At 30.0% G+C, this 66817-nt stretch overlaps 4 protein-coding genes and 2 pseudogenes across 5 annotated transcripts; 5 read left to right on the top strand and 1 right to left on the bottom strand.

Annotated features, from left to right (window-relative positions):
* The first annotated feature begins 8079 nt into the window (after positions 1-8079).
* Positions 8080-12425, top strand: LOC114380269 (annotated as a pseudogene).
* A 6380-nt stretch (positions 12426-18805) lies between these two features.
* LOC114380268 lies at positions 18806-20621 on the top strand. Its single transcript, XM_028339273.1, has 4 exons — positions 18806-19434; positions 19622-19759; positions 19882-20023; positions 20469-20621. Exons 1-4 carry the CDS (start codon positions 18806-18808, stop codon positions 20619-20621), a joined length of 1062 nt encoding a protein of 353 aa, XP_028195074.1.
* Positions 20622-32315: 11694 nt separating this feature from the next.
* Positions 32316-38452, top strand: LOC114380149 (squalene synthase-like). 2 transcript variants are annotated; one of them, XM_028339095.1, is made up of 14 exons: positions 32316-32763; positions 32867-32909; positions 33431-33520; positions 33751-33826; positions 34258-34327; positions 34643-34786; positions 34873-34977; positions 35340-35486; positions 36212-36287; positions 37030-37118; positions 37473-37564; positions 37648-37693; positions 37977-38046; positions 38175-38420. In XM_028339095.1, exons 1-13 carry the CDS (start codon positions 32569-32571, stop codon positions 38043-38045), a joined length of 1242 nt encoding a protein of 413 aa, XP_028194896.1. In that variant the 5' UTR covers positions 32316-32568; the 3' UTR covers position 38046; positions 38175-38420. The 2 variants fall into 2 exon arrangements, with proteins under 2 accessions (XP_028194896.1, XP_028194895.1); XM_028339094.1 differs by having other exon boundaries at positions 32321-32763; positions 38178-38452.
* Positions 38453-39454: 1002 nt separating this feature from the next.
* On the bottom strand, positions 39455-42882 carry LOC114380577 (SH3 domain-containing protein 2-like). The gene is made up of 10 exons (XM_028339698.1): positions 42631-42882; positions 41746-41868; positions 41569-41638; positions 41326-41477; positions 40929-41030; positions 40563-40763; positions 40385-40447; positions 40102-40254; positions 39916-39990; positions 39455-39732 (listed from the first exon to the last, which is right to left on the bottom strand). The coding sequence occupies exons 1-10, from the start codon at positions 42688-42690 to the stop codon at positions 39616-39618; spliced, it is 1116 nt and encodes a 371-aa protein (XP_028195499.1). The 5' UTR covers positions 42691-42882; the 3' UTR covers positions 39455-39615.
* A 3300-nt stretch (positions 42883-46182) lies between these two features.
* LOC114380263 lies at positions 46183-54228 on the top strand (annotated as a pseudogene).
* Positions 54229-60005: 5777 nt separating this feature from the next.
* LOC114378104 (GATA transcription factor 7-like) lies at positions 60006-61945 on the top strand. The gene is made up of 3 exons (XM_028336645.1): positions 60006-60165; positions 60287-60625; positions 60711-61945. Exons 1-3 carry the CDS (start codon positions 60019-60021, stop codon positions 61251-61253), a joined length of 1029 nt encoding a protein of 342 aa, XP_028192446.1. The 5' UTR covers positions 60006-60018; the 3' UTR covers positions 61254-61945.
* The last annotated feature ends 4872 nt before the right edge of the window (positions 61946-66817 follow it).

The following is a 66817-nucleotide window of genomic DNA, read 5'->3' as shown; positions in this document are numbered from 1 at the left end:
ATTGATTACTAGTATTATTTTAGAATAAATGTTTATTTTTACATAATTACAATTATAAAAATAAATTTTTTAATATATAAACCAGATGTGAAAAACTAATACATGTATTAAGGATATTAAAAAAATTATATTATCATCTAATTATAAATTATCATAAGTTAAATAACTTTTTAAATTGTTGTAATTTAATTTAGAGATATAAGTAAAAGCAGATACATTAAAATTTTAAAATAATATAATAATTAAAAAGATAAAGAATATAGATAAATAAAAAATGATCAAGTATAATTATTATAGGTTATAGATAAGAGAAATTTAAAAACACATTGGTTTTAGTAGAACCCAACTCATGTTTTTTAAGTAATATCTAGGGTTTCATTCTTATGAGTGAAAAAAAAAACATGATTGATTGGAAGGACCCCATTATAAGTGGTTTCACAAATTTTCTAATAAAGATGACTCATAAAAATATTTTTAAAGTTCTTTTTCAAAGTATTGAAATAAATTCTGTGTAGATGTTGAAATGTAATACAATCAATAAAAAAAAAAGTTAGTAGCCCAAAAAAAATTAAGTAAGTTTTTTATTTTGCTGATTGTATCTCATTTTTTTTTCAATTTTTAGACCTTTCTTTTTTGGAAATTTGACATCACCGCAAAAATTTTAACACATTAAAATTGCTATAAAATATATCAAATCGACTATATTTTATTACATGATTGCTACATCAAATTACTAGTTCACATAAAAAAATTCAAATGACGGTCTCATATCACTTAACGGTAATATTTGATGGAATAAATTAAAAACAATGAGGAACATAATTCAAACATTAAGATGAGTGAAAAAATATTAAGAAACTAAAATAAATTCCATAAAAAATGAGAAAATAATAATATAATATATTAAAAAATTACATGTAAATATATGTAATACTAATTGATTGATGATGTGATAATTCACATGATTAATAACATAACAATCATGTCATTACTTAATGATGATAGTTTAGGTAAGATCTAAAAATATTAACGAAACAAAAATTTATAGAATAAGATCAAACAACTTTTAATTTTTGAACTTGAAAGGAAATTTTTGTAAAAAAAAAATATAATTTAAAAATTAGAAACAAAAAATACGTTATATTATTTATTTTAGTTTAGTTTATTATTTTTAAAATACTTTTTACATTATACTGTTTACATTATACTGTTTACATTATACTGTTTACATTATTTGTTCTCTTATTTTAACATTTCACTTCAAGATATTTTATGTATTACTTTAATTAATATATTGAAAGTATCATGTCTACTTAAGGACATATTTTTTTTTTTGGCTATGCTTTAAACTTAATTGAGAATACTTTAAGGTGTAGCATATAAAAAATACTAATTAAAACTAAAGAAAAATAAATTAAAATATTTGATCGTTAAATAACAAATTAAAAATAAATTGTAAAATACCTAAAATATATCTTTGTCAATAAAAAAAATAAAAATATCTAAGCATTGATATTTATATTATTTTATATTTATCAAATTTTTTAATGAATAAATTTATCAAATATTTATTACTTTCAGACCTTAAGATAAAGTCTAATCAACTAATTCATCGGATTAAAAAATTTGACAATTTAGTTGAGAATATTACATTTGTCCTAAATATTTTTTTTTCAAAACTATCAATGTGAATAAAACTAAAAAATATTAAAAATATTAAAAAAATTTAAAGCTTTAGTTTTCTTTAAAACTAGTTTTCTTGTACAATGAAAATGCATATTTATAAAAAAATTGTAGAAAATTAATTTCAATTATGTAAAATTACTTCAAGGATAATATTTTTTAAACACATATATTTGAAACTTCTATTTTTTTAAATGTAAAAAATTAGTTTAATTAAAAAATAGTTTATTATATTATTAATCAAATATATTTAAATATTAATTACAAAATAAACAAAATGTTTAAAAATTCTACGTATTTTCAATAATATTTTTATAAAAATAAAAACAATTTATATAGACATAATAGAATAACGTGAAATTAAAAAGTAATGTCGAGGGGACAAAACTAACAACGTTATTATGTTACGAGCACGTGTTAAGTGTTAACTAATTGTTTCAAGAACAACACGATGACCATTAAGTTTTGGACAACATCATTATTAGTAAAGAATTACCAAACAATTTAGAATGTAATAATGAGAAATACTAGAAATTTAGCCGTTGAAATACTGGACACCATCTTTCACGCTGTTTTAAGTATATTTTTTTATTGTGGAGTCTCGTTGACACTATTTTTTATATTATAATTTATTAAAAAAATCAGAAGAGAAAAATATTAATTGAGATAAAAAAATCTATCAAAATTTTTAATTTTCAATAAATTCTAATTAATCATAAAGAATATTCAAAAGAAAGTATTACTAGCACTCTTCTTTTTTTTAGTTAAATTTTATTAAAAATATAAAATTTTATCGATCTCATGGTATATTTAATTATTATTTTTTTATTTTATAATTCTTAATCAATTAAAAATATCATATTTAAATGAGAAAGTGTATTTCTAACCCTTATCACTTATTATTGTATTTGGCAGTATTTCAAAAGGCAAGAGTCCAATATGGCCTATAATAACTTCATTTCACTTGTTTATACATTAACTTGTTCGCTTGTTAAATTATTTTATCTCTCTTTCTCCCACGTTCTAATCAAAAGCTCTATATATAGTGGGCTTTTCTAGTTGATTGAGATTTGAGACACTACACACTATTCTCTTTCGATTCCCTCTACCTTTTTTTGTTTTTGGATTACGATTGAGACAAAAATTGACCACATGCGAATATACACATAAAACCCTACTACACAAACGAGTGTCCGTCGCAAGTCACAACCATTACACGAGTTGGCATTACTTGTTTTAAGTTAACCATATAGTAAAGTCATTTTAGTGTAAAAATGAACGTCTCTTTTAGTAAAAGAGTTTGTGTATGTCCAAACGTCAAAGACATTTAACATTTTAGAAAAACCAAAATGTGAACATTTTTCGGAATGCCATAGTTGCATATAAAGTTGTGTCTATAGCATAACTATTTGAAAGTAAAAAATAAATAAAAATCAAAATGCATATACAACATAAATATTTGAAAGTTATATCAAACTAACATTTGAAAATCTAAGATTTTCTATTAAAACGTAAAATAAGTTTTACTTTTTTTATATCTATTGTCCAAACCCAAATCAACTCACTATTGATTGGTCCATTCATTTCAGATTTGATAAAAAAAAATACAAATCCAATGTAATTCAATCAAAATTATTTTGATCGGATCCGATAACAAGTTTGATTAAATTCAACCCAACTCTATTCATGAATTTCTTTACTTGAGATAATTTTTATAAGAATTATTTTATTATTTTTTCTTCCCACTAAATAGGCTACCTATTATTTTAAAAAATAATTGACCAATTTAATCACTTAAAACTCATATTTTATGTTATGGTTGGTTGAGGAGAGGAAAAGGAAATAAAGAAAAAATTGTGTGAATTTCTTGTAAATCTCACCCATTCTACACTATATTTTAATTCAAAAGTTTCTGGTCTATTTTTATCATCTCACTGAAACCACATTTTTGAATTTTGGACCATGTGATCACGTCACCAGGTAATACATTATTTTTCAAGCAATTCTATTTTGTTTACTACCTTTTTAATTTTACATTTATCTTATTTTTTATTTTATTATTCGTACGCATTATTTTTTGTTCTCTCGATTTAACATTTTCAGGACGGAAGCTTCCTAAAAAATAGGGGGTATTTTTTTCTCTGACTCGCGGTCGAGGTTGCATGCGTTAATGCGCAGAGCTTGTGGTTGAACAATTTTGGCAACATGCATCCCTGATACCGATGAACGAATTAATGTGGATGAGTAAAATCAAATTCAACTACCTTAGCTATCACGCTCGTGTATTTAAAACTTGGCCATGCATGTGATTTGCAGAGGTTCACCTTTCTTTATGTATTCACAGCCAAGAGGTACCATTGGATTTGGATATTTCAAATCTCAAGTGTAGGGATTTATATCTTCACCTTTGTAATTTAGTACTTATTATTTTTATTCATGGACAGTCAAACAATGAGTTCATATGTGCCTCTAGTTCATTAAATTATCTGAAAGTGACTTCTGAGTGAAGTTAAATTGTTTTTTTTTAAGAGAGATAAAATGACGAGAAAGTTTAAAAGAGGAAATAATAATGCAAATTAAATTAAAATGGGAAGTGACTTAAATAATACTTCACCCATTTCGAAACAAGTAATGCTTTAACGCTTAAAAATATTTTTACGTTAGGTGACACTAGAGATTTTTAATGAAACATTAAATCTTTTATTCAAATGTATCTCAGAAAGCAGCTTAACATAATAGTTTCTGAGTATATTGCATGTATTAAATTTTCATAAATCAAAAAGAAAAACTAGTATGATTATTCCGGTCATAAAGTTATTTATTATTTTTCTTAATTATTATTAGAAAAACCTTGAATCTCTCTTATTTTGAAATGAAGAGAGTAAGTAGATACTGAATTGAGAGGAGTATTAATAGACTAATTACGATATTTATAATAAATAAAGAAGTATAATAAGGTATCATTCGAATCTTTTGAGAACTAGTAATTTAATATGCACATTTACTCGGGGAAAAAGTGTTGATTCTCCGAGGCTATGCCTTACTTTTAATTGAGACCTTATGAGGACCGTTAGATGCGAGGCATCATACAATTTTGATTTTTGATTACCAAGTATTAACAAAGACCGTTTGTACTAAAACAATTTCAATGACGATTATAAAATTATTCAGAAAAATAGACGCGGAAAGGTGTTGATTAAGCATTAAAACAAATTAAGTAATTGATTTTTGCTTTCAATTTAAATAACCATCAATCATCATCCAGACGGCGATTCGTAAACTAAAAAACTGGGAAGAGCAAAGAATGAAAAACGTAAGCTGTAACTGTGGGGTCATCTCAAAGGAAAAAAGTAAAAAAGATGGATTTGTTTCAACTAACCAACAACCGTGCATGTACCGGTAACAAAAATGTTCCACCGGAGAAGGTAAACAAAACGTAAATAAAAAAAAAAAAACAAGTTTAGAGGTTTACGTAATTTGAGAAGACATATTATATATGAAAAATTAGAAGAGTATACTTATTAATATTTCTTCTCGTGTTTTATTTTTAGCAAATATTTGAAGTAAGGTAATAAATTATAAAATAATATTTCCATAATTATTAATAAAAGAAAAGTTTAGTGATCACAGTATAAAATATTTTTATATGATTATTTAATAATAATTTATCGGTAATTAATATGATTTAAAAATAATAATCATAAAAATCAATAAATTTATGGTATGTATATGATGATTTGTAATTGAATAATATCGGGTATAACTTTTTTCTCCTAAAAAAAATATTAACTTATTTTCCATCGTTGGTATATATTCTGCCTATGAAAGAGTACAACGCGAAGAAATTGATTCTCACTTGGCAGACTCCACTCCAACTTGAGTGGATGTTGTTGGCTTTATGGCACATGCACGAGGTAACCTTTTTAGTTCATTGTGGTCCTCTTTTTCGCGATGCTTGTGACATGATGAGAAGCTAGCTAGCTACTTATTGTCACCTTCACGATTTTTTTTAAGAGGTCACCTTCACGTTGCCAGAAAACAAATATAATGTTAGTGGGTTAAAAAATAAGTAATATATATGAATAAATAAATTGAATTTAAAATTGTTATCTATTTGTAGACAAGTAGATTCTTATTTAAACTGAAAATCAGCACGCTATAAATAGAGAGAGACACAGACATTTTTTACAAGTAAAAAAAAAAGGTAAATATAACTATTTTAAGTAGTCATGCAATTACTAACTACTTTATAATATTTAGCATGCATATGTAATGTATGATTTAGATTTATTGTTTTTATCTTTTTACAACAGTCAAATATTCTCACATGAATCTTTATATAAACAGGAGAACCATAAATTCAAAGTGTGTGAAACTATTTTTAGATTTGGCCAAGTTATAAGTTATTCAAGTTGTAGGTCACACCTATGACCTAACTCGCTAGCCTACGGATAAATAATAATAGAACCCTACTAATGTCTGATTACTCACGTGCAAGTGGGGACATCTTGACGAGCTTGGGTACCTATGTTTCCTGATCCAAAATTCCAATTCCACTTTTCCTCTTTCACGTTTCATGTCAATATTGGTTTCATCACACTCAACACAGGACATTTTGATTTCTTTTTGGAATCCCCTACCCTACCCTAGAAATTTCATGTGCAATTCGAAGCCCATGGGAGTCTAACATATAAACTCCCTGATTCCTTTTTTAATGTGTACTGTGCTACTTCACATGAAAAATCCATCCCGAAGTAAAGAGTGTGTTTATTTCAGATATTACAGATTAATAACATATTTTTTATATATTTTCTAATAGTAATATTTCTGGTCATATTATTTTTACAAAGTCATTTTTGCTATTAATGGGCCAAGAACATATAGGATTCACGTAAAACCTATGATGGGCCTTCAACTGTGGACAGTTTCATGACCCCTAGAGAAAATGGGCCTTAACTATGTGGATAGTTTCCCAAGGAATTTACTTTCTACACCTTTCAATCTGCTTCATGCACTTTCCATTTTAATTACATGGACAAAATTATCCTTAATGAATATCGACACTCCTTTCCCCAAAATGTCTCAATCCTAAATCCCTAACACCCCCTTTGACCTTCAGAAGCCCATGCACCCCCACGGTCAACGATCCCCATGGTCAGAAAATTCCACGTGACAGTCGATGCAACACCATGACCCACCCTTGGCCATGCGACACCGACTAAGAAAAGTGATGGTCGTTTTTTTAATTAAAAATGCTCTGATCTGCTGTGGTGTTGGATTCTGAACACATTTTATGATTTTTAAGTCTATTATGAAATGTTCATTTCGTAATATATTTAAATCCAAAAGTATGATACAGAACACCTATTTCATAAAATAGATTTTGATTTATTTGCTTGTGAAATAGGTATTCCATAACATATTTCTGATTTACCAGTGTATTATATAATGAGTATTCCAATAATAGACTTGAAAATCATGAAAAGTGTTATGAAATATGTATTTCGGAATAATATTTTTGAATTTTTCTTCTTCCTTAATAGGTGTTTTGGAATATATTTCCACATTACAAGTGTGTTACAAAATACCCATCCTGAAACAACAGTTTTGATTTTTTTGTTTCTTTAGGCTTTAGCGTCTTAGTCAACCCAACTTCAACGGAGCATTGCAAAGATGAACATAAACACCTTGAACTCTTAGTCTGAGGAGATGAGTTCTACTTCGACGACTTCAAACGCACAAAAAGGATAAGGAGGAGATGATGCTAGTTGTGGAACATTACATAGAGTAGGAAAGCAAGTGTGAGGAGGTCCTTTAGGAGAGAAAGCTTGAAGAGGAAAGTTATTATATGAAAATAATAGTTTAAGAATATTCAAAAAATTGGGAAGTACAGGAAGCATATAAGGAAATGCATACGAATAAATGTCGTGTCACAAATACCCGCTAGGCTGCGTAATTTACTTTGAGCAACTTACATTGACTTTTCTCGTGTTTAAGACTTATAACAAGTGCTAAACACATCAAAGGTCACAATAATTTGTTTTTTTTTTTTTGAATTATTATTTCCTTATGTGTAGTGGCTTTGCAACCAATACCATTGTTTGTTCCTCAGTCCTCAGTTCCCTTATCCGGCCGGGGAACGGGCAAAAAAAAGCTAAGAACTAAGAGGAGTGCAAAATGGTAGGCGCTATTTCAGCAAACACCGTTTTAGTATCTTGGACATCAATCCAAAAACACTATATGATTATGACCTTTCTATGAGCAGAAGAAATACTACTACCATCTTATTGCGTAGCGTAAGAGTCTTGTGAATATGATACTTTGAACCTATTATCATTATCAGGGAATGGGTTATGTAATAATTATAAGGCAAGAAAAGCAAGGGTAGTAGTATCAATGTCCCTCGGAAACGGGAATAACAAGAAAGTAGAAATGAATGTTAGAGGAGCAGGTGAAAGGTTTGCCGGGTTTGCCATCATTGACAAAGATGGGACAATTCAAGCTGATGCTAAGAGAGAGTACCCGCTGTACTTGCTAAGTAGTATCATTTTATTTCCCCTTTTTAATTTCCTAGCATATGAAGATTTTCAGTTACAATTTACAAATATGGAATTGTCAGTGAAATAAAGATGTTTGCAATTAGTAATTGTATGATTAATTTAATGCTACTACTGCTATGGTAGGCTGAGGTTTCTGTTTCTCTTTGTTTAGAAAGAGTGGAGAGTCACATGATTGGGTACGCTCATGGAAGGAGACACTGTTTTCTCTGCTTCAAGATGTCCCACTTCACCTTCGCAAACACGTTGTCTTCATTTCTACTGATGGGACTTCTGCAACTGCTCTCATAGTCGATAGGTGGATCGATTTTGTTTTAATCTGTGTTAATTAAGATTAAGTTAAAGATTGTGTATTTGAATTCTGAAGTAGGAATAGGAATCTGGTGTTGGAGTGACTCAGGAGAACCGTTGTGGAGACCTTTACTTCACAATGAGAGTTGCCCTGATGCATTACCAATGGTGAAATCTATTGCTCCTCCAAACCATATACGGTTTGCGCCGGATCGTCCACGCTGTGTAAACTCGTCTCGTGGTGGAATCGTGTTGGTTCGGACGAAAAACCCGCTCTGTTGTTGCACCAAGCGGATTGGCTTTTGTGGTTTCTTCATGGAAGGCTTGGGGTTACAGATTTTAACAATGCTTTGATGGCATCATTTAATAGGCTTTATCACTATTGAGTTTTGCACAGCTAGGAGGTTTATGTTTGTGTCGCAGTTTTGACCATTGTTTTCTGTTTTGCAGGTTGGCTATGATCCTGAGGTGGACTCATATCCTTCATGGCTAGTCTCTCAACCATATTATCATCTTTTACCTTCGGTTGTTGCTCCTGGAACTCCAATTAGCTCGTTTAAAGGAGGAAATTGGAAATAAGTACGGTATGTTTTCTTTATACATTGATTGTAAATTGTAATGAGAATCTGTACCTAGAAACCTTTTGTGGCAATATATAACATTTAAGAGAGCCTTCTAAAAAATCAAATTAAGAGGTGTATTGGATTGAGCTTTTAAAAAATTATTTTAGTATAAAAAATCTTTTGTAGATTTTAAAGATGATGTAAGAATATTATGATTTATTATATTTATTTATAAGATTTTTATAATAATTTGGATTTATATTATAAGAATTTAAAGGATTTGAAAATATTTTATAAATTTATAAAATTTGAAAGGATTCGGTTAAATTTTACAAAATTTAAACTTACAAAAATTAGTGAAAAAAATAATGAGTAATGATAAGGTTTAGATAAAAAAAAATGAAACCAATATAATTTTTTTAATTTAGTTATATTGATTCTAGTTTTATGTTTTTCTATATTAACTTTTCTTGTAATAACTTCTTTTCATTCTTATTTTTAGATTTGAACAATAGATTTAAGGTTATACGTTGATTTTTATATTTTTTTAATTATTACAATTATTTTATGATAAATTTAACGACATATTTTAAAAAAGTATAATAATAAACATATACTAGAGGGAGTAGTGAGAATAAAAAATGGGTAAGAAAGTTAGTGAGTTAAGTGGATGGCGAAATTAAGAATAATAGTTACAAAAATATTACGTCAAATAGGTGATGAGCATACTCAATATAAGAAAAATATAATTAGTCTTAGCACATAAGATCAACATTAATTTAATTTAGAAAATAAAGAGAAAAATACATAGGAAAAAAGTATATTTGATATTTTTTTATTTCAAAAGAATAGGAGAAATATATATGACACACGCAACTTGAAAAATATTAAAGAGAAAAGAGGATGTGTGATAAGAGAAAAAAAAACATGGTAACCAATAGAAAAAAAAATTAGTAAAATTTCAAGGATTTAAGTAAGATTATTTGATAGATATTTTTTATTAAAAATTATGATAAAATTCATTGAAATCATTTTTTTAAAAAAATCCATCAAAATTTTTAAATTTTTAAATACCAAAATACTTTTATAAGTTATAAAAAAATATTACTTGAATACCACCTAATTTTATTACATTTCTTAAAAAAATTTAAAACTCTTAATTGAACCAGTTGCACTTCATATACTTGTTAGTAGGATCCTTTTAATATGGTTTTACTTCTTCCAATTTGATAATGAAACATAAAATCATGCTTTCCTTTTTAAGTAATTAGAGCATTTAAAAGTGTATTAAATACTTCCTTACCAGTGCACTTAAGATACTTGGTATTAGGACCCTGTTAACAAGATTTTACTTCTTCAAAATTGATATGTACAACCTTAACTGGTTGTTCTCTTCTCTTCAGACTAGCGCCTTCTTGAGAGTTGAGACAAATGCTTTCCCAAATTGACTGCCAATAAATTTGGTGCCCAAGTAACACATTATATTTGTGTCTTATTTATTGTTGATTTGTTGTGATATAATTTCATCAGTTTCTTTAACATCCTGTGTAAGCTTTACTGCTATGTAGTTGGAAATCATTAATGTTTCATGCATATCCTTTCAGGTTTTCAAAAGGATTGTGTTGTATGAAGTGGAACCACTGACAGTATAGCTGCATTTCTTGCAGCTCGTGCTACACAACCTGGGAAAGCTGTAATTTTTTTATATTAAATTTATCTTTTTTATTTATTTATTCATGATCTATCATATCTCACAATAGACAATTTCAGTTTTATAAAAAGCTGGCTTAAATTTATGGATTGCTAAATTGGAAATTTCATATTTTTCCATATTTTGCATTCAGTTTAGCACCCAAAAAGAATGTAAAATTAGTGTTGCCAATATTTACTCTATTATGATTTTGCACAGTAGTCTTTGGGTTAAACCATCTCTTTCAACTTTCAAAGATGATGTTCCTTATCTATGCAATTAGTAGTTTAACAGCCTTTTTATGACTTGTGTGTTCCTCATACTGTCCTTGATTAGGTCACTTCATTGGGTTCAACACTAGCTATTAAACTACTCGGCAACACAAGAATTGAGGATTCTCGGTTTGGGGTGTACAGCCATCGCCTTGATGATAAATGGCTTGTTGGTGGTGCTTCAAACACTGGTGGAGCCATTCTTAGATAAGTTGTTCACTGATGAACAATTAGAGAAACTGAGTGAACAAATTAATCCCTCACAACCTTCACTTCTGGATTACTATCCTCTGGCAATAGCAGGTGAAGGATTCCCAGTAGCAGATCCAGATTTGGCTCCAAGGTACTAAATATCATCTTCTTTTCCATTTGAACACTCCTTGTTTAGAATTCAATTTTCATAACCAAGTTTGAATTTTTGGGCAGGCTACTTCCACGTCCAGAAAATGATGTTGAGTGCTTGCATGGGATTTTAGAATCCATTGCACGTATAGAGGTAAAAATCTTCTTGACTCATTTTAGACGCTGTCTTTGTTCCATATTTTTGCGAAAACAAGTGGATGTTCACGAATCCACTAGAGCCTAATGTGAAGAACTCTTCAATGGTTATTTAGGCAAAGGCATATGGGTTGTTAAAGGAGCTAGGAGCAACCCAGGTAGACGAAATTTTTCACAGCCGGTGGAGGAGCTAAAAATTAAAAGTGGATAAAGATACGAGAGAGGGTGCTTGGTTTGCCTGTGAGTCGTGCAAATCAAACACTGCCTATGGAGCTGCATTATTGGCAATAAAGGGTGATCAACAAAATATTTTGTGAAAATATTATTACACCTCCACATGTTTGATCATGGTGCGTTTGAAGAGTAATTTGTCATTCGAAATGTTACGAGAACAAAAATAAAAAAAGAAGAAATTTCTCATGAGCGTGGAGGAGGACCGAAGAATGTTTCAACATGGTGTTACTTTCTCGAAATGGATTCCACTGTACCAATTCATACGAACATGTCATGTAATGTATGTATTACTGTTTAGTAGCCCCCAACCAAGGTACATTTCCATTTTCCATATAGATCCCTTTTGTCATTTGTGTGCGTTGAAGGTCCATGGTCAATACAAACATGCCTGTAGTTGGCATAGTGTTGTTCTGTTCTGTTTGAAAAGCGAAATACTCATGAATAACTGACAACCAATTTTCTTTTCATTTGCCAGGGTCTAACCAGATTGCACACAACAGTAAACACTTTCTGGCTTTCTGGATATGGTAACGGAGTGAAATGGTTTAGATAATTACTGAGGAATATATTCATACATGTCACTCTCTTATAACTTTCGTATATTTTCTCTCTCTATCTCTTATCTTTTTTTGTATTGCATCACATATAATATTTATAACTTTTTGTTTTTCTCTCTGTCTCATCCTTTCATTTCAATCCATCCCAAAATGAGATTGATAAGTAACTAAGTTGATTTTTTTTCTTTTTCTTCTTGGGGATTAGTTTTTGAGCGAAGTTATATGATATCATAAAATTAGATTTTTTTTATTCAATAATTGTACTCAACTATCTAAAAATTTACAACAACCAATGGAGTATGCTGGAAACCAATTAATCAATTAAATTAGACCCTCATAATTTATATCAATTTAAACATAATACCAATTTTGATTTCATTCAATATGATTAAATGTGGTTTGGATTGGTTACCTGATTAAGCATTACTATAATAGTAAGGGTTTGGTATGCCTGATATATGAGGGATTTAATTCGTGTGGAGTGAGTCCCACACGAAAAAAAAAACTTTTCATGGCAAGTGGATCCCAAAAAAAGTGAGAAAAGGGGATGATTTTGCCTGAATAACCTTGTTGAGTTTGTTTTAAAAGAAGTTTAATCCACGATAATAAGGGTATAAGAGTGTTTTTTAATATTTATTATTTTATTTTTATTCTATTTCACGTATAATTCTTATCATTTAAGTCGCTCAACATTCAATTTTATTTTTTAAGTTATGTTTTTTATTTGTATTTACACTCTATTTCTCTCTTCACAATCTAGCATAAAAAAGTAATATTTTGCATTAGTTACATGTTTACTTCATTTTTTTTACAATTTCTTATTTAAAGAATGCTAAAATTTGTTAAAAAAACAATTTATTTTTAAATAAATAGTAATTAATTTAAGTGTTCGGCAACTTATCAAAAGAAAGAGATCCATTATCTGAACAATAGAGATGATATATTTTTTAAATGTAGAGTTAGTTTTATTCTGAATTAAAATTAAAACAGTCTAATAATTTATCTAAACAAGTAACTAGTGAAGAAGAGAGTGCAAAAGGTGCAAGTAGAGTCAGCTTTTTATGAGTGGCAGTGGTGTTTGGTTTGATATGGAAAGTACTGCGAGTTATGCTAAATTGCTAATAAGACAAACTATGGTGCATCCCAAAGGGCCGTTGCCAAGAAACAACTTCACTGTTTAATCTCTCAAATCTCAATTAATTCATGTGGGTCCCATAAATCATGACGCCTTTCTAATCCATGTTCGACACCACTTATCGCCAGATCTTCACCAAAAGCAAGATTTAGCTTTGCGTACACTAAAATGGCTATAGGCACATTTATTACCTCAAATAAGTTTTTTTTTAATTTAATTTTATAAGAATAGTTGTACTAAACAACTTGCTTAATATTTGAAAAAAAAATAATTGTTGTATTAATTAATGTTGCCGTAAGTAACATTTTATAATTCCTGTAAAAAAAAAGTAAGATTTATATTTTTATTGTTATGACAAATGATCGAATTACATAAGTCTTTCAAAAAAAATTATTATTTTAAATTTTTAACGTATTATTTTATAACTTGATCTTTCTATTAATATGAATAATTATGATGATCTCACATCATCTTTAATTAACAATGATTAAAACAAAAAATTTAATATATCAAGTAATAACTTAAAATAATAAGAATTTATTAAAAATAAAAAGTTATTAAGAATTACATAAGTTTATTTTTTATTTTATTCTAATGATAATATAATTTTAGTATATTAGCTTGAAAAAAGTTATCTTTTAATTTTATTATGAGAATTGATTCAATTGGGGAGCATATCTTTTCACCGGAAAGGATCCACTTTCGATTAAATTCAACTTATAGTTAATTTAATTATAAATACAACTACTTCAACTTATAATTAATCTAAATTATCTCCTATTAGAATTAAACATCAAGTAATATAAGTTTTTAACCAAAATATTTTTTTATTTTCGTAAATATTTAAAATTTATTTATGTAAAATTTTTAATATATATTTTATCATCATAAAATTAAAATATATTATTTTTTAATCTTAGTATAGATGCAAGTAAATTCAAACGTGTAATGTTAACTTTTTATATCAGTTATATATATATATATATAATTAATATAAATATGATAATTTTATATATTTTTGAAAATAAAAAATATACTTTAGCCTAAATTTTATTTCATTTTATTAAATGAATGATACTAAATAATATTTTGTTAGTTTAAATTTTTTATTTATATGTAAGATAGAAAAAAATAATAAAAAAAGCTCAGAAAAAGGATATTATTGCATTAGCCGGCACTTGCAGAGGAGAAGAGGGAAACATTCGGCATGGGCGTCAGATGAGAGTGAGTCCTCAGTCCTGATCATATCCATGCATTAAATGTTGGCATCTGTTACGTAATCATTACCTCTTTTCTCGGCCACTCCTTCTCCCTGCTTTCATTTTCTCACCACGCACGTTTTCTATTTTTCTTATTTCCAGTTTCCATTCCTTAAATAATTTATTTTAAAAATACTAGTTTCTTAGCAGTACTTCTTTAAGATTAGTATAAAAGAGAGAAAATATTTTATTTCAAGTGTCATGCTTTTGTACATCTAATTACTATAAAGTATAAACAATCAATTAATACTTTTTATTTTTTCCTACTTATCGCATCACGTGATCAATTATAATAATTTTTTTCTCCTTTTTTTATTTTTTATTTTGGGATATCTACACAGTTCTAGTGTTCATGAATGTTTATCCTTATTTCAATGGTTTTATTTTGAACAAGTTCGTGAATGCGTTATAAGAAATATTAATTAGATTTTAAAAACAAAATTAACATTGAAAAAATAGGAATCAACTTATATCAAAAATAATTCTTTTAATTTTTATTTTTATTATTATTATTTATTTTTTTAATCGAACAAATAAGATTAGTGACTTATTAAAAATATTATATTTTAAAAAAGTAAACAGTAAGAAAGAAGAAGAAATCTAAAAAAAATCATTGTTAGAGTAAGTTGATTTCTTATTTGATTATAATTGATTAAATATTTTTGTTTACTTAAAAGTAAGTATTTAATGGTTTTAATAAAATAAATATGTTATATTTTTATTCATTAACTTCATAAACATATATTAAGAAATTAAATTGGTTAACATTGATTTATGAAATTAATTTTAAATGAATAAAATTAGAAAGAAAAAAAACTTCATATTATAACATATAGACCTAATGGGTGTAACTTACATGATGAGCTTTTTAAGGGTACTTAGAGTCTCTCAAGGGGTGAAAATAAATCAAACTTGGAAAGGTATGAGCTTAACAATCTTCACTAGAAAAAAAAGAAAAATATAAAGTCTAAGTTTGATCAATTTATGGCCCCTGTTAAAACCTAACATGATAACCTATTTAAAAAGGTTAGTAGGCCTGTTAAGTCATGATCTTCAAATGTTTTGAGTTATACAGAGGAATGTTAAATTATGAAATATGCATCTTATCATGAAATAGACAAGAGTCTAATAGCATGTTGTTCTATCTATTTTTATCCCACAACTTTAGTTAAAATAAAATAAAAAATATTTTTTCCTGAATGAAATTAAAATATAAAGTTCCCATGAAACACAATGAATTACAACACAATATAAAATAATATTAGCGTTGTTATGATCAAGAATAAAAATTATAAATAGAGGGAATTTTTTTCCCTTCATTTTGGGACATTATTTTAAAATATTATTATACTAATTTAAGATAATTTAAGATGTGAAAGATGTATAATTAAATTCATCTACATTTAAAATATGCGAGACTAAATTATTGTTTGAACCAAATAAATATCATATACATCAACAAAAGAACTCAAAAAATCACCTCCATGAAAAACATAAAGGAATTCATGAATTCCAAGATTAATAACATTTAAATGAACAAATTTGGAAATGAAAAACCAGTGTAGAAAATAAACAGGAAATGTAATAAATTTTTAAAAAACAAAATTAAAAATTATTAAATAAAAAATACAAGGAAAACAGACGTTGATTTCTAAAATAAAAAAAGTGCAGATGACAATTGGTTGGTGGACAACCGAATTCTCACAATATATTTATCATTTCAGTGACTAACTGAATTTTATTTTTTTTCCTCAAGTAGGAACGAACTAACGATGTCTTCCGTTTGGTTTCAAAAGGAAGAAGAAAATAAGGTTTAACGGTGGGGCACACAAAAATCCCCTTCCGCCTCAAGAATAAATATTCAGTTTGGCATCCGTGAAGCTGCATATACAATTTTGCATTTGTTTCTAAAAACTTTTTACTCACGTCAACATTTATGTGAATTTTGGTTAAGTAGGAATCATTTTGAAAAATAATTTAGCGTTTAGAAACATCTATTTAAAATAATTTAAACATAAAAAACATTTGAATAATGTTGATAAAAATACTTTAGAACATAGAGAAACTCTTGGGTAGACACAATTTTTTTTTACTATAGATAAACACAAACTTAACACATCATTTTTAGACACAATCATAATAAAATAAAATAAATAAAAAATAAGACTGTCAAGTAAAAATAAATTTGATATTCTTTCTGTTTTTTTAAAATTACATTGAAAATTGAAATATATATATATATATATATATATATATATATATATAATATGAATTTAGAAAATATATTTTAAATTTCAAAATAATATATTTTGGTGGTATAAGATTAAAAGAGTAGTTTATTTTATTTTAAATTGTAACTTCATTAATACTATTAAAACACAATGTTTTGAAGCTTATGGACTAAAAATAAAAATAAAACCTAAGGCTAATTTGTTGTAGTTAGATTTATAATATTTGCTAAACAATTTTAATTAGGATCGATAATTATTACTGCGATGTTAGAATTCAGTGTATTTACTCAACAACGACAAAAATTCAAGGTATTTAAAAAAGAAAGACATATTCAGTTTGATACAGTATATCAAAAGTTTGAAGTTAAAATCAAATTATAATTATAATTACAATTAATTATTCATTTTTAAAAAAATAAAATTATAAAAAAATTAAAACTAAAACACTCGCATTGAACAATATATGACTTTACATTGAAACAATATGTGACTTTACATTGAAGGATTATGTTTTTGTTAAGGTGGTGTGGTGACTCACTTGGGATAGAACCTATACGATTGACTTTCTAGATAGAAGTTGGACTGAATGATATATGGTTAATTTTCTATCTACCAATTGAAATGACTTATTTTATCTTATAAAATAACTGACTTTAGAAAGAGCTCCAATTCATATTATTAATTTAAGCCTTTACTCTTAAATAAGGACATTTATATAAGGTTTTTTTTTCATTTTTTTTTTACAAAAGATAATGATTTTTTTCATGCTTATTAAGTCTGGCAAATTTTTAATTTTTATTTATAATTAATAATTATTTTATTTCCAAAATTATTATTTGCATTAATAAAATAAATTTCTCTACAGTCTTATACAACCAAACTATATTATTTTGAAATTTGAATTATATTTACCAAATTCAAATACCATATCGTATATATTTCAATCTTCAATGTGATTTAGAAAAAAAATAAGAAGAAGATTAGAATAAAAACAGAAAGAATATAGAAAAAATATTTTAGTGGATAGTCTTATTTTTTTTATTAATTATAAAAAATTAATTGATTATATGTAAGAATGATGTGTTAGATTTGTGTCTTAAAAGAAATATTTTTAAATTTAGTTAATATAATTAACATAATAATATAATAAGTTTAAATATTTTTTTAATATTTTATATTTTGATTCTTTGTATTATATCTCATTTTTATTTGAGAATATTTGTATCATTTTTATAAATATATTTTTTTCTTCTTTGTTACTTTCTTTCTAATTAAATAAGAGAAAAAATATATTTATCTTTCTTTCTTCCTAAATAACTAAAAAGCTATCTTATTTTTTTTTCTTGTATTTTTTTCTTTTTATCAACTAAACATAGTGTTAGAGTATTTAAAAGAAAATTTGATATTTTAACAATAACATAATTACTAATTAACTAATAGCCACAAAAACATAATTAATTAGTATAAAGAGTTAAAATATAGGAAGTGCTGAACTCCGAAGTAGGAATTAGCACCACAATATAAAAAGAGGGACACTAATGTGATTGTAATGGTGTGTTTGTGGTGGGAGGAAAAAATGGATACTAAACAAAAAATTTATATTTTTTTAGTTCATATTTTTTATATTCTATTTTAATTAAAAAAAATCTTTTATTTTTATTCGTAAGTGCAAATCATTCGTTCAACAGTCATTTAGCTACTATTTTCTGTCTAATCAGAGAAGCCATTTATATAATCATCAATCTTATTATTTCTGCTGCTGCATTTCCCTTCTCTGGTTAACAAGAACAAGAAAAACACTTCTTCTGATTTCTATTCCTTCTTCTTCTCCAACCATGGTTTCTCTATTAAATCCAGAAGCACCGGAATATCTACCAAGCCACAACCACAAGCTTCAGCAACAGCAACAACAACTGCAACCCCTTGCTTGTCCCACTTCCTTATTTCCTCATCACGGCCACTTCTCAGTGTTCTCTTTATTTCCCTCACGACATCCTAACCCTTTCTTTTATTATCCCACTTTAACACTTCCACCACCACCTTCCATTCCATTAGCGCTAGAAGCTCATCAACAAACTCGTTTTCATAACATAAAAAATGATTCTGATTCTAACCCCGTTGAAGCACATGCAGTGCACCAGAAGAAGGATCAAGTGGTACTAGCCGAACCCAAAACTGGTGGTGGTTCGATAGGACTTGTAAAGAAGCAAGCTTTGAATGCTTACATTAATGGCCGCCGTTCTGCTGAGAGTTGGAGACAGAAGAGTTACCCACCGAGAAAGAAGGTGGAAGAAAATGGTCAACGCAAAAATGTTGACTTTTTGAGGAACCGAAAGGTTTTTAGGCAACCAGATGATGAACAACCCTTCAGGGGTTTTCCCAAGAGGAATCGTTTTAATCTCTCGTTGCCAGTTAGGGATGGCGAAACCACTGTAATGATCAGAAATATTCCCAGCAAATACACGTATGTTTTCTGTCAATACCCTCTTCGTATTCCCAGTTTCTCATTCAATGAACCTTTTGTTTATGGGAAACCGTGTAATCATTCATTAAAACTTGTGATTGCTTGAAATTTTTTTGATTCTTGCGCTTAGTTTTTTTTTTTTTTTTTGAAAAAGGAAATTTTGTTTGTTTCATTTTCTTTTGCGCAGCCGAGAATTGCTGGTGGATTTTCTAGAAGATCATTGTCTGAAGGTGAATCGTGGAGATAAAGAGGCAGCTTTCAAGGGGAAAGACGAAGAACCCATTGGTTTAGCTTTTGATTTCGTTTATTTGCCCATTGATTTCAAGTACGCTTCGTATTCCTTTTGTTTAGCTAGCCTTTCTCTCTCTCTCTCTCTCTCTCTCTCTCTCTTTTTCTTGTGTATGTGTGTGGAAACTGCTGATTGATGATTATTTTCATACTTTGCAGAACTAGGATGAACAAGGGTTACGCTTTTGTGAACTTCACTCAGCCCCAGGCAGCTCGGAAGTTTCTTAAGACAGCCTCCAATTTGAAATGGGAGTTGTTCCAGTCTAACAAGATACGTGATGTGGTTTCTGCACGTTTGCAAGTATGGTCACATAGACAATGATTTGACTCAATCATCATTGTTTCTATTAAACCATTATTTCATGTTATTGTTAGGTTAAATTGTTATATTTTTTCCAACACCTGATTATGACATTGCTTTTTGGTTGCAAAAAAACCCTTACATTTTCGAAGAAAAATCATGAATTAATTGCGGAGTTAGAGTATCTTTTACGTAAAGACCTAAATAACAAATTTCATTTTAAACGAAAATGAGTGTCAAGTTAATTTAACACAATGATACTTCTTATAATGGACGGGACTGTTCAAAAGAAAAATGATTTCAAGTACAAGGACTAAATTTATAATCAGTTAGTGTTATTGTTGCTTTGTTAATTAATTTCGGCTTTGATTAGGATTTCTTATATTATACTAGTTGTCTCTGTTAACCGAAATATAAAGAGCTAAATTATTGCGTGATAATATAGGGGAAGGAACAATTGGAGGAACACTTCGCAACTATGAACTTTCCATATGAGTCCGAGGACGTTCTGCCGGTGTCCTTTAGCCCACCTTGTGATGGTGTAAACAAGGGAGAGCAAAGGACTATAGGGAATCTTACGAAGCGTCAACATGTTTGAAAATGCAAGCTTCAAGAGGGTGTTTGACGACAAAGCTTGATGTTGGTTTCGTTTCCTTGTTGTTTTTGTTACCATCTTTTATTTCTGTTTAGCCATTTAGGTCTTCTGTTAATGGTAGTAGTATTTTGGTAGTACCATGTAATTTGATTTCTGTTGTGTGATTTGGAAGAGTTTCCACGAATGGGTTGGGTGGAGCCTGGCCACTTGATCTAATGACCTAGGTTATGTGGTGGGGTCCACCCTTCCTTTTGGGGAAGAAAGAATGAAGATGGTTTCAGTTCAGTGAGTCTAGAATACATATTACTCTGTTGGTGAATTCTGATTCGTATGTGTTGTATGCACAGGCTTGTAGCCTTGTACCAATTAATGCTTAACTTGTTTTTTAACTTTTAAGCTCAGGGAATATATATTTAATGTGTCATGTCGTTTTTTATTTCCATTTCTAGTTATGTCGCTGTTTGTCGCTGCGAAAGTTCAAATTACTTAACATCAGTTTGTGTTACTTATCTATCTGGCATCATCGTTTGATTTTAGTCAGCGCCTGGAGTTGTGGTATATACCCTATACTATACTAAGTCAAAGGCTCACCGTTGTCTGGGGCCACAGCTGCTAATTTAATACTACTGCATCCCTTTTAAAATTGTGCTTGTTGAGTCCAAAGATTTTTTTTCCCATTTGAAGTATTCACAATTAATGTTGAGTCAAAGGGGTGTTTTGCTCTTTGGAAGCTGGTACTAAAATGGTGCAAAATTCACAGGATTCAACTCCTGAAACATGGCCGTTTGAAAAGTTGTGTTTGTTTGTCCTCAACTCTTGGACCTAGAAGAAAAGGACCCTTCACCAGTTCATGTTTTTATGTGAATTTCTCTATCTCTCTCTCTCCCTCGTTGTATGCTTATTGTGGCCTTCGAATTACTAGTGGACGCAACTGTCTAGTTACTAAAGAATTGGTAGTGGCATGAGAATACTTGGGGTACTATTTTCAACGCTAACAACACGACAACCTTGTAAATTGCAGAATGTAAAGCTCATTTTCATTAACACTCAATATAAGTCCTAAAAAATGACTTTATGGTACTAGACCACAATCGAAAAAGAGAAATACCCAAGTAAAGCTTGTGCCATTTTATTTACGTTAGTGACCCAAAAAACTGTTTGGGTTGAGAAATGGGTTGGCCAGAAATCCATTGCGGTTGTAAACATTTTTTTAATAGTTTAATTATTTATTTTTATTTAAATCTTAATTAGAATAATTTGTATTTAGATAATGTTCCAATAATACATTCGAGCAACACCTTCCCAATTTGTGTTTTTTTAAAACTTCATGCGAAATCTTTTTTTCTTGTTAAACAATAAAATTGTTCATTGCTAGAATTATTGTTTGAAACCAGGCCAAGTGATAAAAGTTGTATCATTTTATTCATCAACATGAAGAATTATTGTTTGTACAAAACCGCTCGTTTTCATAAATAAAAGAATCCACAATCTGATCAATGTGAAGAATTGTTGTTTGTACAGAAACCCTCGTATTGGTAAGTAAAAGAATGCAAAAAAAAAAAAGATCGTTGAGAAATTGTTTTAAGGGCAAATAGTGTTTTGTTTTTAAGTTTTTGGTCCCAATAAAATCTCATGTATAATAAAAAAAACTGCAAAAATGAATTGTAAATACCTTCAAAGTTATATTTCATCCCAATTTAACAATTGAATTTTTTTAATAGAAAAAGGAAAAAATATAATTATTATTCATCAGGATAATTTTTAAAAAAATATAAACTGAAAAATAAAATAAAATAATTAAAAATAAACCTGTTGATAAATCAGTTTTAGAAAAACTGATTACTTAAGAATTTTGAAAAAAAAAAATACAAAATCGGCCTGTGGCCAATCAATTTCTCAACCCAAACAGTATTTTGGTTTACCAACGTAAATAAAATGGCACAAGATTCACTTGGGTATATTTTTTCCGTTTTTGTTCTACTGCCGTAAAAAAGTCCCTAAAAAATTTATACTTTTCAGATTACTTATCCTGTTTTTCTACTGTCTGAACTCTGATTCCAGGCCGTAGGCGCGGTCAGATCGGGGTGGCTGAGTGACGTAAAAATAAAATATATTTAGAATAAAGAAACACAAGTAAATTTGGTTTTTTTTTTTTCATGTTTTAATTTCACTAATTTACCCACATTACTTAACTCATTGAGATCGTAAATACCAGCAATCGAAACCTGCTATTACTTTATCGATATCAGAAATACGAATAATACCATCGACTACTTGAGATACGGTATCTGCATTTATAATTTATATCTTATACTGTTTTAAATGAAATTTTTATTTTTTAAAATTATAATTAGTGACGGATTGGTGATATTACACACACATTAATATACTGCAGACTGCACTACACATTTAATGTAAGATTGATTTTGATACATATTTTAATTATGTTGATTCATTGAAGGGTTTTAATGTCTTACTGCCTTGATATCTTTTTTCCAAATCCACTCTATGTTTTGTCCTAAGCAAAAGACACGATTCATCCCAACTGAAATGGCGGCAATAGCAGCAGCAGCATCTTCTCATCTAATGTTTGTTCTTCGTTCACAACCATTATCTTCTTCTTTCATTTCTTTTCTCAAACCTCTTCTTCTTTCTATCCCCCAACGCTGTTTCTACGCCCCTTCGACATATCCATGTTCCACCGCTTCGAAAACCTGTCTTCGCTACTTCCTCTTGCGGTTTCTCAAGATGGCGAAGAAACAGAGATTGCGGATGATGAATTGGAAACTCAAAGAAGTGATTTTGAAAACCTGTCTTCGCTACTTTCATTTTAATTGGTTTACTGTTTCTCAATGTAGCTTTCTTGTGTTAAACATGTGTAACTGCCATTTTACATGCTTTTATGTTGTGATTTGGGACTGTTGGACTTTTGGACCAGTTGATCGCAGTAGTAGTTGTGTTGTTCTTGCTTGTATGTTAGTATTGCTGATTAATGATTATACCTTTGTAATTTTGCAGTGCTTTCCTTTAGGCTGTGCTTGGCTGATTTTCACAAACTTCAGTGTTGTACTTAAAGTTGGTTGAAGTATCTAGTGGCTGGAGGGTTTTTAATCTTAACTAGTTACTAAATGAGGTTGTTGTAGCTACAGAGTGATTTTTTGAGCCCACATAATATGCCAGTCTACTATTGTGTATCTTGTGTTTCCTCTTCTGCTTTGTAACTTGTTGTAAAATGCAGAAGTGTGAAGTTTTTCAAAATCTTGGATCCTAACTTGCAACCTGGATGGTGTTTACAGATTAAAATACGTAGGAGCTGTCCAGGTGAGTTAGATGATGTGGTGAAGCAGTTGGAAGCAGCAACTGGTTCAGTGGCTGTTGGTCAGATTGGTCGAACTCTCATTATATACAGGCCCAGTCTCTCCAAAATGAAAGCAGAAGAAAAGAAGAAACAAAATCGTAACCTTATTCTTAAAAAACAAGTAAAGCCAAGACTGGTAAACAAGAAGGTAACAGTTGTTGTGCCTTTATGTTGTGCATAAACTGTTGTGTTTTGTTGCCACATTTCCCTTATGCTCTTGTGAAACTGCAGGGTAAGGAACAAGTACCCAAATTATCTTGGCCCGGTTCATCATGGAAAGGAAGAAAAAAAAAAGTAGGTCATAAAACACATTCTGATTATGTCGACCTTTGTCCGGGTGCTTGGCCTGAACAAGCTTGATTTTGCATGCATAAATACCAAAGGTCATGGTAATGGATATTTTATTGGCAGACGAAAATTCAGTTAAAGCTCGCTCATTTTGGATCAAAGAACGCTCACATACGATGATAGAATGAGCTTGTGACCACAGCTGGAGCACATAACAATGAATTGAGTTTGGCTAGAATTGTTTAAAGACCAAATCAGTAGATTCTATTGGGGTGAACATATTGTATTTGCAATTATTACTTGATATGAAATCTTATCGAAATATTGTATTGGTAAAAAGTTACAAAAACTTGATAAATAAACTACATTCCCTTCCAAGAATAATCTTTTGTTGGAAACAGACTACTACACACGCTCTCCCTCTGGTACAAAGAGACATCTACAATTCTTGATTGGCATGCAGCAGTTATTGTAATTGCATTATTGTTCAGTATACAAGCATTCTGAACAATATTAAAATACACGAGAAAGATTGAGGCAGCAACTTGCTTGCGGTGCATTTACAATGCAAATGCAATGTAATCTGTGTTATAAGTAAAAATGATTTTATAATGCTAATTTGCGCAACAAACAACATTCTTCTATACTTCTAACGCCTCATGAACTATAAAATATAAAACCAAGGTCACAACACAAACTAGGCAGTCCTTGGAAGAAAGAAGGCGCCGGAGGGCAATTGAAAACCGAGCCTAACAACCATCAAAGAAATAAGAATCAGAATACTTCAAGAACTAATACTTCAACTCATTACAAGCTCTAGATCTTATTCTTACCCATTGAAATAATGCAAGGGAAAACCAGCAGCCTAGCAAACCTAATCTACTACTCAAAGCCTGGGCATCACAAAAAATAGGGTGTTTCTGGCCAATATTGGTCAAGCAATATAACTATGTACGCCAGGAGTTCAAGGAAAAGTCGTTACCCATAATACTAATGTACCCACACAAAAGCATCCACTCATTGATAAACTTATAAATCTCAGATCCCGTCCAGCATGCAAGAGTAAAGATACATGGATTATTTGGAACAACTTAAAGGAGTTTAGGCCATATCTTATTTGGCTTATTTTAATAAGCTTCTTGGTAAAGTTTATTATAACAGGTTCTTTTTAGTTTGTTCCTATAAATTTTAGTCAAATTTATGACATAAGTTATTATATTACTGAACTTAAAGAATACACACTTCACTAAGTTGTTTAACCCTAATACACCGGAAGTCCTTAAACATCTTTGAAGAGTATTTACGTGAAAGAAAGAAAAAATAGTAGTTTTATGTGCTAACTTTCCCATTTATATAGAAGATGAAATGAACATACCATGCAGCAATGTTCCCTCGAGGCTGTGAGTAGGGGGTGTTACAGCCAGCGCTATTAAGTATGGAATCTGCACCTTATGCATATGCATGGTTACAAATACAGTACTTAACAGTTATCTATTGTCTAAATTTTAAAATACTATAATTCAAAGTAATCGCTACATTTCCATTTGTTTTCCTTGTTGCGTATCAGGTGGTCCAACAAGTTCAATCAGGAACTGGTTCAGTACACCCTCTTCAACCGATTATTTGAAAACCAGTCAAGAATCAAGTGAACTGGCCTGTTTAGTTCTTGACTGATTGAGCTTGCAAAAAAAAATGTAAAACTTCCAACCCTAGGATTCAAACTTGATACCTCCAGTTTCATCATGCTGCTGGTCACTAAGTGTGTCGCCGTGTGCTCCGCCTACGCCATCCTCGGCCCCACCATCTACGTCCTCGGCGGCTGCATCAACGACGTCCCCTCCCCTCTCCCTCCTCCCTCGACGTCTAGCTCCTGGATTACCGCTTCCACCGCTGGCTCCCTGGCCCCACCATTCGCGTCGCCCGCAAGTTCGCCGCCGCCGGTGTCCTCCACGACAAGATCTACGTCTCCAATGGCTGCGCCGCCGACACCTGGTCCCGCTCCGCCAATTGGGTGGAGGTCCTGCACCCCACTGCGGGACAGTGAGAGAGGGTGGCGAGTCCGACGGAAGTCCGGGAGAAGTGGATGCACGCCAGCGTAGTTGTCGGGGACCAGGTTTACGCGATGGAGGGGATTTTGTACTGCCACGACTATTTGGGGAAGATCAAAGGATCTGTGTGCTGCCACTTGATCTTTGGTGGCATTTCCTGCTCCGATGCTTGTATGTGAAATTGTGAATAATCAAGTGATGTGTTTGTGGAATGAAAGTCTGTGTACAAACCCCATGTTCGTGCAATTATCTCCACTTCGATTTGGTCGGTTGTTTGATAATCGTATGCAATTATGCATAGTGCATAGACATGAAGATGAATGTTGTTGGGTTTTTTCAATAATGCTAATAAATTATTTTTACAATGAAATAAAGACACTGATGATTTTTAGTCGTGTTTGTATTAAAACAATTCTTTTAAAATTTAAATATTAACAAAGACTATTATTTTAAATAAAAATTAAAAAAATCAAAGTAATATTGTGAAAGATGAAACAATTCCTTTTCTTTTTAATACTAGTACTTGTATTTTATTACATTTTTAACGAGCAGTCAGTTTCTGATTGAAGATTTTCATAAGTTTTGTTTGTTGATGGTGTAGAGTTTGGAATTGATTTTTATTCATAATTAAAATAATTTTAACTAATTTTTGTGTTACATAAAAAAAATGTATACATAAATTTTATATTAAAATTAATTATAATTAAAATCAATTTTATTTAGATTAAATTTTGTTGACTTCATCCGAACACACATTTGGATTCTCTCCCATCCCTATAACAATCTATTTAGCAAATATATAAATATTTTATTTCAAAATCGATTCAAACGATGAAAGTTTGTGAGAATAATTTTAAATCCTACCAAAAAATCTAATTATCATGATTAATAAGATCCAATGACTAAGTGGGCGTTTAATTTACCATCTAAAGATCTCCAAACAAATGGTTGTTAAATAAAAGTTATAAATTTCTGTTTTTCACAAAAATTGTATAAAAATATGTGCTCATTCAATCTATGGTTAACCCAAACACATGCTAAGACCACTACTAACCAGCATGCTTGCAGAGCATGAGTACAAGTTCACAAAAGGCTTTTTTTCTTTGCTAAATACATAGTCTCTCTCCTGCTATTTGGGTTATGATCATGAATTTCACATTTTATTTGGGTTATGATGATGAATTTTACATTTTTTCTACTTTTGAATTCATTTTCTTTCTTATAGTTCTTTGTTCTCTTTTTTTTTCCTTGGATCAGACTTCATTTATCTAATTCATATTCTTGTCACATTGACACAGGTGGCAACAAAAATTAATTGTTAATTAAATATTTTTAAAGATATTTTCAATATATTTTTATTATAAAAAATAACTCATATTTAACATTTATCAGATCTTTTGAATATTTTAATATTTTCTTTTCATATCTCATAAATAATAAAAATATCAATGTCTTATCACTTAAGCAAAAAATAACTGCTAAATAAATGTTTTTAAAAACATTTTCAATATAACAGTTACTATTCCGTGAAATTTTATGTATATTGTATAAGGTAGATATATCAATTATTTTTTTACTGTATTTTTTAGTCTATTTTAATACTACTCATTAATTTTCTTATTTTTTTAATAATAAATATACCAAAAAAATATCAACATCATATAAATTTAACTACAAAAATACATACAAAAGAACTAAAATATTATATTATAATTTTATCCATTTTTTTATTTTTCTTTATCTGTATATTTGTTCTTTTTAAAAATAAAAAAATTATAAAATTTAATTTAATAAATAAGTAATTTTAAAATCAATTAAAAAAATTATATAATATAATATTTATATGTTAAATTAAGAAAAAATAAAAAAGAGAGAGAAAGTTCTAAATAATATATATTAAAAATTAAATTTTAAAATAATATAGATTGAAAAAAAGTTGAAAAGAAAGTGTATTTACAAGAAAAAAAAAAAACTTCACGAAAGTCTTTCTCTAATAATTATATTTTAGAGTTACGCACGCTGGTAGCGTGCCTCTCGCGTCTCGCGTGGCCTGTAAAATAGCAACGTTGATTATATTGCGTGTGTTCGATAACAAAATACTGGTGTCGGCCATGCAATATTGCCGTTGAATTTACAAAGGGACAAACTTTTTTTATATAAAAAAATTCTATAGTCAAAATATGCTTCTAAATTAAAATTATTTTTAATTGCCAAGGATTGAAGATGATACTAAAATTTTTATAGCACTCACCTACACTGTTCAACTAAATGGACTATATCTCTTTGGTAATTTTTTTTAATATATTGTTCATGTATATCAAATTTATTGTAGTATATAATTTTCAAATATAAGAAGATAGATATAAAAAAATAAATATAAGAAAAATAAAATTATTTAATATCTTTTTATTTTATTTAGTTATTAAAATATTGAGTCTTGTTAATCAGTACACTTGAGACATTGATTAAGAAACTATAAAAAAGTATTTATTATGAAAATTGTAGGAGAGCATAAAAAATCAAAGATATTACAATTTTATGCATTCCAATAAATAATTTTTTTTTTAAATTTCTTAACCAATGTTGTAAGAACACTAGTTAGCATTTACTTAAAATATTTAACACATATAATTGTAAAATATAAGTATAATTCAATAGTTAAATTATTAAATAATTTAATAAAAAATATGTATCTTAAACTTGACCCAATCTTGTCTTAAATAATAATTAAATTATAATAACTTTTAAATTATAAAAAAAGCATATATATTTATATTATAAATATAATAAGTTCTTAAAATATTTATATTATAATAATCATTAATGTTTTTTAGAGAAAAAAATTATATATTAATAATATAAAATAATTTTATATTTTTATTCAGTTATAAATTATTATATATAATGAGTTTGTCAAATTTTATGATAATTATCTTAAAAATAAAATTAACGATAATTTATAATTAAATAATGATATAAAATTAAGTATATCATCATTAAATTCTTATTTTTATATTAAAAAAATAAAAGGAGGACCAAGAGGGAGAGGGTGGGTAAGCGCATTAAAAATTTGATTATATTGATGGGAAGTGGGGTGGGTATTACAATTTATATCCTTATAGAAAGTGAAATAAATTTTGCTGCAGTTTGGAGAGTCCAAGTTTATTCATGGCCACATTGCCATCTTTCTTAATTTTCCTTCTTATAATTTTTTAAAAGTTAATTATGTATATTATTTTAATGATTTGATTTTTTAAATATATTTTAAAGCCTTTCCTAATTAATTATGAACTGATTTGAAGTATTTATATACTTTTTTATTTTAGTTCATACATTTTAAAGAGTTTAATTTTTATAGATGTTTACAATATTAATGAATCAAAATTAATTTTAGATATAAATTTTAAAGTGATTATAATAAATGCCAACAAATTTATTATATATCATAATTTATAATTAGATATCAGTGTAAAATGTCTTTATTGCATTTTAATTAAATTTTATTTTAAAATTCATATCAATTTAAAATTTAAAAATGATGTGCAATTCTTTGAGTTTAATAAACTTTTAGTGACACAACGGAAGCTTATGGGTCACTTATATTTTTTTGGGTCACTTTTTGTTTTTGACTAAAGGTATTATGGGTCACTTATATAATTGGATAACTAATACTGAAAATCGTCTTTATATTACATAGTTTGGTGTTTTCATGTCCCTAATTCATTTATTGTAATCACAATCGTCTTTATATTTTTTGGGAAAAAAAATGTAAATTATATTAAACCCAAAATGATACAATAATAAACGCAGTTAAAGAAAATCAAAAGTCTCCCTAATACAAGAAGACCTATATCAAGATGCTAAAATAAATGCAACAGGTGCGCTTGTCTATACATAAGAAACTTAATCTTACTAATAACCTTTATTACAGAAAATTGATAATCTTTAAAAATCAGCTTGTTCCTAGAGGAGATTTCCTGCAAGAAAAGAATAAATGAGCATTTGACTCAGGCTCATTTGAACATAAAGGGCAGAGGGAACCCTTGTTCAAAAAAAACAACTTTGTCAAGAGTAAGCAGCCGATTCCTTTTAGCAAGCCACAAAATGAAAGACATCTTAGGGGGGATTGCTGGGTTCCATATAATAGAACACCAACTAACAGTAGGCTTGACACCTCTAATGTATTCATAGACTTTGCCAACAAGCAATTGTTCATTGGTGCTCCAAGATTGAATCCTCTTTTTGGCCTCTTCTGTACTTAACTCTTTAGAGATAATAAAGTCCCTTATTTGAATGATTTTCTTTATCAAAACTGAATCTGATGAAGAAGTATTGTAATTCCACACATCGCTCCCTCTGAAATAGTAATGGTGAACCCACCGAACCCATAGAGAATCTTTCTTACAATGAAAGTCCCACAGGATACGGGAAAGAAGCGCAAGGTTTCAGTCCTTGAGATTAAAAAGGCCTAAACCCCCTTCTTTTTTCGGAGAACAAACTACTGACCAAGCAACCAAGGGCTTGTTTTTGCCAATATCCGCTTTGCCCCACAGAAAATTACGGCACGAAGCGTTGATTCGGTCCAGAACAGATTGCGGCAAAGGAAAAATCTCCATTCAGAAATTCACAATTCCTTGAATAACCGCTCTGATCAACTCTAACTTACCTGCATAAGATAAAAACTTTTTGTTCCATCCCTGAATCAGACCAGTAATCTTGGAAAGCAAGGGAGCATAATGACATACATTTAATTTAGATGATAAAAAGGGAACACCCAAGTATCTAAAAGGAAAGTCACCCAAGCTAAATCCGATAAACTGCTGAATATGAGAAACACAATCGTCTTTATATTAATTAGATGGTTTGGCGTTTACACGATCCTTATCCCGTTGACTACAACTTTTCTATTTCTGAAAGTCTGTTTTAGCATTTCCTACTTTATGAAAACAAAATCATTGTGTTGTAATTTTTTTTATACTATTGACTAATTAAAAATAATTATTGTTATTAATTTTATGCTAGTTATTGAAAAAAGTTAAACTATTTATTTGGTATTTGTAATTATTCTCATTTTATATTTTAGTCCTTCTATGAAAAAAATGTAAGTTGTAGTCTCTCCCCACGAATAAAAGTTTTGTTCCTGATTACTTAAACTTGTAGTACAAATATGTTGCAAAAACTTTTCGACAATGATAAATTGTCACTAAAATTTACAATCTCCTCATGTAATCACATGAATTTGACTCGTAAAAACCATGAAATTAAAATGAAAACAGCCATAAAGATCAAGTGAATTTTTTTATTAAATGGCATTATAAATTTGGTAAAAAAATGACATTGTAAATATATATTATTTATTCTAACTCTGTGACTTATGTGTACCAATTCGAGTGATTATTTATATAAGAGACAAGAAGTCCTTTGTTTGTTTTTATTCCTTTTCTTTTCTTTTAAGATCATGTATATTTTCAATAGACTTATTTCTCCAAATATTTAAGTATCCAAAACTTAAACTTGAAATAACTATCTAAGTTGACAAGTCGTTTAGTCATCAGTGATAATGATAAAATAAAACATGATAACATAAATATAAAAAATTACATTTTATTTAAATAGTTACTTTTCATAAATTATAAAAAAAATTGTATAAGATTTTTAAAATTATAATTATTATTCAAATATTTTTTCTTTAAGAAAATATGAAGAGACATATTCCAAATTGCAGTAATTCATTGATGAAGTCCAAGGAATAATGAATTGCTAGAATTTTACACTGATCATATATATAAAAATTAACGTTCCTTCAGGAACATCCGATAAAATTGGAACGGTATATAAAAATTAACCTCAAATAATATTAAAGGCCATAAAATTATAATTTTAATTAAGAAAATACCAGAAAAAAAATATGTAAGTGTTTTGTGGTTATGAAAGGATGGGTATAGAATTGTGGAGTGGATTCTACAAAACGGACAAAATGTGCATTTAAACGAATTAGTATAGAAAACAAATAATGCAACTGCCACCCAAACCGTGAGTGCAAAATCTACCAATCTCAAACAGTGCAAAAACACTGCGAAATATTTTCAACCGCAAAATAAATAACATTAAATTTCCAAAATTGCCATAATCAACCATAGCTGAACAGAAGAAGTCAGTAACCATCGTCGTGAGCGAAGATCCATAATAATACAGTTACAAATTGCAATAACACACTCATTGTGGTTATCGAAATTTGATCGCAGCGTCGAGAAGAATGGGAAGTTTGGGAGCGATTCTGAAACATCCAGATGACTTTTACCCTCTACTGAAGCTGAAAATGGCGGCGAGGAACGCCGAGAAGCAGATCCCGCCGGAGCCGCACTGGGCGTTCTGCTACACAATGCTCCACAAGGTTTCTCGAAGTTTCGCCCTCGTCATTCAGCAACTCGGCATCGAGCTTCGCAACGCCGTTAGTCCCTCGCATTTCCCGTTCTGCCTACATCGTTCTTTCCTTATGCTTTCGATTCCACGTTTTTCTTAATTGACCTCTGTTTTTTTTTTTTTTTTTGCAGGTTTGCATATTTTATTTGGTTCTGCGAGCTCTCGACACCGTTGGTTTGTATTCGTATCTTCGATTTAAAGCCTTGCGCGCTTTGTTACTTTGTGCTGCATAGCTCGCGATGATGAATGATGGATATCGGTTTTAATTAACTACGCTGTGTTGACCAGTGGTTGTTCGGTGTTTAATTTTGACTTCTTTATTTATTTGTTGTTTCTTTAGCGTTGAATGTTGCTGTGTAGGGATTGATGTTATCGTCGTACGGCTTTGGGAAATAAAAGTGATTTTAAGCTTCAGCTCTTTGAAAAAGCTTTTGAAAATGAAATTCAATAGAAAAGCAGTAACACGAGTTTTTTTTTTTTTTTCTTGTTCTAAAAAACATAATTATTATAGAAGGCATGCAAAATTGGCTTACACTGAAACTATTCCAAGTCTCTATAAATCTGCTGGTTATTGTGTCTATTGTCTTTGAAAGATTTATGTTTAAACCTTAAAATTATTCTATTGAGCAACTATTCTTTTCTTCAGAAATTAAAAGGCTATTTATATTGTTGTAATTTTTTTTTCCTTTTGACAGAGGATGATACTAGCATAGAAACAGATGTCAAGGTGCCAATACTGATAGCCTTTCACCGTCATATTTATGATCGTGATTGGCACTTTTCATGTGAGTGTGTCATTCTTTTTTGCTTTTCTTTTTTTAAATAATTTCTTGCCAAGATAATATGATTCAATACAATTTGAATAAACTTCTTCAATCTGTTGTTTTTTTAGTTGTAAGTATTCAATCTAACCACATCTAGCTTGTTTTTCAGAAATTGGATTGGATTTTAAACTACGTACTCATAGCAATTGCTTGATGCTGATCTGCACACTAATTGTTTCTAATGTGACTAGGTGGCACAAAGGAGTACAAAGTTCTAATGGACCAGTTTCATCATGTTTCAACTGCTTTTCTGGAACTTGGAAAGAAGTCAGTTTTTATCCTTGCACATTTACCTAAATTGAACTTTAATATTCTGTAGCATATATGGTCTCAAGTTGCTGTTTGTTTCCATCCTTGATCCAATCAGCAGCAGCCATTTGGGTTTTATTATTATTGCTTATTAATCTTGGGGAAGAGGAGAGGGAGGGGGGTGTACTGTTTATCATTAAGACATGTTACTAATATCATTTTGTGAGATTCAATTTGTTATCCCTTTCTATCTGGAATATTAAAATTTGGATACGGGATTGTAGTGGCATGTTGTTGGTGTGGAGGTTGTCAACGTCATGCACCTTTTAATGTAATTATTTATTATGTTGATAATTGACTGCAGATTATCAATAACTATGGTCCTTTGTGTTTGTGATGGCTGTGCATTCTATAACAAAAAATTAAATGTTGGTCAATGATTTTTGCAGCTACCAGGAAGCAATTGAGGACATTACCAAAAGAATGGGTGCTGGAATGGCCAAATTTATTTGCAAGGAGGTTTGTCGCACATGGCTTCTGTTCTCCATATATTCTTTTCATTAACTTAGTTGTAGTTAATAAACCTCTGTGACTGACAAGAGATTATATAGAGTTCGTTATTCGTTTAAATGATGTCTCCATCTTCTAGTTTCTGGTCTCTATTGTTTTTTTAAATGATTTTTCTTGCTTCAGACTATCTTATTCAGGTAGATGAAAATTTAGGAAGAAGGGGCAATATAATGAAGAGAAAACAAATAGTTTACAGAGCACTATGCTGCGAAGGGATTTCTGCATCGTCTTGATTTATGACAAGAGTTTTTTTTTTTTTTGCAGGTAGAAACAATTGATGACTATGATGAATATTGTCACTATGTGGCAGGACTTGTTGGGCTGGGTTTATCAAAGCTTTTCCATGCGTCTGGTTCAGAAGATCTGGCTCCAGATGACCTTTCCAATTCAATGGGCTTGTTTCTACAGGTATCATATCGTGGTAGTAAGTAATAAAAAATACAGTATGGTTGCAATTGTTTACTTACATTTCAGGTCACCCTTTGAGATGGCAGAAAACAAACATTATTCGAGATTATCTGGAAGACATCAATGAGATCCCCAAGTCACGCATGTTTTGGCCACGACAGATTTGGAGTGAATATGTTAACAAACTTGAGGTTTGGCTCTATACAATAGGAATTTATATTTAACCTCATTTTGTTATGAAGTTAGAAAATCAATTCCTGCATTTTCCAATGAAAAACACACGTCCCAAGGCAAATAATTAAACAGTTGTGTAACAATATTCAACAGTTTTGTTCAGATTAATTTAAGCATACAGTTCAATTGTATTCAACAGTTTAAAATCAATTCTATTAAAGGGGTACTTACTCTAACATAAATAATTCTTTCACCTCTTTCTCCCCCATTTCATTAATCTCACACTAATTTCTTATCATTTGAATATTTGATGGTGTGATAGTGAAACCTGTCACACTTTTTTTACACACATGAATACTTTTTAATTTTTTGTGTCCAGGATTTGAAATATGAGGAGAACTCTGTTAAGGCAGTGCAATGCTTAAATGACATGGTCACTAATGCTCTGATGCATGCTGAAGATTGCTTAAAATACATGGCTGCTTTACGTGACCCGCCTATATTTCGCTTTTGTGCTATACCCCAGGTGCTGTTCTTTTAATTACTTCTGATTATACTGTTATTATGTTCATTTCAATCGTCTTGCTATGATATACCATCATTTATCTGCATTTTTTATTGTTTGCATATCATGTTATGTTACAGTAGAGTTGAATCATTAGCAGCTTCCTATTCAGTTCAAATAATAAAAAAAAAAATTAGTATGTTCTGTCAGTTTCTTTAAAGTTTAGTTTAACACTGCCCAAAAGATGTGTGAAAATAACACACTTTTATACAAATCTTTATAAAGTGCTTTGCAGAAACATAGTGGTAAACCTTGAGACAGGATATTTTTAATTGTAATTTCATGTACAATAAATGCAAGAGTAGATCTTCTTCCTATGGTTGAGCAATTTTCTAGATTATTACTGTCTGAAGGTTTAGCTAAATAACCTTGCTGATTTTAGTTAATATTACCTGGAATAAGAAAATTTTTCTTTCGAGCTGCAGATGTTCTAGAGGAAGAAGTTGCATGGGTCTTGGGCCTACAATTTACATTTAAAGAAGTTAAAGTACCTTGTGGTGGATTTACTAGTTTCAATCTGATGTGGAAACAATTTTTTTTCTTTATACATCACAGTTGTTTTGTGGGGGTGGGGTTAGTTGTAGCTCATATTCATTTTATGTTTAATGATTTATGTATATAGCAATAGTTATTTTCATAATTTTTTCCCAGTAACTTTGATGTTTATTTGACATATGCGGTGACAGATAATGGCAATTGGAACACTTGCATTATGCTACAACAACATTGAGGTCTTCAGAGGTGTAGTTAAAATGAGGCGAGGTAACAGCAAATATTTTGATAATAATTTCCTTGTGATTTGATTTTGAGGCATGCTAAACATAAAGTCAAAATTGGTATAAGTCACAGCATATGTGTCTTTGAAGTCCTAGGAATAGTAAATTGCTGCAATTTGGATTTCATGTTTTTTTTTGCACAGCATTTGGATTTCATGCTGAATCAATCTCCGTAAAATTACCTTTGAATCTGTTTGTTATTATGGAATCCACATATGCATTAGTGTCAAACATAACTTTTGTATGGGTCCAACACGACGTCATTGAGCATATTCCATGAGATTCTGTGATTGTATCTTGGATGTTCAAATATCAAATCTAAATAAATACTTTGCAACTATTACTACCCCACATCTTCTGTAGCATTCTCCTCTTATGGATGTTGGTTAAGTACTGAATGGCAGTTTGAACTTAGGAAGAGTGGCCGATGGCATATACTTTTGAGTTAAGAGGCCAGCAGATGCAATTCTATGATGGATATCCCTAGTTTTGAAGTGAACTGATAATACCTTAACCTAGATATATATGACTAGCTGAGTCATTTGAACAATATCCTTTCCTCCCATTTTGTTTAACAAAATATTAGTTTTTTTTTCTGGGAATAAAAAAGGATCAACATGTAGCTATTGGTGTTCATGTTTGTTGTCTGCTGTACTCTGTGTGTGTGTTGTGTGTAATATTAAACTAGCTGTTATTTCTGCCTTTTGTTTTCACTTTTCAATTTATAGGTTTAACTGCCAAAGTGATTGACCGAACAAAGACTATGGCTGATGTCTACGGTGCTTTTTTTGATTTTGCTTCTATGTTAGAGCCCAAGGTATGAATCTGTTGTTGTCCTTAACACGGTATGATTAGGTTTTCAACTGAAGAATACTCATGTTGCATTTTACATTGGATAAAGTTCCTAATTCCTATTGAATGTTTATAACAGCAAACACATTAATTTTACATTGGATAATGTTGGTACTTTCTACTCATTCCATTGTCGTAAAGGAAAAGATATTTTTGAGTATCCAAAATTTTAAAATGTAGATCTTGTTGCAGTTTTTCTTTTCCCTTTAGTTGTAGTACATTCCATCCACCATGGAACTAAAGCAGTTTTTCAGTTTCAAGAGTATCTTTTAAAAGCTGACTTTTCCCAACTAAAAAGATTCAGTATTTTCCTTTGTAGGTTGACAAAAACGATCCCAATGCAACAAAAACATTGAGCAGGCTGGAAGCTATACAGAAAACTTGCAGAGAATCTGGTCTCTTAAGTAAAAGGTATGCACATAACTGAGTAGCTTCAAAAGTACTTTATCTTTTTATCATTGACAGTCTAACAACCCTTTCATTGATTTAAGCAGGAAATCTTACATTGTGAATGATGAAAGTGGATATGGCTCAACCATGGTACGTTTTTGTTGTTTTTTTTTTGGCTGAAATTAGTCTTTGTTGTCTAGTAATAGTGTTAACCAATGACGCAACAGCGACAAGGGCAGCCACATGTAAATTTTTTTTGTTAAACTGTGTTTTTAAAATCATTATCTGTGCAAAACAGTTGATGAGAGATTTAAAAACACAATTTATATAAAATAAATAAATTATACATGACTGTTATGCTATTACATCATTTTAACTAGATGCTGCATTTCTGACTTCTAAGAATATGCACTGACGTAAACTATCCTTGCAGATTGTCATATTGGTCATCATGGTTTCCATCATTTTTGCTTATCTGTCTGCTAACCACCATAATAGCTAGTGTAAGTTCTGTTGTTAATTTTAATGTACGGTTGAAATTGTAAGAACAATTATCCTTATCTATAAAATTGTTCACTCCTTTTTTTGTTGCAACTAACCATGCCTTCTTGCCTTTTGCGATCATGGATAGCAGTGAAACACTGATAGCACGCCTCGTTCATGGAATGAGAATTTGCATGCATGCAAGCAATAGTATGATGGCTGCAGTTGACTATCGTGTATTTTAATTGAAAAATAGTCGAATATAGCGTCAAGAGCTTCTTGTGTTAGTTTGGATTTAACTCTATCCTACGTTCATCCCGAAAATTATCATTATTATGTGTGTTATAAGTTGATTGTATTAACATTTCACGGATAAAGTTGGAATACCAGATGAGTGGTACCAGTGATGCCCCCTCCCCTTTTTTCCCCGCTTTGTTCAAGTTCTTTAGCGTGGCATGCCAAAATCATTCACAAGAAGGAATCAAGAAAGGTTAAAGAGGACGGAAAGAGACAAAGAAGTTAAGGTTTTTAATCTGATAATATATACACAGGAAATTATTGGGATCAACATCTGTCCTTGAAAATTCATAATCGTTGAATGTACACAATCCATCCATTGCGATACAACCGTTGTCAATCACAGGTTTTAAAAAAAATACTATTAAATGCCAAATACTGGTCCGGCTTCGATGACCATTTTAAAATGGGTATAAATTAGTATTACTTTGAGCATTTACAATAAGAGTTTCTTAATGGATTACTTAATAAAAATAATTATTATTCATGAGTTTAATTTTATATTAAATATAGGAGAGAAAGAGAAAAATAAAATATTTGTGACTTAAATAATTTGTTAATAGAAATACGTATTGGAGAAAAAATTGAGTTACTTAATATTGAATATTAAGGTCATATCAATTAAGTTGCTTATATCAACATCAATGTACTAATATTTGAATTGAAGACATCGATTAAATATTCTTTTCACTTAACAGTGTCATATTTATGCTTCGAACTCTTCATATTTTATACAATTCAACATATATTTTTGATAATTTAACGTGAATCCAAACTCACATGGATTCATGTTGAATAATCCAAAATCACATCAAAATACTCTTACCAACTAACATAATTTTAGGTAAATGTTCATATATTTGAGTTAAAACAATTGATTGTAGTTTATTAATTGAGTTAAAACAATTTTAAGTAACTTTTTAATCTAAAATTGATTGACTTAAAACAATTTTAAGCAGCTTTTAATTGAATAAAAAATTTATATTGAATTTTACTACTAACTTTTACAATAAATAAAAATTCAAATATCAATAATTTCACTTGAAAATCATTTTACAAACGATCACCCGAACATAAGTTAGTTGGTTGAAGTTGCATAAACAAACTACGAAAGAAACAAGTTGAGTGCAATAAAATAAAAATGGATAACAAAAAAATGATTTATAAATTCTACAAGATAATAACAAGGGAAAATTGCCATCTATATCTCAAATCAATCTGTTTTACAAAATCAAAACATACATACAAAATTCGCAGGTTAAGAAACCAACCCAACAGGAAAAACTTAAAAGTTAAAAAACTTCAGTCACCTTGCTCGCAAGAACCCGCTCCCTCCGTTCAATGTAACTAAACGGAAACCAACCTGCCCTGCCTTTGCATTCACCCTCGGCCCATCCACTGTTTGTCACCTGTTAAAACCACAACCACCATAATAATGGCAAAGGAAAATCAGATCAAACTTGAAGAACAAGGATTTATTGTTAGCATTGCATGACAATGGTAAAAATGCATTCTACTTGGTTATTCCCGCGTCAGTTTTGAATTGGTTCATCGTAAAATATAATTATATTCAGATGCCGAAAGCTACGAACCTTTCGAACAACAACATAATCGCCAACTGATAGATTTAGCTCCACTTCAGATACAGCAGAATATGGAAATAAAACCTGCAAGAAGAGCAAAAGTTACAAAAGAAGAAAGCAGTAACCTGTATTCAATATTTAATATCTGCAAGTGTTCCCCTGTGTTCAAAAAAGTAGAAACAATCTCATGCCAACCTCTCCCAAGAAGTAACCCATGCTGTCTGTTGATCCATTGTGTGTCGGAGAAGCATAGACACCATTCACTTCTTCATATGACGGAGGTGGTGGCATGGTGTTATCCAGACTAGGAGTAGGAGGGGTTTCAATTTGTCGTCGTTCTGATGTCACCTATTATTAAATATACATATAGCACGAAATCATGTTTATAACAAAAGAAAATTACATATCAGTCAAATGGTATATCTGGCTTCTGCATGGATAAAAAATGGTAGCATGACCATGATATATGAATACTTACTTCTCCCTCAAGCTGATCAAGTATTTGTAGGACTATTTGATGATAGGCACGCTCAGCTTCAACCTTCATAAGTAGAACCAAAATGTGGGATTAATTACAAGTTATGATTTGTTATTACTCTGAACCAAGGTTTCATTAAATTGAAGAATTGCAGAATCGTTCGGGAAAACTGCAATACCATAGCTATAATACGCTGAAGAGTTAACCTCTGTTGCTGTGCTTCAACAGCAGCCAAAGCTGCAGCTGCTTCCTTCCCCAGTATGGTCATGTTTGTCTTCAGATCTTGCAGCTTAGCTTCAGCTGCTTCTAATTTCATAGTATTCTCTGCACTGGGTGGCATTTCTCTTACTTTTGCCTGGCGTTTAGAAACTTCAATAGCCTATCTAGGTTCAAAAGACAGAGTAATTACACAACAAAATAATAAAATAAAATCATTAATGAAACATGCACTGAAACACAGAAGACAGACAAAAAGCAGGTGACAAATGAAAAAGGATGTCCAACAAGTTTTGAAAAGTTAAATGAAAGATAAATTCTAGAACACCTGGGCTTCAGCTTCCTGTCGCATTCTGTCATAACGTTGAGCAAGATGCCGAGCATCCTCCAATGGAGCTCCCACCACCATTGCCCTTAATGGCTCTGCAACCTAATCAGCATTGACCATGACTTCAATCACATAATTATTAGGCTAAGATGGCAACACACACTAGGTAAATCAACAATATGAGCCACCAGTATAGATAGAGTGAGATTGATGAACATGGCCTCCATATTCCTTTTTCATTAGATTAAACCAGTTCAGTTAGGGGGAAAGCCCGATCATTACTTCTGTGAAGTCAGATTTGAACCTTATAATCTTGCAATTGCAAGTACTGCTCAACAAACTCATACATAATCACTCCACGCACAAGCATACTTACATATCAACATGTATATACTACCTGCGTACCAAGAGCTTTTAGTAAGTTTCCACGCTCTTTCTCCATTTGAGCATGGGCTCGCGCAAAACTTAGTGCAGCTCTAGACAGTGTATTACCGCTGGTACATGTATTTTCTGCACCATATTTCCTGCTATCTTCTGACAACTTTGTTCCTGTTAAATAAGATAATGGTATAGAAGAATTCAATAATAACATTTTCTGCAACAAACTTATATAGAAGCTTTATAAACCAATATTACTTACCTATTTCCACTTGCTTGGATCCAGTAACAATATAACCTTCTACACCACGAACAATATCCCTTTGATAATGCTGAAAACACAATTGGATTTGGAGCTATGATCAGCCTAGGGGAGAAGGGATAAATCGACATCAACTATAAATGAAAACAAAGAATTGAAATCAAAGAACCAGGTAACCTTCCCCGCACGTGTCGATATATAAAGTTTCTCAAGTTTCTGGTGTAGCTGGAGCTCCACTCCATCAGTAACCACATTATCTGAACCTCCATAACCGCCACCCCCAAACTGCTTCAGAACAGCCTAAATAGCAACACTTCTAAATTTTCATTAGCACCCCGATAATTGAGAAAGGAACTAATCAAAGGGAAGGAAATTTTGAGAAACAGGAACAAAAAAAGAAATGAACCAAAGCTTAACAATTAATTAAGGAAAGACAAACCTACATGTAATTCCATAGGTGGTTTTGGCGTTGTCCTCCAATCATAATTGGAGTTTCACCTCAGTAATCTATGTTGACCTTTAATAGAAACATTTATTATGCAGATTACTGATATAAAATCCAATTCTTATTGATGAAACACCAAAACCACCTACGAAACTGCATCATCTAAGTTTTGTTCATTAACGAAATGCAAACACAGACATGCGCACGGCTCGGTGATTTTGAATCCAGCTACTAATATTGATTATATACTAATTTAAGCTTAATCATCACAATTAAAGGCACGAAAACACATACACATCTCGAAGATTTTGAATCAGCTACCGAGCTCAAAGCGTAAGCAAGATAAGATACCGATTTAAAACTCAACTTTGATCTACAGTTTTTCTTAATTGATTTCGGAAATGCAAGTGCGAAATTCGATTAGATCCAATACTCTGCGGTATCATATTCACGAGAACAACAATTACTACAAGGTTATGAACACGCTGCGAGGAGTTAAACGAAAATTGCATCGCAAAATAGCAACGAAGCGTAGCAAACGAAAAAAAAAACCGTGAGAAGGTATAATGATTTAGACAGAAACAAAGAAGAAAGCGAAAGGATCTGCGGTAACGAACCTGCTGCTGGCGAGCGACCTGTTCTCGAAGCTTGGAGGCTTGCTTTCTGATAGCATCCATTCAATTCAATTTTGGTGAAGAAAGGAGCGAATAAATTGAATCTAGTTTCAATGATTCAGTCTCAGAGCACTGCCATCAAAAGCTTCTTCAAAACGATAACCATTCATTCATTGGGCTTTGGATCGCTTCCTCGAGAAACTTGTCTGTTTTCAAAACATTTTTTTATTTCTTTTTTCAAATAAAGACAGTTACAATGCAATTATCACTTTTCTAAAGCACAAGGTATTTATATGGATTGGATATACCCCCGGCAAGAGGAATTATATGAAAAATAAAGGGGTAGGAAATGAAGTGGGTACTATTTTTGTTGTCTCTGTGGGTTGGAAAGTAAACCAAAATAATAAAGAAAATTATTAATAATAGCTCTATTTTATTTTAAATAACTTAAATTAGTATCGTTTTGCTTTATTTTACTCTATGAATTTAGTTCCCCTGCTGAAAATGTTCGTGTAACAACTCAAATCAGACTTGTAGCAAATTAAATTTAAATTTAAAAAAAATAGATCAAATACATTTAGATATGTTTTACTGTAAAACATATTCAGTAAAATTAGATTAAAAGTTTTTTTTCTTTGTAATAGAATTAAGAGCATGAGTTTCTTTATTTTAAATTTATGAGTCTTATAATATTATATAAATTTAAGAATTTTATACAAAAATTTACTTTAATACTAAAATTGTTGGAGCAAGTACTTAACTTAAAATACATTAAATTTTGGATTGAAAAAATTATTCTCTTTTATAATAATCAATTAAGCCATAGTCCCTTATATAACCAATTCACTTAAATAATGCACTATCAAGTCATCAATTGTAATGAATTTTTTTTATTAAGTAGTATTATTTAAATTTAAACAATTTATTTAAGCACTCACATCGGATATACTTAAAGTGTTTAGTAAAATTAATTTTTAAAGTTAGAAGTTTCTTTTTATGTCTATATACATGAATAATGAAACAAGGGACCACATCCTTAAGCTAAAAAGTCGTGGCACATTTGTCAAAATAACTTGATTACTGTGGAGCACGGTCATGGAAGGCTTAATTAACTTGGGCTTGGATACTATAATAATTGTTATTCAAGAACACAAAATGCGTCAAAAAATAGATGAAAAGTAGTAATGTGCCTCCAATTTTATGGTTTTGTGCGTGAAAATTGTTAAATAATTGAATTCTTGTGAGTTTTACACCGTGAAAGCTTCATCTTGATGATTGATAGTGTTTTTATTTGATTTTTTTTTTAGGTTTTAAGCAAGGAAGATTGAAAGTGCATCCTGAAGGGTCGCGCTAAGCGAGGGGAATCCGCTCAACGCTTAAGCAGCGAAGAAAAACCCTAAAGAATACAAAGTCAGAGAGCATCGCACTCAGCCCGCAGCCAGCTCGCCCAACGAAGCTTTTGTCATTTCTCGTGCTTAGAGCGTCCAACTTCTTCAACTCCTAATCACTAACTCTCGCTTAACAAGACATTACTTGCTAAGCGCGCCTTCATAAGCTAAAAAGTTCAAAAGTCTTTAAAAGCTGGAAAAGAGGGGGAGATGAAACGATATATGCAAAGTGAACGACGAAAAACAGAGAGCTAAGGCTGAAAGAAGACAAGTAAGCTGCTTTCCTCCCATTTTTGCTTCAGCATTCCATTTTCTCCTTGTATCTCCATTGTAGTTGAGCTCTCCATGTTAATGGAGGGCTAAACACTCCATTGTTGGAGAGTTTTCCAGTGAGCACTCTTGATGTAAAAACTCTAACTATCTATTTAATATTATTGTTAGTGTCTTTGCTTTTATCTGTGATTATTTTCATATATGTGGCTTGATCATCCATTTATATGTTTTGTTAGGATTTAAGTGTTGAAAAATGCTATTAATTCTTAGAACTTGGTAGAGCAACTAAAATTCTTCATTTCTAGGAATAGTGTGAAGTAATTTAGTACAGTTTGCATCTCATTTGTCATGTGGTTCGCTTAGGCTGAATTTGTTGAGGAATCAATAACGAAACTGGGAGGGTTATGCTCTTTCATGTAAGGAATTACAGTTAGACTGAATTTATAGGTGCAAGTGACACTAGAATAATATTAAATAGAGAAAAAATTTTATAATCACATCAAGAGAAGGTTCAGTAGAATGCTCCTTGACACATTCAACTAGGTATTTGTTTCGTTCACTAAACTCTGCGTTTATTTCTAGTATTCATTCTAAATTTAGAAAAATTGTTATAGTGTACTTTATGACATGAATGATTTGCTGAATTTCACATTACTCCAACTATAAAGTGTTTACAAACTGAATATGTGTCATTGAAATACAAGAAATTTCTTGTGGATACGATACTCGATCTTACCGTTCTAATTACTACTTGAACGAATTGGTGCACTTGCCAATGAGTGAGCATACTGTTTATGACCATTACAATAGTTACCAAGGAGTGGTTACGAATACCACCGTTTAGAAACTTATATCTTTCTTTGTTAAGCCATTGTACTTGTATGGACGTTGATGTTTTTGTGTTGGCAACTTCAACTTCTCCATCATGAAGTCTGATACTGCATTCTTACAACCTCTGATAATATTGCAGACTTTGTCTTTGGTAGTGCAATGGGTGTGGAAACGATATATGTGTAGTGTAGGTTCTGTGATTCTGTCTAATCACCCATGATTAGCATCATAGCATGAGTGAACTCTTCATCATACATCAAATCTTCATCAAACATTGGCTCTTCATTTGCCTCTAATGCCTCATGAACTTCTCCTATAATATAATGATAGTGATTGCTTTATAGTTTGGACAATTAGAAGCTATAGGACTGAATAATTGGCACCTGAAACACTTCCATAATTTAGGATTGATCTCTTTGGTGGGCTTATATACGTGGTGTTCTATTTGATGGGCTACATTGTTGGATTTGCATCTTGTTATTTGTAGGATTCTTGGAAGAAGAGGAAGAAGAAAGAAAATTAGTATGAGTACTTCTTGGCCTTGGGCTGCTTCTCAATTCGAATGGCTAGAGAAATAATATAGTCTAAATCAGAATATTGTTCAAGTTGGATGAGGTGAACAATGATGGAGCCTAGAGAAATAATTTTTGTCATGATTTCCAAAATTTTCAAATTTTTTAGACGAAAATAACCCTATAAGATTAATATAAGTATATGTTTAGCCAAGAATCAAATAAAAGTTCTTTTTCATATTGGAGACTTTTATCTCTTCTTTGACTTGAGTTTTCTGAGCTAGAAAAGTGTCATGTTCCCTCGTTGGAATCACATTTTGCATATCATAAACCATAAATAATACAAGGAGTAAACATCACCATCAATTGTCCCAATTTTAGTGAACGCTATAGGAGATGCTTTGGAAGGTAAAGTGCTAAACTAATTAAAGTTCCTTTTCATGGTCCTCAATCCCCGGTTTCTATCTCACTCTATCCCCCGATAGGTACAAAGATTCAAAGATCAATGATGAAGCCTAAAAGCTGAGACCGAGCCCACCACAGAGTAAATGATGGCAGTGGTGGTGGAGCAGGTACTTAGTCGGTTTCTTTGACACCTACTAACAGTATCTCACACACTATCCAAAATGAAAATCTACAAAGCCAAACAATCATCACTGAAACAGTGGTATCAAAACACTATCCAAAATCTACTAAGCCAAAACTATCACTTAAACAGTGGTATTTTTGGATTCTCATTCTTGGTTTTGCGCTCCCCCATGGCCCTTGCTTGGAATTTAGTCATCACTTTGATACTTCTTGTTCTGCAACAATCTTGTTTCCTTGTCACCTTTGCCTCAAGCAATGTAAATTCTGCTTCTTCTCTCTTCTACTAACCATATTTTGATTTTCCCTTAATAGCATCTTCAAATGGCTATAAGGGGGCTCTTTTATTTTACCTCTTCCGTCCTTATTTGGCTCTCTTTGTTATTCCCGTTTTTTGGTAGGTCCATATTGTGTATATGGGTGAAAGAATGAACCAGAGTGAGCAACAGTTAGTTGAAGACTCCCACCTTGACATACTATCACGTATTCTCAGAAGGTTTACCTTTAATTCATTGTTCTTTTTCAGTGGAAATGTTTCTGTTCCTCTGAAGTTTAAATTTGAGTTTTAAAATGTGGTGTGTACTTGGAGAGTGTGAGGGAAACAAAAGTGTTACAGTTAAACATGTTTGGAATTTTCAACATGAGAATACTTGCATATTGTTTTCTTGAAAATAATTGAAAACCAATGGCGTTTGAGTTAATGTTTTGGCACTGAAGAGATGAAATTTCCATTACAGGATGGTTGTTGTTGGACCTGTTTGCAGTTTAAAAAATAAAATTGAGAATCTGATATGCTCTTTTTTTTTTTTAAACAGCAAAGGTGCTGCTAGGAGGTCAATCCAGTATAGCTATAAGCATGGCTTCTCTGGATTCGTTGCAGTTTTAAGTCAGTCTCACGCTAAGCTCATTGCAGGTATTTCACAGTTGTGTCAATATGAAAGGTATTAACATGAAAAAGCAATGCTAAATATTTTCAGTGATAATAACTAAATAAATAGAATTAAAAGAGAGTGAAAATTTTGAAGATTAATATTGTAACGATATCATAAATTTATTTCCTTACATTTCAAAATGGAGTGTACACTCAAAAAATTTCCTCTTATTATGTCATCATAAAGTTAGATAAACAACTGTTGGCAATTGATAAATTTGTTTCTAATTTTAGAAAATTTATGGCATCTGTGTACCCTTACTTTTGCCTTTATCCATGCGAGACTTCTTTAGATCATTATCCTCTAAAAAGGAGACTTCATTAGGAGAGATCTAAACCTTTTTGTGTGAAATTAATGACTGTGAATTTCATAAAGAAAAGGTGAAAGTGGTCCCCAGATGCATGACACACAGACCTTTAAATAGTCATACACAGAACAACCAACCGAAGCTAAGGATTATTCCAGATGCATCAGCCAATAACTTGTCGTGGATTATTCCAGCATGCTGTATTTTTTAGGACTTAATGAAACATCATTGCAAAGTGAAAGCTGATTTGAAGAAAAGTCATGATGGTATGCAGGATGTGGCAGCATCAACTTATGTTGAGGATACACTGGCCATTGGCTCTTTTCATGCTGTAGCCAAAGGAATTTCTGTGTATGCTCTGGTGGCAATTCTGGTCCATATCCCCAAACTGTCATAAACACTGCCCCTTGGCTTATTACCGTTTCTGCCAGAACCAATGATAGAGAATTTCCATCTAGGATTATCATGGGAAACAATCAAACTCTACAGGTACTTCATCAATTCATCTTTGTGCTTGCTGTGATGTTTCACCACAAAATTCTTCAAACACTTAATAAATGTAAAGGTGTTATTATTATTATTATTATTATTCAAAAAAGGACCAAGAAGTTATTTAGTGATTGAGATGAGCATAGCTTAGGATTTTCAGATGACAGTAATGAATCTTCATCTCTTTATGAATATAGCTTGGCATTTCAAGTATGAAACAACATTTCGATATGTCTGCAAGTCTTTACAGTTCAAGTATACCTCCACTTTGATCCTAATAAGATGGTAAGCGTTGATTACTTGAATCAGTTTAACCATGGACTTTATAAAACATTCACCTTAGTCTCTGACTTTGTAAAATGTTACAAAATATCATTCACTTAATTCATTTCCACTATACTTTGACTTAAGTGACCCACGCTTATAATTAAAGCAATTAAAGGGAAGGTTTATTATCTTATTTTGATTATGTAAGTAAAGCTTGTTAGACTGAAGGATGTTCTTTTCAGAATACCAGACATGTACTCTTAGTTTGAAACTGAATTCCATTTTACTATCTTAATTTTGTCGGAAGACTACAAACACTGACCAAAATAGTTGCAATTAAAAATAAATTTTTGAAGTACTATGTACAGCTTCTCCTGCTTTGAACCGCCTAAATTTAAACCTTAAACTGAGCAAACAGACACAAATTATGTGTTCATACTAGTTTGCATCCATGCTAGATTAACCGTTTGCAGTGCAAACACAACTATATTTTATTTCCCTCATATAGGGTCAGAGTTTATATACAGGGAAAGATCTGAGCAAGTTTTATCGTATTGTGTTTGGAGAAGACATAGCAGCTTCAGATGCTGATGAAAAAAGTGCAAGGTAAATTTCCTCACTAGCTTCCTGTTAGCTTGATATCTTTGTAAAACCGTGAATCTGACGGTGAAAGTGCATATTTATTGTTTTAATTATGCTCAGGAGCTGCAATTCAGGGAGCCTGAATGCCACCTTAGCAAAAGGAAAAGCAATTCTTTGTTTCCAGTCTCGGTCACAGAGGTCAGCCACAGTTGCTATAAGAATAAGAACTGTAACGGAAGTTGGAGGCGCTGGTCTCATATTTGCTCAGTTTCCTACTAAAGATGTCGATACCTCGTGGAGTAAACCCTGTGTCCAAGTTGACTTTATTACAGGAACAACTATTCTGTCATACATGGAAGCAACTAGGTGAGTAGTCTGCAAGAGCAACATATATTCTCTGTGCACAAGTCTGCAAAATATTCTAAGGAAATAATGGTATTATTTTGGAGATTTCACGTTGACTAAGTAATATAGGATTAGCTTGTTTAAATTTAGAAAACAGTTTTAAAATAAACACTTTATATAGAATCATTTTTTAAGAAACAAATAGAATTTGCTTCTTAAGAGAAGAAAAAAATTACTTATTTTGAGTAAAAGCAGTTTAGATAAACACATCACAAAACCATAAAACTGCTTATTTTATTTTAAAAAGTACTTATTTTAAAAAATAGGCTTCTATTCTATAGTCAAAATTATGAATATAATGGGGCAACTCTTACCTCATAAACTAACTTTTTAGATTGAGTTGAGTTGAAATTCAAGTTCTAAAATATTGTTAAGAGTCTATATCCTATTGGTTGTAAGAATTAAAAAGATGCATGAGTATATTGGTTTAAGAAAGCATAACATTGTTGATTGCACTAGAGTCTTTTTATTACATAATAATAACATGGTCTAGGGAACATTGACCAAATTATCTTGTGATGCATGCATGTGCTGTAGGAATCCTGTAATTAAGTTTAGCAAAACAAAAACAGTTGTGGGGCAACAGTTATCACCAGAAGTGGCATTCTTCTTTTCGCGAGGACCAAGTTCTCTGTCTCCTTCAGTGTTGAAGGTTCTGAAAATTCATTCCTTCATCAAGGCAATAGTTTTTATCTTAACGAAAATGTAAAATGCTTTATGTTTATGATTGATGAATGTGGTGCAGCCTGATATTGCTGCTCCTGGGGTTAATATTCTGGCGGCTTGGTCACCCGCTTCTTCTGCCCGTTTGGTATCTGATGCTGCAAATGAAGATGAGTCAGATTTACATCCCCTTAACTTCAACATTGAGTCAGGAACTTCCATATGCCATGCCCCCACATAACTGGTATTGTTGCACTTATAAAGACTATCCATCCAACTTGGAGCCCCGCTGCACTAGCCTTTTATCTCACAAAGGGTATGGATTAAAGACAATATGCAACAAATTTCACCGTTTTTAGTGTTGTTTTCCGGTCATTATTAGAGGTTTATCTCAAAATTTAATGCCAACTTTAAACATACATGGACCTATAATCAAAGATTGATTATTAAATCATGTCATGAATATTTAACATTAAAATTTTAAAATACATATATTATTCATGAGTTTTCAAAAGTTACATGATTCTTTTTAAGTAATAATATGTAAAAATTAGTTGAGATCATAGACACTTAATGATCCCGGACAACAATTTTTTCATCAATTGGCATGTTTATTCGTGTAACGATCTCGAATGTTATTACATCAAACATTAAATCTTTAACGCGAAAAATTTTCCTTTTAATTATTTTAAAAACTCTTAAATTAGTTTAATTAAATAAAATAAGAACCTTCGCTTTAGTTGTTATGTAACTAAGGTGGATCGTTATAATTCTCACACACACCAATCACATGACCCTTCTTGAAGTTATGGAATGCACTAATTTGAGTAATTTCCTTTGCTTTTGATGAAGCTTCTCTGAAAAATGAATACAAGCAATATATTTGGGCAGAGGGAGCACCACATAAACAAGCTGACCCATTTGACTATGGAGGTGGTCATGTTGATCCTAACAAAGTCACAGATCTTGGTCTCGTCTATGACATGAAAAACTCAGAATACGTTCGATTCCTCTGTTCTATGGGCTACAACAGCACTGCCATAAGCTTATTAGCAGGGTTTCCTACCAAATGCCAGAAATCACACAAGTTCCTTTTAAACATGAACCTGCCTTCTATTATCATTCCAGAGCTGAAGCAACCCCTCACGATATCAAGAACAGTCACCAACGTTGGCCCAATTAAATCTATCTACACTGCTCGTGTTGTAGCTCCAATTGGAATATCAATTAATGTTGAGCCATCAACCTTAACATTTAGCTCTAAACGAAAGAAAATCAAAATCAATGTAACTTTTTCTTCCAAGCTACGAGTTCAAAGCAGATTCTAATTTGGGTACTTGTTCTCGGAAGATGGGTCGCATGAAGTCAGAATACCCTTGGCAGTTCGCTTTGTAGTACATCAATTTTGTGCACAAACAGTGGAGGACCTGCATATGTACGAGGATGTACAGGTGCACCCCCTGACTTTGATAAAATTATTATTAAATATTTTAAATTTTTTTATTTTACTCCTCCTAATCCTATATATTTGAACTCACTCTTCTGTAAATCTGTGTGTAGTTAAAATTGTACAAATATATCACCTAACTTGAATAAAATTATATAATTTATTTGTTTTTTTTTATCTAACTAAAGTAAATTTGTGTCTTTTTCTACCCTTTCATTTCCTCTGGTACAAGTTTTCTTCTCATTCCATAAAAGTCTTCTTTACTTTTCTTGTTTCTTTTTCATTACTGTAAGTTACGTGCCTATTCTGCTTTTACTCTTCACATTTTCTGGTGGTGGCTGTTTCGCTTCTATTTTAAATTCTCTCACATGTTTGCATAGAAAAGTTAGAAAAATTGAAAAAATAGAGAGCTCATGAGGGTTATATGAGGCTCCAAGTCTACAAGAGCAAGGAAAATCAGAACAAGCAAAGAAAGACTTAGATAGCAAATTACCAATAAGTGTTATAACTTATAAACATGTCTCTGGTTATGTGCTTTTTCACAAATCTTTTTCTTTTTTTCCCCTTAAGTTTGATATATAAATAATATAATTACATATTAATTATGTTTGATGAATTTATAAATTTTTAATTTTTATGGATATTTTAAATTTAGAATTATTAATTTCTTTTGAATTGTAAATAGATCATGGATATATATTTGAAGAGGAAATTACCATCAAATGAGCAGCAATCTTCATCAAAATCTTGTGAATCAAGTCTCCAACAACAACGAATTGAAATTAATTTGGAAGACTTGCCATCAGATCCAGGAAAGCGAATTAAAATTTCAGCATATCATCCTAATGATCGAGATAAGATACAAAGAGCATATTTACAAAGAGGACCATGTCAACCTACTTAACATAATTTTCCCCAAAGAAAAATTGGAAACTCTTTAAGAAGATTTTGTCCTTCTTGGTTTAATGAATTTGGCAACTGGTTGGAGTATAGCATAGAAAAAGATGAGGCATTTTGTTTGTGTTGTTATCTTTTTAGTCATGCTTTTGGAAAGCAATCAGGTGGTGATACATTTGTGATAGAGGGATTCACAAATTGGAATAAGAAAGAAAGACTTTCATCTCATGTTGGAGGTCCTAATAGTGCTCATAACATTGCTTGGAGGAAGTGTCAAGATTTAATGAATCAAAATCAACATATTGAAGTTGCTATATCTAAGCAATCTGAATAAGTTCGTGACTTGTATCGAAGGCGTTTGACAACGTCAATTAATTGTATCCGTTTTCTATTAAAGCAAGGATTAGCTTTCCGTGGTCATGATGAATCAACCAATTCTGCTAACCAAGGTAATTTCCTGGAACTTCTTAAATTTTTTGTTGAGCACAATGAATCAATAAATCATATTGTCTTAGAAAATGCTACCGAAAAGCATCAGTTAATTGCTCCAAAAATCCAAAAAGATATTGTTAATGTTGTTGCATTGGAAACCACTAATTCTATTATTACTAATCTTGGAGATGAATTATTTGTTATCATTGTTGATGAAGCACGTGACATATCAAACAAGGAGCAAATGACTATTGCTTTGCGTTATGCTAACAAAAAGGGAAGTATTGTTGAGCGTTTTTTTGGTATGGTTCATGCTAAAGGTACTACAACTTTATCATTGAAAATGACAATTGATGAATTGTTTTGTAAACATGGGCTTAGTATATCAAGAATTCATGGACAAGGTTATGATGGCGCTAGCAACATGCAAGGGGAATTTTGTGGTCTCAAAAGTTTGATCTTAAAGGAGAATTCATCTGCTTTTTATGTACATTGTTTTGCTCATCAATTACAACTCACATTAGTTGTTATTGCAAAAAATCACATTCAAGCTGCCTCTCTTTTTAAGTTGGTGTCCACTTTATTAAATGTTGTTGGGGGATCTTGCAAACGACATGACATGCTTCGTGAAAAACAAATAAATTATGTTAGAGAGACATTGGGAAAATGAGAAATTCCTAGTGGACAAAGTTTGAATCAAGAAACTAGTCTTAAATGAGTTGTTGATACTCATTGGGGTTCGCATTATGCAACTTTGATCAATTTGATATTGATGTATTCTTCTATAATTGATGTTCTTGAAATTATAAAAGAAAATGGATCAAATGCAGATCAAAGAGCTGAAGCAAATGGTATTTTACATTTGCTAGAGGATTTTGATTTTGCATTCACATTGCATTTGATGAAAAATGTCTTGGGTATTTTAAATGAATTGTCACAAGCACTGCAAAGGAAAGATCAAGATATCATCAATGCTATGAACTTGGTTAACATCACAAAGCTACGATTGCAAACTATGAGGGATAATGGATGAGAGTCTTTACTGCAGGAAGTAAATCCATTTTGTAATAAGCATTTCATTAACATTCCTAATATGGAAGACATATTTTTTTCTAAGGGGAGATCAGGACGTGGAGGTAAAGCTCAAGCTATCACAACTGAGCATCATTATCGTGTTGAATTATTATATACTATTGTGGACATGCAACTTTAGGAACTTAATGATCATTTTACAAAGACAAATACTTAGTTGCTTCTTTGCATGGATTATTTGAATCCAACCAATTTATTCTCTACTTTTGATAAGGCAAGGCTAATTGAATTTGCAAAGTTTTATCCATGTGAATTCTTTGCAATTAATTTAGTGATGCTTGATAATCAACTTGAGACTTACATCATTGATATGCGTAGCAATGTAGAATTTTTATCTTTGAAAGGAATCAAATTTTTTTCTAAAAAGTTGATTGAAATTGGAAGACATATTATTTATTCATTAGTTTACCTTCTTTTGAAGTTAACAATGATTTTGTCCGTTGCCATAACAACTGTGGAAAGAGCCTTTTCTGCCATGAAAATTGTGAAAAATAGGTAGTATAATCAGATGAGAGATGCATGAATGAATGATTGTCTAGTGACTTATATTGAGAAAGATATGTTCAATAAGATTGACAATGAACTGATCATTCAACGATTTCAAAACATGAAATCATGTAGAGGATAACTATAAGATATGTAATTTATTTGAATAAACACATTAAAATTTTATGATTTTGATATTTATGTCTTTATCTTCATATGCATAATGATAATTATTATTAATTTATATTATTTGAAAAGTAAATTATCCCCATTAATTTAGAGTCTTAAATCCATCACTGTACACAAACATAATATCATTGTCACAAAATGGGAAGAATAATATACCAATATGATGACTCATTGTTGTCTCCCATCATACCGAATGTTCACATTTTAAAAATAGACATGTCATTTCATATTTAATTTTATTTTATGTGTTAAATTTCCCAACATACTTTACGCGAAAATCCAAATTCTTTTTTAACATCAATTTTTAAGACTATGACTCATAAAAATTCACAGAATAATAATTTATTAAAAATTGTCAAAAAAATAGATAGATAATGTCATTATATCCAAAATAATTGATCTTGTATGTTATATTATATATAATTTTTATTTTGTGTTTATTTTTTACTTTTACATAAAGGTATTTTAAAAATATTTTCTTAGAATTAGAAATGTCAAAAAAATTATCCAACTTTAATTATAAAAATAAATTTTAATATATAAATAACATTCTCTACGTTTATAAACAGGATTGGAAGATACAAATCATCCACGTAGACGTACTGGATTTGTGGGTTGTGATACAGAGATTTGAAAACATATATTACACGTGTTTTTTGTTTGCAGTGTTCCTCAATGGCGACCGTCGGCGGAATTTTGGATCAATATTATTACACGTGAAAATAGTTAGTCTTAGATCGTTCTAACGAAGCAAATCGCTCTCACCACAGTGCATTCAAAAGAAAAACAAAAGTATATAAAAACAATAATAATAATAATTTTATGTCTTTTTTGTATGAAAAAAAAAACATGATAGGCTTTTCAAGTATAAGTAGCAAGTTTTTCTTACATTATACTAATATTCTTAAGTTTAAGTAAATTTTTAAATATAATATTTAAATAAATATTATATATATAATAAATATTAAATATACTAAAATTATACATCTTAATGAAGAATTTCGTATGGTTAAAAAAATATTTTTATTATTAATATATAACAAATGTTCTATTTTATAAGGTACAATTAAATTAAAAAGATGAGACTGTTAAAATTATATAAAAAAAATTATCAAAGACGCATATTTAATTATTTTCTAGCTCCATAATTTTATATAATGCTCAAACAATTGAAATTAAAATAAATTAAATTTGAATAAGCTTATAATATATTAAAATTTAATTTATCTAAAGACTATATGTACTTTTTAATTCAATTAATTATCAATTTAATCCTTTTATTTATTTAAAAAATTTAATTAGCTCTTTCATTTTTTCTATTTTTAAAAGGTTCAGATTATTTATTTTTTAAAAAGTCTCATCATTTAATATCTCAATATGGTCTTTCATTTTTTTAAATGCCCCAACGTGATGATGCTTTCAGCCGAAATTTGCAACTTTATGTTGGGAACTTCAATTGGACAAAAAGTATCACATTCAAACATTTTTTTTTAAAATTAATTGAAAATATTAAATAAATAAAAATATCAAATCGATAATTAATTTTTTTTAATATATAAATATATATTTGTATCATTAATCAAGTCAATGAATAAATATTCATTTTATTCTTTAAAAATGTAAGATAATAATAAATTAATCTTTAGAAGATGAAAAATTTAAATTTAATCTTTAAATATATAAAAAAGTATAACAAACTGATTATGTGAATAATTTAACCACAAATTGATTTATGAATTTTATAATTTAATGTTAAATTAGTTCTTAAAAATATAATTTATTATTAAATTAATCTTTAAATATTATAATTTAATGAGGATGTGTAACACTTTTTTTTACTTTCAAAAATTAAATTTAAATTTTTTACTTTTTAAGAATTAATTTATGAAGATGTCACGTTTTCATGGAGTAGATATTTTCCGGACGTCAAGAGAGGACGAAACCATGGGCCATAACCCCAATACGTGAGTGAATAGCTTTTGCTCTAAGTACAAAGTATAATGCGTGTTAGATTATTCATCCAATCAAACTGCATCCATGTCCGAAGAAGCTAATATTTGTTGCTCATGCTTATTTTGTTGCTTTTTTGACGTGTTTTTAAGGCTGTGTTTGTTTTCGAAAATGAAAATAATATTAGAGAAAAAAATTATACTTACTTTTATAAGATTTACATCTTTTACATTTTAATTTAATTTTTTATTTTTATTTTTTTCATCTGTTGTCATCCTTTAAATTAAACACATCCTTAATATTAACACTCTTATAATAAGCGATAACAAACACATATAGACGATATGCACCAAAATAGTTTAGACTACGCACCAAAAGACAATCCATATAGGAAGACAAAGAATTCATCAATGGTATTCAGTCATCATACCATCCTTGTCATATTTTGCGCACGTGAAAGACAGAGGAAGTCATTTATACTGCTTAAACTTTTTTGAAATTGTTCTCGCTAAGTATTGGAATTAAGGCATTTTTAATTGATAAATTATTTATACGACAAATTTTACAATTAAGACAGAAAAAAGTATAAATATAATAAATGATGTAATGAAAAACAATTAGATAAACGCAGAAAGCTGAAAAATATAAACAACGATATATTTTTTTTACGCTTAAGTAAATAAAAGGCAAGAACATAAAAAGAAACTAATAACTTAGGAGCAAAACTCCGAGAGCATCTACTAAAAGTTTAGGCTTAACACTATCTGATCTAACCTTATCGAAAATTTACGCAAATTTATGAGAATTTTATAAATTCAACTTATACACTCAATATATAAAATATTTATAAATAACATACTAATTAAACATTTCAATAATATAATAAAATAAAATAATAAATTATAAATTTTATAATACTTAAATAATCAAGTATAGAGTACTATGATTCAGTGATTCATAAATACCTTCGAGCCATGAAATGCTTAAGCCGTGATAGATGGCTTGGAGCTCTCCAAGAGTATTAGAGGCTCTTAAGTTAAGCGTAACATGTCCCTTCACTCCCTCGTGATTCTAATATGAGTGAGCACTCCCCAAGCTAGCGTGTGCCATCTATATTGATGTTGATCGTGCGGTCCAAATTTGGTGAGCTAAATGAATCGGTGGGATCATTCTTCAAGTTTAACACATCTTTTCCTTATTTATTCAACGTATGCAAAGGTGTATATACTTGAGAGGAAGTCCAAGAAAAGCTTACAATGAAAGTCCTAGAAAGAAAAAAAAATAAAAGTTATCTAAAACCAAACTAATAGAACTACCATAACTACAATAAAATAAAAATAATAAAACTTCCATAATTACCATTAAAAAAATCCTAACGGAAATAGCTAATTGCCATTATTGGTTATCACCCTCTCTGCTTATTTGAAGTTTAGACTTGTTTAAAAGGCTGAAAAGGTACATAGTTAGATGTTGGCCATGATGACAATCTTATTTGTTAGATCTAAAGAGTTAGACAAAGAGTTTATTTGAATATAAGTCATAAGAATTTTTAAGAGGTTTATTTATTTGAAATATATTTTTTTTTTAATAGAAAAATTATCAAAAGCTCTTAAAAGAATTTCTAATTTTGTATCCAAACAGACTCATATATGTAATAAAAGGGAGTGATAAGTACTTGAGCTAAAAAATGATTGTGGTTTTGAAAAAGGAAAAATAGTTTCATGTAATATTACATTTAAGGATATGAATGGGAATTTGTTATTTAAACCAAAAATAAAATATCCCTTGAAAATTCCTTCTTTATGGCTAGGGTAAGCACTCTTACAAGTTTTTTGGAGATGGAATTTGCTTCTATGTGCAGCTAGTGTGGAAGAAAAACACAAGAAACCAAAAACTCTTAGATGAGATATGTCAAGTAGTTTATTATGTAGAATAAAAAAGGATGAATCATTATTTAACATTTAGCATTTTTCTATTTAATTTGGATGAGGGAAGGATGTTCATGACGTGCGCAACATGTGCAGCTACATAGGACCAAAAATGAATAAGCTAAATTGCGAATTAATAGTAAAGTTATTAAGAGTCTGCTTGTTTTATTTATTACTTTCACACTTTCAATTGATGTGGTTCACAAATAATTATATAAAAATATAACATTATTTTCACCTTTTTTTTTAATTTTAAAAATTGCAACAAATACTGAAAATAAAACAAAAAAAAAATTATATGATCTTGTATATATGGGTTACATTAATGAAGATTTGATATTTTTACATCACTTAACAATTTACACAAAACTTCTTTTATTTTTCTATAATTTTTTACAATTTAAATTATAGTTATCTGCCATTTTAATTGCCAGATATTATCAAAATTTAATATTTAAGAAGAATATAACCAAATTACACTTTTTAATTTTTCTATAACATTCATGTGCCAAGCAGATAATAATATATAATCTGGTCATTACATTCTTTACAAATAAAATTTGTGTAAATTTTATTTATATAAATCAAATTAAAACAAATAATAAAAAAATGAGAACTCATGAAATTTATTTTATAATTCAATTTAAAACAATATAATAGACTTACAATTAATAATTTAATTGATCTAATATATACAATTACTTTTGGTCCCTGCATTGGCATGATTGGAGAATTAGAAAAGATAACAAAAATAGCGGGAAAAATAATCCAAAAAATTGGCACATCACGAGGCGCGATTAACGCGGCCAAGCAAAGCTTTGCCAATCTCCATTTGTGTTTTTGTTTGTGTTTACCCTTTACATTGATTTTTTCAAATTTCAACGTTGAAAAGTTGCATTTAGTGCACTAACGCAACCCAGAAGGTTTCCTCTTTTCCGGTTACTTCATTATGGAATTCAGGGTATCTTTTTTGTTTTTTTTCTTTCGAAAACCGTTAGCGCCAAAGAGTGACTATTAATTTCATCATTTTAATCACAGAATTAGTCAAACTCAGACGTTCATCTCCTGCAGCACAACTTGGATTAAAATAGTCAAAACCAGCATATGACCTTAACATGATTTGTTTGTAACGTAGAATTGGACCGGGCCAGCCAGTTTCTAGAGATAAGAATTGTAGCATAGTTTTTTGAATTTACAAAGCCATCATAGATATCCTCCATTCCAAAAACAAAAAACAAATACTATCCTTCGTCCTTAATTTTTTTAATTTTGTCTGTTTTTTTGTAAGACTTTTTTCAAATTATTTTTTTATATTAGTTATTTTTTTATCCAAATATTCTTAGGTACTTTATGCTAAATATTATATATTAAAAAAATAAATATATTATCTCTTTTATAAGGAATGAATAAAAAAACTATAACACATTAATTAATTAATTAGATTAGAAAAGTAATTAAGAAGAAAGAGTGAGATTATGAATCTCAATTTTTTAAGATACATTTAACAAAATAATATATATTACTAAAAAATTTAAGTTTAATGTAATTAATTATATTAATGTGAATTAAATAAAGAATGTTATATTTAAAAATCGAAGTAACAAATAAATTCAAAAAAATAATAAAAAAAAGACACCAGCAATAGTGAAGCCCCACCACCTGACCAAATGTCACGCCCTTAGTGCATGACCCTCGAGGAAAATTTAGTACTCCCATATTTAAATCGAAAAAATGGTATGCTGACTTATAAGAAACCAAAGAGAGATAAAGATAACACAACACCAATACCTCAACTCAAACGCCTGTTTCGCCTAACCAAAGGAAGCTCCACTGCGGTTTCCGTTTCCTCTCTGCCTTCACCACTCTCTTTTTTTTCTCAACAGGTAAAAATTCATTAAATCTCCAATAACGTTTGTGTTTGCGAGAAAAGAAAAAAAAAAGCATTAAATTAGGACCGCGTAAAATAATATTCTGTCGTGACAATAATAGATTTGAGTTCTGTAGGAACAAAGAAAAATGGAAGTTGCGGCAGCGAAAGCCCTGAAACCAAGCCTTCGGACAGAGTTCATTTTCCCTCAAGCAATTTACGACGAGATTTTGTGTTTTAACGCCAACAACGTTGTTGCCGGCGAAGATTTCTCCGTGGACGACCTACTCGACTTCTCCAACGGCGAATTCCAAGTTGGGAAAGATTTCGATGACTACGAGGAAGACGAAGACGAAGAAAAAGGCAGCACCTCCGGTTCCTTGCAGTCGCAGGACAGAACCGAAGACGACAGCAACTCTAATTCCACCGCCGGAGGCGGCGGAGACTCCGTTTTCGCCGGCGAGTTGTCAGTTCCGGTGAGTTTTCAATTCTTTCATAAGAAAACAATTAATTAAATTCATGGTTTTTTGAAAGAAACAATAAAATAATTGATTTTTGCAGGCGGATGACGTGGCAGACTTGGAATGGGTTTCTCACTTTGTGGACGATTCTCTCCCGGAGTTATCTCTATTGTACCCAGTCCGTTGTTCCGAGCAAACAAGGGTATGTACCGAACCGGAACCCAGACCGGGCTCGGTCCAAACCATTCCAGCAGTTCCAAGAAAGCCGAGAACCGGAAAGACTAGAAAGCCCAACGCTCGTGTCTGGTCCTCGATGTCGTCTTTGTGTTCTTCGGTGACGGCCAAGAAACAGAAGAAAAAGGTCGAGGCCCAAAACGGTGGGGCCCAGTCTCTGCGACGGTGCAGCCACTGCCAGGTGCAAAAAACGCCACAGTGGAGAACCGGCCCACTAGGGCCCAAAACACTTTGCAACGCTTGTGGAGTTCGGTTCAAGTCCGGTCGACTTTTTCCAGAGTATAGACCAGCCTGTAGCCCAACTTTTTCTGACGATATTCACTCCAACAGCCATCGTAAAGTGTTGGAGATGAGACGAAAAAAGGAGATAGTTGAATCGGACCGGATTCAATTGATCCCAAGTTGTTAATTTTTGTTAGACTGAATTTAGATGCAGTTCATTAAGTATTTCTAGTAGAGTAGTATTGTTTTTTTCCGTTAGAATTAAAGTTTGACCTCATTAATATGCATATAAAAGTTTGCATAATTGAGATAAAATTATAATTCTAACAAGGCTATCTAAGGATTTATGTTTTTAGATTCCAATAGGTTATAGATCAGAAATAGGTCAACGAATCGGTCTGAGCTGGTTTGGTATTTGTTCCATAGTTAGTGATTTAAATTAGTGCTAGTCAGGTAAGGAAGAACTAAGTGATAACGGACATTAGGAGAGCATTGATAGTTTGTATCCCATTTTCCTAGCGCAGTTGATTTAATTAATGAGATGTAGTTAAGTTGAGGAAAAAAAACTAAATTATTTATGAGGACATCTTTCTATATATATTCAAGTTGGGTTGATATTTTATTTGTCTCTCTGTCAAGCTTACTGGATTTTGAATTTTGATTGAATTATTCAGCGATGTGCTGTTAGATTGTGTGCATGTATGTGTAAGAGGGAAAGAAGGAGGAAAGGTCAGCTGAGAGTGATGGAAGCATTAAAGTTGAGTGGCCTTGATTTGAGACCATGGAGACTGTGCTACCGCCAAATCGAGTGGTCAAGTAGGATGAAGTGGACTACTATTATTAATTTATTACCTATGTTAGTTTCATATTATGCTCATACTTCCTCCATTTTATTATAATTATCCTGAATATAGCATTAATTATTTTTTTATATTTCTTGTCACAGTAATGATATATTATAGCAGTAAAAAATAAATTAATAATAATTAGATTAACTTTTTTATAATTGATATATTTTTTAGTTTATTTATTGATTTTTTTATCTGTATAAAAAATATAGGGCGACAATTATAATCACATGAAGGGAGTAATAGTTATAAATTGTTACTATTAAGAAAAAATAATATTTTTCTTAATCTTAAATATAAATTTTTTTAACTAATTTTACTTCATTTAATATTATTATTTTTAAAATACCTTTTATTTAATTAAGATTTTAATTCTAATAACTCATTTTTATTTAGTGCCAAATTCCAATAAAGATAAGTTGAAAAAAAACTTAATTTTCAATTAACATTGATGTAACTAAATATAGTTGGCCTGAATTATTTTTGTTTTCTTATATTTCAGACCAGAAAAAATACCATTTTTTGTTTTTTTATATAAACATCAGTTATAGCAATTCATTTAAAATCAAAGATTGAATAAAGATGGAAATACTGTCGGAAACATGGTTACAAGTATAAAATATTGATGTCTTAGCTGATAAATGGACAACATAATTTGTTTGTCTCTTTATAAATAAAATATAAAAAATTATTAAAAATTACATAGAAACATATTTTAAAAATTACATAATTTGTTTTTCTCTTTAAAATCTTAAAAAAAAAAGTGCAATTTTACCTATCTTAACAAAAGTTTTTTTTATACTTTATTGACTAGTGTTGCTAAAAATATTATAAAGTAGAAGTTAAAAAGGGAATTTAATATGTGATATTACATGCATTAATAGTTTATTTCTTTTATTATAATTGTTCTTAAAATATTTAAAATTTTCATTTTTCTAATTTCTTTTATCTAAGTAATTAAGGCATTTTCATTCAAATGTATTTTTATATACAAATAATCAATAAAGTAGATAATATGGATAGATTTTTATAATAAAAAAGACGAACTTTGTAAAAAAAAAAATCCTATAAAAAGATCGAAAGTAATAATACTTTACCTCTGTGTTTGTGGCTACATGCATAAATGATGAGTCATTTCCATGTTTAATGGTTAGGAGACATGACTTATACTTTACGGAAAATGGTAATTTTTTTTTCCTTTGAACATTTTTTTGTCAGCTTCTTTAACTTGAACATAAATTTTGATTTATTTATGATTTTAGTCAAGGACATTAATTTAATAATTAAAATATTTTTGTTGAAAATTATGTTCGAGATATATTAGAAATCATAAATAAAATCACAGTAATATTTTTAATAAAATGTTTACTCTTTTATTTCTTAACCGGTGTTCTTAAATATTGATTAGCATTTTTATTTTATAATTTAATATGATATTAATTATTTTTAATCATATTGATATCTTTATTTAATTCTTAAATATTTTATATAATTTTCATAATTAGGAGACAAATAAATTCGTATTAAAAATTAAAATTAATTTTAATATAAAAAAATATTAATCATATTTTAAATTTACACATTTTCTTCTAAAATAAATAAAAAAGGAATAGAAAGAATAGTGCCTTACTAAATTTAGAAGGAACTCCGCGCACAAATTGTATATGAGGATATTTAAATGATTATTTTTTTTTTATAAATTTTGCATGTGATTATTTTTTCCACCCCATTACCATAGGTTTATGGTGCCTTAAAAAGGAAAAAAGAAAACTATTTGTTGTATGTATTTCGGTATTAATTTTTCAAAAAGTGTAATTAAATTTGATCAATCAATGCAACTTTAAAAGTATGAGTTCTTATCCTCGGATCTAGTTGCTACAAAATAATAATAATAATAATAATAATAATAATAATAATAATAGACAAGTATTAGTAATTAATTAGTCATGTAATAATTTTCAGTTTTCACTCCTCTAATCATCTTTTATTTGATATCCTTTAAGTGTGAGTTTCTCTACACAAACGAGTCTCTAACCAAGCTGCAACGAAGTTAAGATTGCATAACCAAAACTCTTATGCAGATCATCCCTTCAAGTTTTTCAAAGTGTCTTAAATATGCAAACATCAAAAAACACTTGAAGTTCACAAAGACAATGAACCCTTACTAAAAAAAGTCACATATGCATTTATTGTGGTTGATGAATGGATGATGGGATACTTTTAGGCACACTAGTATTTTTGTTAATGGTGAAGAGAGTGACATCAATTAAAAGCGTGTTTAACAAAATTAGCTTAAAAGCTTATTGAAATTTATAAGTGATGAGTTAGGAGTTAAAAAATAAAAAATTAAAAAGTTTGTTGGTTGAGTTATAAGCATTTCATGAAATTTCTCTCTGTATATACATTAGAATAACTATCTTATAATGATGGTGTTTTTTTTATACATATAATGATAGTGTTTTTAATATGATTCTTTAACAAATGTCCTATTTAATTCTATTGAATTTTCTTTTTACATTTTATATAAAATCTCATTATCCGAACATAATGGTTTTTTGTTTCAAAGTGGAAAGAATGATTGCCAGTGAAAGAAAAATACCACAAAATCTATTCATTCCATGGTTTGGAAGCTCTGAACAAGAGGAAGGAAGGAAGAGGAAAACAAATATTGAATCTCACACAATTTGCTTTTTCTACAAAATTGGACAGAAAAATAGAAGCTTTTAAATGTATAAAGCCAAAAATGCCATTATTTATGTATTTGTCTATAATACACATGTTATTTTACATATATATAAATTTATTTTCTTTTATAATTTTCACAACACTAAACTAAAGTGCTTTCCAAGTCCCAGATACTGTAGGGAGGAGTATGTTCAGTTGGGTTTAGTGTGCGTGCATGTGAGGAAACTAGTTGGTGGTAGGACAATGACGACAGAAGCAGCATCCCATTCAATGAACAACGTGCTTCTGATGGATGTGGCCACGGGGGTTGCTATTCTTGAATTGAATCTTAATCTTAAGTTATAATATAAGAATCCAAATGAAAAGCACCTTCACTACTTGCACTTGCACATGACCTGCATAACACTTTGGGTTGGGATACGATCACACTTTAAGTATGCACGCCTACTAGGCATTGCATTACCCTCATCATTAATTTTCAAAATCTTTTCTGTCGTGTTTGGATTAGTTTCTTAGTAGTAATTAATTAACTGTTTTTATAGTAAAGATAAAATAATAAATAGTTAATTCTATCTTTTTTTTTATAATACCATGTTATCATCATAATTTTATAGAGTTTAATAATGATATAATAATTTTACACGGTCAATTAATTATAAATTATTATTGATATAATTTTTAAGATAATATATACAAAAATTAACAATTTATCATAAATAATAATTTGTGATTAGAAGATAGTATAAAATAGTATAATATAAAATTATATAATAAAATTAAATTTTATGTATTATTCAAACATACTAGCCTCCTTTTTTTCCAAATAAAGTATCGTACTCTTTTCAATTATTGTATTTCTTTCTTTCGATGCGATACAAAAGTTTTTTTTTTTTAATGTTGACTCTGCATACTAAAAAGCTAGTAAAGTTAGCAATGTGGTGTACGTTTTTTTAAAATAATATTTATGTAAGAAATATTTAATGGTAATTAAATATTTGAGTAATTGTAAGTTTTTCATATTATTTTTAAAAATATATAATTAAAATACTAAAAATGAAAGTTTACATAACATTTTTCATTGCAAAATTAATATAACATTATAAAGTATAAATATAACTATAACATTATAAAATAAAAGTACAATTTTAAATTAGTTTGATAAAAAAATCATCATAAACCTATCTATAATTTTAAAAATAAAATATTTAATAATCAAAACATAATTAAAATATAAATTAAAGTGTTATAATTAAAATTATATAGATAGATAGATATCATAAAAATCATTAAATAAGCTTTAAAAATTCATCATTCACACGTATATAGATATAAATATACAAAAATAATAAGGATTTGTCTAGATAGACTTTCCTATAAGAACTTATAAAAATAATGAAACAAGCTTTTTCCACAAGATAAAACTAGCTTATGCATTAATTAAAAATCAAATTTTGAAGAAATTAATAAGAGAAAACTTTTAAATTAGTTTTTATGTAATCTAATTTAGTTTGTGGAGAAAATTTTTTCAACTTTTTTATTTTCTTCTATTATAAATACTTATGAAAAACTTTTCCAAACAAATCCTAAATTTTTTAAAAGTTCAACCACTACGCACCATTGTATGATGAAACGCATAAAAAATTACTAACAACGTGTAAAATATATTTTGTGTGAAATTTAATATTTATATTAGTTTGTTCGTGTGTTATATGTATTGGAAATATTGCACTTATCATTTCATTTCATTGATGACTGTATGTGTGAGGTGAGTGCAAGAAAGTCAAGACAATTTTGGGGGAGAAATGAATAAACAATATATATATATGTTTAATGTGTTGGGTCTTGTTAGAATTTGAAGATAAGTTTTTTTTTCATAAGTTATTTTTATAAGCTATTTTAGTGTAAATAAGTTAAAAATACCTTATAGATCAATCATAAAATATGTTTATAAGTTTTGTCACATACTATTACAAACACTTAGAATATAAAATAAGTTGAAATAACTTGTTTATGAGTGTTTAACAATATCTTAATATTATTAACTAAATATTGAGTACCATAAATAAAATAAAAAATCCTTAATCAATAAAAAAATCAATAATAACATAAAAGTAATGTTATTTATTACTTATTCAGTTTTTTTAAATTGTTGGATTTTTCAAAAAAAATTCTATTTATTTGTTATTTTTAACATTTAAGGTTACATATTTTGTTTTAT

This window comes from Glycine soja, chromosome 12 (assembly GCF_004193775.1).
Source record: "Glycine soja cultivar W05 chromosome 12, ASM419377v2, whole genome shotgun sequence".
In the NCBI taxonomy this organism is placed as follows: Eukaryota; Viridiplantae; Streptophyta; class Magnoliopsida; order Fabales; family Fabaceae; genus Glycine; species Glycine soja.
The sequence above is the reverse complement of the archived record's forward strand: the minus strand, read 5'-3'. Positions and strand labels throughout refer to the sequence as shown.

Bases quoted from the DNA above. Each gene is read 5' to 3' on its own strand.
- LOC114380577 (XM_028339698.1), bottom strand. From the start codon at position 42,690: ATGGATGCTATCAGAAAGCAAGCCTCCAAGCTTCGAGAACAGGTCGCT. The intron at 41,031-41,325 runs GTAGTATATACA...AATGCTGATTAG, and splicing joins TAAAAGCTCTTGGTACGCAG to GTTGCAGAGCCATTAAGGGC. The intron at 40,448-40,562 runs GTATTGCAGTTT...CTACTTATGAAG, and splicing joins TTCAGCGTATTATAGCTATG to GTTGAAGCTGAGCGTGCCTA.
- LOC114378104 (XM_028336645.1), top strand. From the start codon at position 60,019: ATGCTGACTTATAAGAAACCAAAGAGAGATAAAGATAACACAACACCA. The intron at 60,166-60,286 runs GTAAAAATTCAT...TGAGTTCTGTAG, and splicing joins TCTCTTTTTTTTCTCAACAG to GAACAAAGAAAAATGGAAGT. The intron at 60,626-60,710 runs GTGAGTTTTCAA...TGATTTTTGCAG, and splicing joins CCGGCGAGTTGTCAGTTCCG to GCGGATGACGTGGCAGACTT.
- LOC114380149 (XM_028339094.1), top strand. From the start codon at position 32,569: ATGGGAAGTTTGGGAGCGATTCTGAAACATCCAGATGACTTTTACCCT. The intron at 37,565-37,647 runs GTATGCACATAA...TGATTTAAGCAG, and splicing joins TCTGGTCTCTTAAGTAAAAG to GAAATCTTACATTGTGAATG. The intron at 37,694-37,976 runs GTACGTTTTTGT...CTATCCTTGCAG, and splicing joins GTGGATATGGCTCAACCATG to ATTGTCATATTGGTCATCAT.
- LOC114380268 (XM_028339273.1), top strand. From the start codon at position 18,806: ATGGTTTCTCTATTAAATCCAGAAGCACCGGAATATCTACCAAGCCAC. The intron at 19,435-19,621 runs GTATGTTTTCTG...TCTTTTGCGCAG, and splicing joins AATATTCCCAGCAAATACAC to CCGAGAATTGCTGGTGGATT. The intron at 19,760-19,881 runs GTACGCTTCGTA...CATACTTTGCAG, and splicing joins TATTTGCCCATTGATTTCAA to AACTAGGATGAACAAGGGTT.